Here is a 72,089-nt window from a genome sequence, read left to right as displayed (position 1 = left end):
GATTATTGAACCGGAGCCTGAAAGAGGTCCCTGTTTGCCCTATATATTGCATTCGACACACATTGCATTCAATCAAATAAATCACATTGGAAGTGTCGCACGTCATGTTCCCGCGAATTTTTAAAGAGTACTCTGAGTTGGAGCTTTGAGCAGTGCTTGTCTGTTGCATTGCCTTGCAGACAAGGCACCGCGGTTTCAGGCATGGCCGGCATTCATTATGCGCGGACAATGAATTTGTCCTTGCGTTCACGAGTGTGTCTTTGAGGTTCCGGGATCGTCGGTAGACGACGCCTGGAACGGACGGAAACGCTCGTTTGAGGCGTTCACTTTGTTCGAGAATGTTGTAGTGCCGCTTTAAGATGTTTTTACGTTAGGAAAGTTGGTGCTGTACGTTAAGCATAGGTCTGTTCGTTGAAAGTCGCGTTCTGGGGGACGGTTCGCAATTAGGTCCACGCGGTTGAGTGCTTCGGCCTTTTTTATGGCGTCATCAGTTACACGCGCTGGGTACCCCTGCCCCTCCAGCATGGTTTTAAATTTTTGGCGTTGGTAGTGAAATCTTCCGATTTTGAGCAGATTCGTTTGAAACGGTGGGCCTGGCTATAAGGAATGCTATTCTTACAGTGACGTGGGTGATCGCTTTGGTTTTTGTAATGTAGATATTGCTGGCGATCTGTTGGCTTCCGATACAGCTTTGTCGTGAGTTCACCGTCTTCAATTGTCACGGTCACATCCAGGAAGTTTATGCTCTCTTGAGAGTAGGTGCGAGTAAAATTGATGTTAGGGTGTGCAGAATTGTAACAGTCGATGAAGTGGAGGAGCTCATCCTCGTTGTAGGTCCAAATAAAAAAGATATCGTCAGTGTACCTTTTGTACAGCAGGGGTTTTAAGTGGGATTCAGACAGGAATGTGGCCTCTAACTTCCCCATAAACAGATTGGCGTAGCTTGGTGCCATCTTGGTTCCCATAGCGGTTCCACTAAGTTGCCGAAAGTACTCATTGTTGAATTCAAATGAATTTAGTTCTAAGACGAGGGCCGCTAACCTCGCAACTACATGGCAGTCTGGGGTATCTGGCTGTTTATGGAGCGCATACATGCTAGTTAGTGCGGCTATCCCTTCGTCATGGGGGATGTTAGTGTAAAGGGAAGATACGTCAAGGGTTACTAGGTACGAGTCCTTTGGTACACGAAGATCCGAAATAACTTTGAGGAAATCCGTGGTGTCTTTTATATACGAGTCCAGGACGCTGGGAATGTGCCTTATTAGTTTGTCCACAAACCCCGATATGGGTTCGGTGATTGTGCCAATGCCGGATATGATTGGGCGCCCTGGGTTGCCAGTTTTATGGATCTTCGGAAGCATGTAAAATCGGCCCGGACGGGGATGCACTGGTCGCATTAAACTGTGCTAACTGGAGGTTATTTTTCCCCCGTCCAAGAGATCTTTTAATACCGAAGTTACTATTTTGGTGTGCTCAATCGTGGGGTCCTCCGCAAGGCGCTCATAAAAGTTTCAATCATCAAGTTGCCGGTGCCCTTCTCGAATGTAATCCACAGTATTCATGATTACAATCGCTCCTCCTTTATCGGCAGGCTTAATTGTTATGTCAGTTCTATTTTCCAAACCCTTCAAGCACGCTTTTTCAGACTTTGTTAAATTTTGACGTTTACCTTTGTGAATTTCATATTCCCGCATGACATCTTTCTGCACAGCGGCGATGTACAGATTCAGGCAATCGTCACGTTGAGTGCTTGGCGTCCAATCCCTGTTTGGGCGTGTCTGCGCATCTTGAACGTTAGGAGGCTTATCTAAAAAGTATTTTCTTAGTCTTAAATTTCTTGCAAAGTTATCTAGGTCTTGAAGTAACTGGAATTCATTAGAGCAGCCGGTTGTGGGGCAGAAGTTCAGCCCCTTCGAGAGTAGTTTTGTTTCATCAGGTGACAGGGCAGTACTAGATAAGTTTACGATAGCGGTGCCGCGTGGTTCTGTAGTAGGTTGGTTATTCACTATGCAAGAAAGTGGTTGATTGTCGGGGCTATAGTTGAAAGGCGAAAATTCAGGCAAAGTAGGGTTGGGAACTCTATCTCGTCTTAGTTTGCTATTTTTTGTGTCTATGAGGTCACGTTGTTTAGCTTTTTCGAACTCCGCTAAGGAGTTTATTTCGTCTGGTGACAGGGGCCCGTTGGAGCGGATAAGAGCTATGGATTGGGCAGTTAGCTGTTTCACCTGTTTTTCGCTATGATTGATGGCATTTTTTACAAGTTCGAGAGAAGCACTTGAGAGAACGTGCTGCCATGCTAGTCGGTCGTGATGGTCAAGGTTCGTTATGGAAGGCGCGTGAGAGAGCGTGATACCTTTAGGGGTTACTCCAGCTTTTAGGTACACTTGAAGCGTTGATTTATGAAGATCATGTCTAATTTGTTTGTCAGAAAGTTTTCTTATTTTTAGGAATGTGGCGCTGTGGAATGTAGGCACAGAACCGGACTCACCATTTACATTTCAGTCGGTCCTAATGCGGGGAGCAGGTGTGGGCGGCTGGCGTAGGTTATCGGTCGTCAATATGGAGCGGCGTTGTTGCACAGGTGTTCCGGGCGTCATGCTCTGGGCGATTGTCGGAAACTCCACATCGATGTTTTCAGCCAGAACTCCGGGAAAGGGCACTTGAACCGTGTTAACAACGGGGGGGTGGCCGTGGCGGCGGTCTTCGGGGTTCTCCGCTGTGGCGGCCGGGCTTGCTACATTGATGTTCTCCTGGTTGGCATGATGATCTGTGATGCGTGGCTCACTCGACGCGTCGTCGCGAACCGGAACTCTGTTGGTCTGGGTTGCCGGTTGGTAATGCGAGGGACTGCTGGCAGTGGCCGCTTTTGATGACCACCCGGGTGCCGTCATTGTTGCATCCCGTATCAGAAGACCCCTCAAAGTTTGCGCCATCACAGCGACTCCTAGGAAGCTGGGGTGAAGCCCGTCCGCAGCCAGGAAACGACGGGGCGGGAGTGAGTCAAACTGATAGTCCACGTACGTCACTTTGGTTGGGCGACGACAGTAGCTCCGGATTGTTTTGTTGAATTTACGGGCTTCCCAATTAAACCACTTCACGAAGTGGTCGTTTGGTCGGTCAAGCCGGCGGTTGGTGTGACGTGGCAACACACATGACACGACCAACTTCTGGAGCTCCGGTCTGGTTCGAAGGGTGTTGTTTACTAGTCGGCGAAGACGGCGAAGGGTCTCATCGCAGCCGTAATGCTCCAGCTCGCTTGTACCGACGTGGAACACCAGTGTTCTCACAGTTCTTGGAATACTTGGAAGCTCACTTTCTATCTCGAACGTGGTCGCTCCTCGGATAGTGATGAAGGCAGGGGCCGCTGTGTCATATGGATTGAAGTGCTGGTGAATGTAACGAGTCTGTGAATTTCCGATCACTGCAGAGGTAGGCGGATGTTTGGGGAACCTCCGCGTGAGTTGCTGCTCCGAGGTTTCGTCGGGGGCCGGTCTTGAAACAACTGGCATGCTGGCGATGGGGCCGAAGGCGTGGTGAACACAAAGTAAGAAACCTCGGTAACAGCAACAGCGGAGGGTTTATTTCGACGTTTCGACTTCGAGACAAGTCTTCTACAGGAATGATGGCTTCGGTTGTTTCGGAAGAGAGCATATATGTCGAAAGGGGAAAGCGGGTTTACGAATGGCCAACAATACCACACACAAACATACGTGAACAACACAAACACGAAGCGGGAATCTTCCTTATTGAAAGAATGAACAAAAAATGATCAACGAAGAGAGAGACGCTAAGATAGTTGGATAAAAAAAAAGGCAGAAAGGGAGATGAAAGAGCACTGAACAGGAATTCGAGTGGTGGCGGAAACGCGAAGAGCTCAACAGCGTCCGAAAGTGGGGTTGTAGAACAAAGGAGAGAAGGCAATATGTCTTCCGCCGCTAGCCGTCACCATGCTAACGCCCAGACGCTCCGAGGGATCGCGTTTCCGTGGATTGAAAGCGAGTGTCCCGCCATATGTTCGTTAAGTGCGAACAAGGCATTTTACAGCCCGTTTATGGGCCCGTTCCCGGAGCTGAGACAATTAAAGGACGTTTTGTGGTCGTGCAGAAGGAAACGGTCCGGCACCATTCCACGGTTCCCTCGCCGGACGGACGCCCTCCGAGAACGGGGTGCCAGGCCGAGTTTTCAGGTCTTTGTTAAGAGCTGCCACTTTGCAGTTCAGCGACAACCCGTGCGTCGTCGGTGTCTCCCCTCCGCTGAGTGGGGGATGGGGGGGGGAAACAGCGAAACCAGAACGCAAGCTGCTCAACGGGATGGGGGGGGGGGGGAACGGAGAAAATAAACCCCGATGGTTCGGTAGCCGGGCTTAGAAGACGACTGTAGGTGCAAGGGAGGGAAAAATAGATTTGCAAGCAGTCAAAAATGTAACCAGTCCGCGGGGGCGAGTAGTGATAACAGCGGCAGAGATATGTGCGCTCGAGTGATAACGCAGACCCCAGAATTGTATTGCTTATCTTCCGGGTTATGCGCCATATCCAAACGTGTAAATCCCCCAACCAATTTTCGAACAAGTGTTTTGGGGAGAAGGTAAAGAGAAGTTATTGCTGAAACAGCACCGACACTAAGCACCATTACTTAATTGTAAGATTAAGCAATAACACAATAATAACACAACTAATAACAACCGTAATAACACAATATTTTAAAAGAGAGAATTAAGGAAAAAAAAAGGGATAGGAGTTAACGCGAAGAGCGGAAAAGGAGAGAAGGAATAAAAATGAAAACAAAAACGGAAAGACATCAGCAATGCGGGAAAAATCCACTGAACAAACGCTCACGTGCATGTGATTTCGAGAGTCCGGCTCCGGCTACACCCACAGCGCCACTTATAGGTTAGGTAGATGACAATGTTTTAATCGCTGCAAGTGTCCCTGGGTCCTCATTTATACCTTTTTTATTGTATTGAATCGGTATATGAGGTATGATTCACGTTGTTCTCGTTCCCGGTTTGACTTGAACCCCGTCTCTAAGAGCGTGACGCTTAGTTTATCGAAAGAATGATCTGGAAGGCTGAGGTGTCTGGAAAGGGGCAGGGTCGGGCGCGTTTTGGCGTGCGCTTTGTGATTATTGAACCGGAGCCTGAAAGAGGTTTTTAAAGAGTACTCTGAGTTGGAACTTTGAGCAGTGCTTGTCTGTTGCATTGCCTTGCAGACAAGGCACCGCGGTTTCAGGCATGGCCGGCATTCATTATGCGCGGACAATGAATTTATGTGCGGACAATGAAACTTTTTTTACCCGCAGACAAAGAAGTGATCGCAGATGTTAGTAGTAGAGGACGATGAAGAACGATGGCGGTGGTCCGACGTAGTCTGCTTGTTATGTGATGTAAATACAGTTCTTTTCCCTTAACGGAGGCATTGTAGTATCGACAAAGTGGTGCCGAAGTCCCACGGGATGAAGGAACGATGGTATGCACGCAACGGTTTTCGACCAATGCCTGAAAGGAAATTACACCGACTTGAACATGGCCGAACCACGAACGAAGCCTACTGCAGATCAACTGTTCCGCAATCGAAGTGTTCAACGCTATGCTATAACGATGTTGATCTCCGCAGCGAAGGCTGCCATTTTGAACGCCGACACAACCGATGAAGAAATATCCGCCATTACCGACCGCCTTGACTAGGAGTCCGGACAGCTACGCAACGCCGACCTCGACATCGAACCCTTTCTGTCCGGCAAGTACGGTGACAAAGACTTTATGGACACTTTAGAGTTCCGTGACTTCGTCGTAACTTGGCAATCAATCTTAAAGCAAGCCACGGATTTTTCGCGAAGAGATCTCCCCGACCTTTGTCTCAACTATGAACGAGCCCCATTTGAAATTGATATCCCTACAACCGATCAACAAAACGTCAGTGGGCACTGTGACGCTTCTCAAGGAGACACGCCTCTTGCAACCTCAAACAGCTTTGTGACTTCCCCATTGAACGGCATGTCCATGAACGGATACCGACAGCTACCGTCAAACCTGAACAGGAAGAGTCGGATATGCGCGCGGAGAATGGTACGCACCCCAATGTTGTGCCGGACATCACGAGACCGATGTGCGTCGAAACAGCCAGTAGCTAGCGTGGGGGGAACGCGTCAACATCCAAGTTAAGTTCTTGCCTTCCTGACAGCAACAATGATAAAGTGGCCTGCGTGGGAATGAATCACTGGTTGAATCAAGATTCGTCATCGAGACAAAGCCGAGCCAGAATTACTGCCATCTTTGCTAACTACGTGTGTCCAAGAAACATATGGCGTCCACCTGACACGAAAGTAGGCACATCGAAAGAAGCCTTAACTAACCGAAGGTGGGCAAACAAAATACTACAAGACCAACCAAGACTTGAAAACGGCCTTTGCTTCATCACAATATTTGCTTATAAGCTGTCGTGGAACCGACACACGGAACCGATAAGCTGTCGTCATGGAACAGATAAGCTGTCGTGGAACCGACAGCAAACAATTCACGTCACACAGGCCATGCTTGGCCGATATCTTGGTCATGGCCGCGGCATCATCCAATCACCGGCGAAAGAAGATTCCAGGGATGACAACCGTAGCAATAACTTCCCTGGCCTTCGCCATACTTGGAAATATAAGCGCAAGAACCGTCAGCGGGGCTACAGTTTGTCACAAACGACTCAAAAGAGACCATGCAAAAAACCACAGTGCTGGTGGAAGTATAGACGCAAAGGCAGGTGCTAGGACTATCTCCCACGCATCACTGGTGTTTTCGCCGCTGGGGGACGTTTTTGAAAGTTTTTTCCCCGAAGACAAAGAAGTGATCGCAGATGGTATATAGATATATATATATATATATATATATATATATATATATATATATATATATATATATATATTTATATATATATATATACATATCTATATATATATATACATATATAAAAAAATATATATATATATATATATATATATATATATATATATATATATATATATATATATATATATATATATATATATATATATATATATATACATATATCTTTCTGCCGACCTATCTTTCTGTATTTCCTCAACGAGCCCCTCATTTCCGTACTATATTCTGCGAAAGCCTAGCGAGGGTCTCGGTTCTGGCAGCCTTGATGCCTAGGTAGCATAAGAGGGCTTCCCGCCAGTAACCCGCTCATGACAGGCTGTAGACGTTCGAGTCACGCCCCGGGGGTTTAAAAGAAGGTCAACTTCTCCCCCGTGAGCCAGAGTGGCGCTGGCTACCACCCTCAAGAGTCAGATACACTTCTAGTAAATATAATTAGCCCAGAAAGTGAAGGAGAACACAGTCGCCCAGATAGCCGAATTGGTAAGGCATTCGACATGTATTCGAAAGGCGTGGGTTCGGTCCCCACTCTGGGTGCGTGTTTTTCTTTCTTTCTTTCTTCTGTATATTTAAAAAAAAATATTTACTTAATTAACCGTAGTGAAAAAGAAAAGAGCCTAACCACACCCCTATGCCTCCTTTGGCATTGTAGAGTGCCGACCTATCTTTCTGTATATATATGTATATATAGTTAGGAAATGAGGGGCTCGTTAAGGAAATACAGAAAGATAGGTCGGCATTCTACAACGCCAAAGGAGGCATAAAGGTGTTGTTGGGCTCTTTTTTTTTACTACGGTTAGTGAAGATAACATTTTTTGAATATACGTAAGAAAGGAAGAAAGAAAGGAAAACACGCGAACAGAGTGGGGACCGAACCCACGCCTATCGATTAGATCTCGAAGGCCTTACCAATTCGGCTATCAGGGAGACTGTGTTCTGCTTCACTTTCTGGGGTATTCATATTTACTAGAACTGTATCTGACGCTTGAGGGTGGTAACCAGCGCCACCCTGACGGCACGGGTAGAAGGGGACCTTGTTTTCAACCCCCGGGGCGTAACTCGAACATCCTAACTATATTATTCTGCGAAAGCCTAGCGAGGGTCTCGGTTCTAGCAGGGTTAATGCCTAGGTAGAATAAGAGGGTTTCCCACCAGTTACCCGCTCATGACGGGCTGTTGACGTTGGAGTCCCCTTCTCCCCGTGTAGTCAGAGGGGCGCTGGATACCACCCTCAAGCGTCAGATGCAGTTCTAGTAAATATAAATACAACAGAAAGTGAAGCAGAACACAGTCGCCCAGATAGCCGAATTGGTAAGGCATTCGAGATCTAATCGAAAGGCTTGGATTCGGTCCCCACACTGGGCGCGTGTTTTTTTTTTTGTTTCTTTCTTGCGTATATTTCAAAATGTTAACTTCACTAACCGTAGTAAAAAAAAGAGCCTAACAACACCCTATGCCTCCTTTAGCGTTGTAGACTGCCGACCTATCTTTGTGTGTATATATATATATATATATATATATATCTATCTATCTATCTATCTATATATATATATATATATATATATATATATATATATATATATATATATATATATATATATATATATATATATATATATATATATATATATATAAGACAGAAATAAGAATTGGCAGTCAAGACAACCTCGGAAAGCAAAGGGGAGGATGTAGTACGTCAAGATAAAGAATTTGGAAAATAAGAAAGTGGAGAAAAAATGCCCGCCAGGTGGGATCCGAACCCACGACCTCCAGAATACCGGTCTGGTGCGATAACCAGTACGCTACCAGCGGGGCTACTTTAGCCTCCACTTTCTGGGGTATTTATGTTCACGTGTTTTTGTTTCCTTCGTTTGGGGGTGGTAGCCAGCGCCACTCGGACTACTCGGGGTGAAGGGGACCTTCTTTTTAACCCCCGGGCCGTGACTCGAGCGTCTACGACATGTCGAGAGTGGTCGACCAGCGTTGAACCTTCTTAAGCTAACCTTGGCACCAAGACTGCCAGAACAAAGGCCCTCGCTATGCATGTAGCGAATCAAAATAGGAAATGAGGGGCTCGTTGAAATAAGACAGAAATAAGAATTGGCAGTCAAGACAACCTCGGAAAGCATAGGGGAGGATGTAGTACGTCAAGATAAAGAATTTGGAAAATAAGAAAGTGGAGAAAAAATGCCCGCCAGGTGGGGTCCGAACCCACGACCTCCAGAATACCGGTCTGGTGCGATAACCAGTACGCTACCAGCGGGGCTACTTTAGCCTCCACTTTCTGGGGTATTTATGTTCACGTGTTTTTGTTTCCTTCGCTTGGGGGTGGTAGCCAGCGCCACTCGGACTACTCGGGGTGAAGGGGACCTTCTTTTTAACCCCCGTGCCGTGACTCGAGCGTCTACGACATGTCGAGAGTGGTCGACCAGCGTTGAACCTTCTTAAGCTAACCTTGGCACCAAGACTGCCAGAACAGAGGCCCTCGCTATGCATGTAGCGAATCAGAATAGGAAATGAGGGGCTCGTTGAAATAAGACAGAAATAAGAATTGGCAGTCAAGACAACCCCGGAAAGCAAAGGGGAGGATGTAGTACGTCAAGATAAAGAATTTGGAAAATAAGAAAGTGGAGAAAAAATGCCCGCCAGGTGGGATCCGAACCCACGACCTGCAGAATACCGGTCTGGTGCGCTAACCACTACGCCACCAGCGGGGCTACTTTAGCCTCCACTTTCTGGGGTATTTATGTTCACGTGTTTTTGTTTCCTTCGTTTGGGGGTGGTAACCAGCGCCACTCGGACTACTCGGGGTGAAGGGGACCTTCTTTTTAACCCCCGGGCCGTGACTCGAGCGTCTACGACATGTCGAGAGTGGTCGACCAGCGTTGAACCTTCTTAAGCTAACCTTGGCACCAAGACTGCCAGAACAGAGGCCCTCGCTATGCATGTAGCGAATCAGAATAGGAAATGAGGGGCTCGTTGAAATAAGACAGAAATAAGAATTGGCAGTCAAGACAACCTCGGAAAGCATAGGGGAGGATGTAGTACGTCAAGATAAAGAATTTGGAAAATAAGAAAGTGGGGAAAAAATGCCCGCCAGGTGGGATCCGAACCCACGACCTCCAGAATACCGGTGTGGTGCGATAACCACTACGCTACCAGCGGAGCTACTTTAGCCTCCACTTTCTGGGGTATTTATGTTCACGTGTTTTTGTTTCCTTCGCTTGGGGGTGGTAGCCAGCGCCACTCGGACAACTCGGGGTGAAGGGGACCTTCTTTTTAACCCCCGGGCCGTGACTCGAGCCTCTTTCTTATTTTCCAAATTCTTTATCTTGATGTACTGCATCCTCCCCTTTGCTTTCCGAGGTTGTCTTGACTGCCAATTCTTATTTCTGTCTTATTTCAACGAGCCCCTCATTTCCTATTCTGATTCGCTACATGCATAGCGAGGGCCTCTGTTTTGGCAGTCTTGGTGCCAAGGTTAGCTTAAGAAGGTTCAACGCTGGTCGACCACTCTCGACATGTCGTAGACGCTCGAGTCACGGCCCGGGGGTTAAAAAGAAGGTCCCCTTCACCCCGAGTAGTCCGAGTGGCGCTGGCTACCACCCCCAAGCGAAGGAAACAAAAACACGTGAACATAAATACCCCAGAAAGTGGAGGCTAAAGTAGCCCCGCTGGTAGCGTACTGGTTATCGCACCAGACCGGTATTCTGGAGGTCGTGGGTTCGGATCCCACCTGGCGGGCATTTTTTCTCCACTTTCTTATTTTCCAAATTCTTTATCTTGACGTACTACATCCTCCCCTTTGCTTTCCGAGGTTGTCTTGACTGCCAATTCTTACTTCTGTCTTATTTCAACGAGCCCCTCATTTCCTATTCTGATTCGCTACATGAATAGCGAGGGCCTCTGTTCTGGCAGTCTTGGTGCCAAGGTTAGCTTAAGAAGGTTCAACGCTGGTCGACCACTCTCGACATGTCGTAGACGCTCGAGTCACGGCCCGGGGATTAAAAAGAAGGTCCCCTTCCCCCCGAGTAGTCCGAGTGGCGCTGGCTACCACCCCCAAGCGTAGGAAACAAAAACACGTGAACATAAATACCCCAGAAAGTGGAGTCTAAAGTAGCCCCGCTGGTAGCGTAGTGGTTATCACACGAGACCGGTATTCTGGAGGTCGTGGGTTCGGATCCCACCTCGCGGGCATTTTTTCTCCTTTTTCTTATTTTCCAAATTCTTTATCTTGACGTACTACATCCTCCCCTTTGCTTTCCGAGGTTGTCTTGACTGCCAATTCTTATTTCTGTCTTATTTCAACGAGCCCCTCATTTCCTATTCTGATTCGCTACATGCATAGCGAGGGCCTCTGTTCTGGCAGTCGTGGTGCCAAGGTTAGCTTAAGAAGATTCAATGCTGGTCGACCACTCTCGACATGTCGTAGACGCTCGAGTCACGGCCCGGGGGTTAAAAAGAAGGTCCCCTTCAGCCCGAGTAGTCCGAGTGGCGCTGGCTACCACCCCCAAGCGTAGGAAACAAAAACACGTGAACATAAATACCCCAGAAAGTGGAGTTTAAAGTAGCCCCGCTGGTAGCGTAGTGGTTATCACACCAGACCGGTATTCTGGAGGTCGTGGGTTCGGATCCCACCTGGCGGGCATTTTTTCTCCACTTTCTCATTTTCCAAATTCTTTATCTTGACGTACTACATCCTCCCCTTTGCTTTCCGAGGTTGTCTTGACTGCCAATTCTTATGTCTGTCTTATTTCAACGAGCCCCTCATTTCCTATTCTGATTCGCTACATGCATAGCGGGGGCCTCTGTTCTGGCAGTCTTGGTGCCAAGGTTAGCTTAAGAAGGTTCAACGCTGGTCGACCACTCTCGACATGTCGTAGACGCTCGAGTCACGGCCCGGGGGTTAAAAAGAAGGTCCCCTTCACCCCGAGTAGTCCGAGTGGCGCTGGCTACCACCCCCAAGCGAAGGAAACAAAAACACGTGAACATAAATACCCCAGAAAGTGGAGGCTAAAGTAGCCCCGCTGGTAGCGTAGTGATTATCGCACCAGACCGGTATTCTGGAGGTCGTGGGTTCGGATCCCACCTGGCGGGCATTTTTTCTCCACTTTCTTATTTTCCAAATTCTTTATCTTGACGTACTACATCCTCCCCTTTTCTTTCCGAGGTTGTCTTGACTGCCAATTCTTATTTCTGTCTTATTTCAACGAGCCCCTCATTTCCTATTCTGAATCGCTACATGCATAGAGAGGGCCTCTGTTCTGGCAGTCTTGGTGCCAAGGTTAGCTTAAGAAGGTTCAACGCTGGTCGACCACTCTCGACATGTCGTAGACGCTCGAGTCACGGCCCGGGGGTTAAAAAGAAGGTCCCCTGCACCCCGAGTAGTCCGAGTGGCACTTACTACCACCCCCAAGCGAAGGAAACAAAAACACGTGAACATAAATACCCCAGAAAGTGGAGGCTAAAGTAGCCCCGCTGGTAGCGTAGTGGTTATCGCACCAGACCGGTATTCTGGAGGTCGTGGGTTCGGATCCCACCTGGCGGGCATTTTTTCTCCACTTTCTTATTTTCCAAATTCTTTATCTTGACGTACTACATCCTCCCCTTTGCTTTCCGAGGTTGTCTTGACTGCCAATTCTTATTTCTGTCTTATTTCAACGAGCCCCTCATTTCCTATTCTGATTCGCTACATGCATAGCGAGGGCCTCTGTTCTGGCAGTCTTGGTGCCAAGGTTAGCTTAAGAAGGTTCAACGTTGGTCGACCACTCTCGACATGTCGTAGACGCTCGAGTCACGGCCCGGGGGTTAAAAAGAAGGTCCCTTTCACCCCGAGTAGTCCGAGTGGCGCTGGCTACCACCTCCAAGCGAAGGAAACAAAAACACGTGAACATAAATACCCCAGAAAGTGGAGGCTAAAGTAGCCCCGCTGGTAGCGTAGTGATTATCGCACCAGACCGGTATTCTGGAGGTCGTGGGTTCGGATCCCACCTGGCGGGCATTTTTTCTCCACTTTCTTATTTTCCAAATTCTTTATCTTCACGTACTACATCCTCCCCTTTGCTTTCAGAGGTTGTCTTGACTGCCAATTCTTATTTCTGTTTTATTTCAACGAGCCCCTCATTTCCTATTCTGATTCGCTACATGCATAGCCAGGGCCTCTGTTCTGGCAGTCTTGGTGCCAAGGTTAGCTTAAGAAGGTTCAACGCTGGTCGACCACTCTCGACATGTCGTAGACGCTCGAGTCACGGCCCGGGGGTTAAAAAGAAGGTCCCTTTCACCCCGAGTAGTCCGAGTGGCGCTGGCTACCACCCCCAAGCGAAGGAAACAAAAACACGTGAACATAAATACCCCAGCAAGTGGAGGCTAAAGTAGCCCCGATGGTAGCGTAGTGGTTATCGCACCAGACCGGTATTCTGGAGGTCGTGGGTTCGGATCCCACCTGGCGGGCATTTTTTCTCCACTTTCTTATTTTTCAAATTCTTTATCTTGACGTACTACATCCTCCCCTTTGCTTTCCGAGGTTGTCTTGACTGCCAATTCTTATTTCTGTCTTATTTGAACGAGCCCCTCATTTCCTATATATATATATATATATATATAAGTAAAGAGTCGGATACACAGCAAGAACAATAACAAACAATGTTTACTTACGTAGCGGCAACGGGACTTGCCTCCATCAGAGTAAAGTTACATGATTTTGCTGTCGCAAACATTTTGAACACGTTTCTTATATAGGTTTGCATAAAACTGTGAGAAGGAGCGGAAAATGTTTCGGAAATGGAGTGTGTGCATAACGTCAGGCTACGCCTATGTTACAATGTTACAACATCAACAAACAAAAAAACATAAAGTAAAATAAAAAGGGGGGGGAGCGAGAGAGCGAAAAAGGGGTCGTGTTGACAATACAGCGTTCAAGGTTGCACCATGACGGGTCAACGTATGCCGCGCGGTCTGCAAGTTCAGACAATGGGGGAAACTGGACAACCGCGGTTTGAAAAGAAAGGGAAGAGTATACAGTGAGGTATTCAGTGGCTGGGGAGACTGGTTCGGGGGGAAGCGAAGATGGGTGTGCCCCCCGCGGATGAAGAGAATAGATAGGGGGCACAAAAGAGCATTTCACAGAAGCTAGCAATTGAACAGGAAATAGGTAGGGTCACAAAAGGTTACACATGAATAGATCACAAAGAGTTAAACATTCTTAAGTGGTGGCGGGAACGAGGCCTCCTTCCCCAGGACAAATGGCATTGTTGAGCCGCATTAGGCTAATAAAGCTGTATTAGGAGAGTTTCTGTGAATTCTGATGGCAATCTCGAGGGTAGGGATAATGAATATAGTTATAAAAATTATGAAGCCGCTAATTTTAATCGAGGGATAAGCACGTTAGTTTTCCGTAACTTTCATAATTCCAAGTGTGGCTCACCCAAACTTATAAATGAGATAAGATTCCCGAACCTCGCGGTCGTGGTGCGTTTTGAAGGTGGATTCTAAAGTCGTTGCTTTAAGATGTTCAAATGCATGCCCGGGACTGTTCACATGTCTTGACAGGGGCAAATAAGGGCAGCTTTTGCATGAGAGCGGTGATTATTGAACCGTATTCGGAAGGGCGTTTCAGTTTGGCCGATATATTGTTGCCTACAAACAGTGCACTCTAGAAGATATACATTAGCGGAGTCACAGTTAAAGTTACCTTTTATATTTACTTAGTAGTCTGAAGCCGTGCTGGTGGCGCGCTCTGTAGTGGTCATGTGTGGGCATACTTTACATCGGGGTTTATTGCAGGGCATGCAGCCAGTAGTTGCCGGTCGGTTGATACGAGAGTTAGTAAGAAAGTCACCTAAATTCTTATTACGCCGGTAGACAAGGCGTGGTGGTTCGGGGAATATGCTTTTTAAGCGGTCACTTTGCATTAGGATATTGTGATGTATTTTTAGCACGGTTGACACTCTTGGAGCGGAGGATGAGTGGGTTAAAGCTAAGTTAGTTTGCGGGTTCCCGTTCGGCGCTTTTTTCTTACAGATTTCGTTACGGTCTAATTGGTTGGCTCGCACAATAGCGTCGTCGATAACTTTTTCCGGGTATTTTTTATTCAGGAGGGCGGTCTTGTGTTCTCGACAGTTTGAGTCAAAGTCGGCTTGGTTTGAGCAAATTCTCCTAAATCGGTGGGCTTGGCTGTAAGGTATTGCTGTCTTGCAGTGTTTGACATGGCTACTTCGGAAGTGCAAATACTGCCGCGTGTCTGTCGGTTTTCTATAGAGTTTAGTTTGAAGCCGACCTTGGAAGGTAGTAACGGTGACATCCAGAAAGTTTACACTGTGTTCCGAATAGGAATGAGCAAGGGAAGTACTAGGATGGGCTAGGTTAAATGCCTCAATGAAGGTGAGAAGCTCCGCCTCACGGTGTTGCCAGATCATGAATATGCCATCAATATACCTTTTATAGTACATTGGCTTTAAATTTTGGGTGTCAAGAAAGTTTGATTCGAGGTGAGCCATAAAGATATTAGCGTAGTTAGGTCCGATTTGAGTTCCCATTGACGTTCCGCTGACTTGCACGTAAAAAACTCCGTCGAACTCAAAATTGTTAAGTTCAAAAATAAGCCTAAGGAATGTTTGGAGAGCAGAAGAATCGATAGGTTTGTCGCACGATGACTGCTCATACGCAAGGGATACAGCGGCGATGCCATCTTCATGGGGGATGTTAGTATACAGTGACGCAACATCAAGCAATGACATAGTTACCTCTGCTTGCGCATTTTCTTTAGAAACGCAATAGTCAGCGGCCGTTGCGGGATAAGGCGCTGGTTTAATTCCACGAAGCATCTTCGCCGTGGATACCGCTTGAGCGTGAAACGAGTTATAAACATTGCTTCCACACATTGCACTTTTCTTATCGTTGAATGCAGTCGTCTGCCGTTTGAGGAACGTCGAAGGGTGCTTTTTGAAGGTTGCGTGGTGATTATTTAAAGGATAAACGTTTAGTACGTGAAACGGGTAAGAAGCGACAAGACCTGTGCATACGCGTGCAAATTCCACACCCTTGTAAAATTGCGCTGTATCCTAATAGAAAGAAGAAACAAACAAAAACATTTACAATGCACACGACCCGTGCGCTATCGCCCATACATTACCGGACACGTATTTTACAACCGCAAGCACCTGTGTGATCGTGTCCTTCCCGTACCTTTTCTAAAATAAATACCATTTTTGGACAGTCGTTGTTTATACTAAGGAGGAGTAATAAACATTTATTCAACTGTATCGAGTTGCTAATTTTACGTACTATTTAAATTAGGTTTCTATGGATGCGCAAGAGCATTTAGGGGGAATTGTTCGGCAAAATTAAGTAGTTGTGAGTTTATGTCGGTCATGTAGCATTTCGTGTGTCATTTTCATATATATCATTTTCAAATCCGACATCAATCACCTTGTCCAGAAACGTGGCTTACTCAGCATAACCAAATGCCTAATATGGTCACGAATTAACATCCTTAACATCTAAAGGTGGACGTAAGTTTAAAGAAAGAGCAGAAAACGCGTAATATAATGCACGTTGTTGCCCACATGCGTGAGAGGTGTGTGCAATAACTCGCTGTTTTTTTTAAATTTTTTCCCACAATGCTTGCTTTCAATACAATTTTGAAAAAGGCGAGCCACCATTCCTGGACAATCTCGTGCCAAAGGGGGGTTAATCAGTTTTGAAAATACGTGTTAAAGTACTGCTTTTTCACGGCTACAAACACGACGCTTAAAGTAGTTTCGATTGTATGTAATACTGAGAACCATAGTTTGGCTTATCGCGTTACATGCGTTCTCTTCTCGCTGCTTTTGCAACGTGAGCAGGACCCCCCCCCCCCCCCCCCCTTCCCGAAAGGCAAAGACGACGAAATGCACAGAACTTCACTTTTTAACCAAATTTTTAGGAAATAAATACCAAGACAAAGGCGATATTCAGTATGCGCCCACAGTGTGCATTCTTATGGGCCGCTCAACGGAGCATCCACACTAGCAGCGCGACGCTGTCGCCACCTACATGTCGAGCTCGCGGCGAATAAGCGATGGAAGCAACAGTACCGTCAACAAGTAGTGCGTCACAATGCAACACCAGCGTCACAACCACCCCTATGCGACGCATTTACTCGAGTTCCCCCCGTGGGAAGATGCGGGCGGGCGGCTTTTTTGGCACTCCCACACCTGATGGTATAGGGTATCAGGTACTGGGCAGTAGTTGCAGATGGCTTGACGGTCTGTTGGATGAATGAAAAGAAATGCCCACCGCATGGGATCCGAAGCTACGACCTCCCAATACGCGTCTGGTGCAATGACCACTACGCTTCCGGCGGGGCTGTTTTGCCTTCCCCTTGCATGGGTACTTATCTCAAGGTATATTTTCTCTTGCTTGGGCGTGGTAGCCAGGGTTACTATGACGGGTCGGGGTGAATGCGACCTTCTGTTTAATCCTTTTTTCCGCGGGCCGTGACTCAGGCGTCGATGACATGCCGGCAGCGGTCGACCAGCATTGAACCCGCCAAGACTGCTAGAACAGAGATATTCGCTATGCATGTAGCGAAATGGAATAGAATGGGAAATGAGGAGCTCGTTGAGTTAGGACAGAAATAAGGGTATGCAGCTACGCAAGCCAAGGAAACGAAAGAAAAAAAGCAAAGGAGGCCGTGGATTCGAATTACACCGGGCGGGTATTTCTCCGTTTTTGTTCTTTCAAAAATGTATCTGAGCTGCCACATTTCGAATTGGTTTCTTTGGCTTGATCGACAGCCTGCCCTTATTTCTTCAATAATTCGAACGCAACTGACTTTCCATTCTAATTCTGTATATGTGTGCGATAACATAAGTTCAATGTTTTCGCACTGAAGGTTCTACAACAACTGCCCCCGAATCGGGGCACACTAACAGTTTTCCTGCTTCTTTCGGGCGAGAGTGTTCTTATCGCCGGCGCCCGTGTTTAGAGGTATCGACGCGACGCACAGGCGCAGAAGCGGCACCGAACCATTTCGCCACACCACCCCCCCAAGCAGATAGGAGCCGTGAGGGTCGGAGAGGTTTGGGGACCCGCACCTGGCGTCGAAAGCGGGTGGTGCAGGGTGTGAGCCTAGGCGTTGCGGGCTGTTGTGGGCTAATTACGGGAGGCGTGCGGGAGTTGGTGGTCTCCTGGGAAAGGATGTATGATGGCTTTAGGCGGTCGATGGAAACGCGAACGTCCTTTCCACTGATTTGCAGGGTGAATGTTTTGTCGCCGCGACGAATGACTTTATATGGTCCAGAGTAAGGCGGTTGGAAAGGTGCGCGTACAGTGTCGTCGCGGAGGAAGGCATGCGAGCATATTGCCAAGTCCTTAAACACGAACGGGGTCGGCTTGGTGTGGCGTGCCGCTGGTGACGGGCGCAGCGCGCCCATTGTGTGACGGAGCCGAGCGACGAAGTCTGCAGGGTCCGAGCTGGTTACGTCAGTAGTCGGAGCGGAGAGGAGTTCTCCAGGTAGGCGAAGCGGCTCCCCGTAGACAAGTTCCGCGGGCGTGGCTTGAATGTCCGGCTTGAAAGTTGCGCGCAGACCAAAAGTGACGGCGGGGAGAGCTTCGAGCCAGGTTGAGTGACGGTGACACATAATGGCTGCCTTGAACTGCCCGTGAAACCGTTCAATCATCCCGTTGGCGCAAGGGTGGTAGCTAGTTGTCCGTGAACGTTCGAACCCGGTGGAGAGCCCGAGGAGCCTGAAGAGTTGTGATTCGAATTGCCTTCCTTGATCGGTTGTGACTCGACGAGGAGTGCCGAAGCGTGAAATCCAGCCAGAGAAGAAGGCTGATGCGACGTCTTCTGCGGTGATTTTTTCGAGCGGCCACACCTCGGGCCAACGAGTGTAATGATCAATGGCGGTGAGGCAATAACGGTAAGGGCCGGCCGGTTGGAGTGGTCCAATGATGTCGATGTGGACGTGCTGAAACCGTTCCGGCGGGAGGGGGAATTCTCCAAGTGGCGAGGTGACGTGCCGGGTGATTTTGGCGCGCTGACATTGAATGCACGTGCGTGCCCAGGTGCGGCAGTCCCGTTGCATTGAGGGCCACGCGTACCGGTCAGTCACAAAGCGTGTCGGGATGCCGGGATGACTGAGGTTGTGTAACTGGTTGAAGATGCTTTGGCGATGCAAAGAAGGGACGTATAGTCTCACTCGTCCTGCTGATATGTCACAGTAGAAAGCGTCCGTCGACCCAGGGATGGTAACTTTTTGAAGTTGAAGGGAGGAGCCATTCTCGAGGAGCTGCTGGAGTTCGGTGTCCGTTTTCTGAGCTTCGGCGAGGGCGTCGGTCATAACGGTTGGTAGCTCGACAGCCGAGACGCGGGAAAGTTCGTCGGCGACCACGTTTTCCTTTCCGCTGATGGGTTGGATATCTGTGGTGAACTGAGCGATGAAGGACAGTTGGTTCTGCTGGACCGGTGGAAGCTTTTCGCGGCGTTGGGAGAAGGCGTAAGTGATAGGTTTATGGTCGGTGTATATGGTGCAGTGCTGTGCCTCGAGGATGTGGCGAAAGTGTTGGACTGCTTCGTAGATGGCAAGAAGCTCTCAGTAGTAGGCTGTCCAGGTCGTCTCCGCAGGGGGCGAGGTTGCATCGACGATGCTGCCTGAAGGCGGGGGCGGCTTCGGGGAAGAGAGTTTCTTCGAGAAGAACGCCAAGGGGCGCCAGTTGTTTCCCACGCGCTGCATGGGAGAGGCTCCGACGGCGGTGCTAGAGGCATCTGTGAAAAGAGCCAGGGGCACCTCTGGCTTGGGATGGGATAGCAGCGTAGCGTTGCAGAGGGCAGTTTTGCAGTCTTCGAACGCCTGCGTTAAGGCTGGGGTCCAAGTGACAGGATGGTTGCCGCGTTGGCCGGCCAACGCATCATGGGGAGGGGCCTGATATGTGGCCGCTTTAGGCACGAAGCGCCTGTAAAACTTGAACATGCCCAGAAAACGGCGGAGGTCTTTCGCCGTGGCAGGCAGCGCGTAGTTTTGAAGGGCCAAGATGCGGTCAGGCAAGGGTCTAGTTCCTTCTGAACAGATTTTATGGCCAAGAAACGTGACGACGGGGGCGGCGAGCATGCTCTTCTGAACGTTTATGAGTAAGCCGTGTTCGTCGAGACGCTGAAACAGTTGACGAAGGTGTTGGCGATGCTCCGTTTCGTTGCGGGAGAAGATCAAGATGTCGTCTAGGTAAACGAAACAGAAGTCCAGGCCGCGGACGACGTCGTCGATGAAGCGTTGAAAGGTTTGTCCCGCGTTGCGGAGATCAAAACTCATGAAAGGGAATTCGAATAGGCCGAATAGGCCGAAGGGCGTCATAATTGCGGTCTTTGGGACGTCATCCGGGTTGACGGGAATTTGTGTGTAGGCCTTTACGAATTCCACCACTGAGAAGATAGTGCTGCCGTATAAGCGGTGAGCAAAGTCTTGTATATGATGGGCGGGGTACCTGTCGGGGTCGGTGCGGGCGTTGAGGGCGCGATAATCTCCGCAGGGGCGCCAGCCATTGGTCTTCTTTGGTACCGGATGAAGCGGTGAGGCGTAAGGTCCCTTCGAGCGACCGGCAGTACCTTCGCGGAGCATGGCTTCGAATTCGGCCTGTGCGGTTCGTAGGCGGTCCGGGGCTAGACGACGGGCGCGGCATGCGACCGGGGGGCCTTGAGTAGTGCGGATGTAGTGCACGGTTTAGTGGCGCACCTCTCGCGGACGCCCGCTAGGTCGAGTCAGGTCGGGAAATTCTGCGAGGATGGCATCGTACGGCGACTGGTTCCTAATGGTGAGTGCCTTGACGTTAGGCTGTTGGGTGGTCGCACGTTAGCCCGGCGTGGAGAGGCCTGTTCTAGCGTCGATAAGTCGGTCATATCGGCAGTCAGGTAGAAGATTGTAGTACGTCAACAAGTCGGACCCGGTGATCGGCTCTGCGACGTCGGCGATGACGAAATTCCATGGGAAATACCGAAACAGGTTTTTGAAGTTAATGTTAAGGCGGAGCGAGCCGTAAGTCTTGATGCTCGAATGGTTCGCCGCACTGGGCTCAAAGGACGTGCAAGGACGCTTGTCATGCAGGAAGGTTCGGGGAAAGCAACAGATCTCGGAGCCGCAGTCGACGAGGAACCGCCGCTTAGGGACTTGGTCGGTGACAAATATGCGACGACCTCTAAGGTGGCAGCTCGCGACCGTCTCTACGGGTGCAGCCGAATCTGCCGCTGGACCAGCTCTCTCACATCGCCGACCAAGTCGTCGAGATTTTTTTGCCAGCATCGCCTCTCACCGTCAACGCCGTTGACAGCCGACATTCCAGCAGTGAGCTCGCGCGCCGTATCGACGAAATCACCCGTCAGCTGGACTCAATTCAAAGGCGCCTGGATCAAAGCCCGAAGCTGCGTCCACAACTGCCCCCGAATCGGGGCACACACACAGTTTTCCTGCTTCTTTCGGGCGAGAGTGTTCTTATCGCCGGCGCCCGTGTTTAGAGGTATCGACGCGACGCGCAGTCGCAGAAGCGGTGCCGAATGGTTTCGCCACATATGTATAGCGAGGGTCTCTGGTCTGGCAGCCCTGGTGCAATAGGTAGCTTTAAGCGTTAACCAGAAGGAGCGTTTTTGCACGCGATTCTTGTGCGTCGCCGCTATGGGTGCGATTTTTTTTTGACGCCCGCGTCGACGATTTCACGCATGCGGCAGCTTCTGCCTCGCTCAGAAAATTACGCCGGTCATGCGAGGCAGTTGGAGGAGCCTGGCGGCTTGCGCCATTGGGGAGGAGCACAGCTCATTTCGGAAGTTGCGAAGCGCACGAGAAGGCCAGCAGGCTCCGCCGGAGATGTTTAGGCTTACCACTCCGGCAGATATTGCGTGGGCGCGTTCAGTTGCGGTGCCCCAGATGTTTTATAGTACCGTTTTAGAACACATTATTGGCTCCTTTACCGCACCAGCAACTTCTTGTGTACCTTGAGCAGCATTGTAGAGAGCGCTTAGTAGTGGTTGTTTGAGCTCCCCGGAGCACTTCGTGGCCGCTGGAGCGGATATTAACCGCTGCGAGCCGCGTGATTCCGCGGCAGTATCAGCATGCCTGTGGCTTGCGCGGCGTGTTTTCGCGAGCAGAAAAAGCGCCATGCGGTTCACGCTTAAGGGGGTTCAACGCGGTTCGACCACTGCAGCCATGCCGTAGACGCTTGAGTCGCGGCCCGGGGCTAAAAAGAAGGTCTTTTTCCCCCCGAGCTTTCGTAGTGGTGCTGGCTTGCACCCCCAAGCGCAGGAAAAAAATTACCATGACATAAATACCCAACGAAGAGGAGAGGAGAGTAGCCCCGCCGCTACAGTAAAGCTATTCGCACCAGACGCGTATTCTGGAGGTCGTGGGTTCGGATCCCATTCTGGGTGCACTTCTTCTACACTTTCTTGCTTTAAAAAAAATATATGGCCTTCCACATTTTCCTTTTTTTCCTTGGCTTTCTTGACAGCCAACCAATATTTCTGGCTTCATTCAATGAGCTCTCCATTCCCGTTGTAATTTGCCCTATGTGTATGTAATGGGCCTATTAGTGTGCACTCATTCAAAAAGGAGCGCAAGTATCGGTCAGCAGTGCGAAGCTTCGGAGTCGTCTGCGAAAATTTTTGACGCCAGCCACTTTGTGTCAACGGCTCGCAGACGGAGGAACTCCGGCGGTCGCTGGTATGTGTACCGCGCGCGTCACCATCGCTGGCCAAGACACAAAAATCCTGTTCGCTGTTTTAGACCACTACACCCATGACCTTATTCTAAGCCATGTTTTTTTCTCCGAACATTTAGCGCTCATCGATTGTCCTCTCGCAATCGTCCACCTCGACCTTCCAGTGTCACTATTCACCAAAGAAGAACCCTTGCCGCTTTTCTGCTGTCACGAAGATGTTCGCTTACCGCCTCAAGCATTCACTTACGCCCTGCTGTTCATCTCTTCCCTGTACCGGACGGGGATTACGTCGTCTTGCCAACAACAGCCGCTGCACTGGAGCGCAGGGCTAAACTACCAAACACAGTTGTCAGAATCAAGAAACGCAGCGCACCTCTCCAGTTTCGATTTTCAGCTTTTCTGTACTATCGCTGCCCAAAGCATTAATCTTTGTGTTCTGTCTCCTTTGGTAGAGTACTACCTTTCTGTTTTTATTGCCAATACCCAAAAACAACCCGCCAGTAAATTTCCTTGCGCGCGGTCCCCGACCAAACCGCACGCAACGATGTTGGCTCCCAATCTTCTCACCGCCCTGTCCGACGAGCACCACCGCCTGCTGGCTTCTTATTGGGATATTTGTGATGTCAAAGATCCCCCTTTAGGTAAACTTTCGCAGTCATGCATTGAATTAATAGAAATATTACAGGAAGCGCAACACCCATTCACAAATGCCCGTACAGAGTTCTCTCGCTGAGAGGCGAGTAATCCAACGAGAAGTAGATAAGATGCTGGCGGAGGATGTTATCGAACCTTCCGGCAGCCCATGGGCTTCACCAGTAATGCTAGTCAAGAAAAAAGATGACGCATTGCGGTTTTGTGCGGACTATTGACACCTAAATGCCGTCACAAAGAAGAACGTTAATCCCCTCGCGTGGATAGACGACGCCCTTGACTGCCTCCATGGAGCCAAGGATTTTTAATCAATCGACCTTCGGTCGGATATTGGAAAATTGCCATGGAATAAATGCACAGTAAGAAGGCCGCCTTCATAACGCCTGATATTCATTACCAGTTCAAAGTGATGCCCTTTGGCCTCTGCAATGCTCCATCAACATTTGAACGCATGTTGGACGCACTCCTCCAGGGCTTTAATTGGTTTAAATGGCTCTGTTACGTGGATTATGTCATCGTTTCCTTTCCTTTCTTTGCCACCAATCTTGAGCACCTTTCCCAGATTCTGGAACTTTTCCGACGGGCCTGTCTCCAGCTAAATGCCTCAAAATGTCATTTCGGCCATAGAAAAATCGCAAACTTGTTGCTCCTCATGGACGCCAGGGTAGTTCGACCCGACCTGGATAAAGTTAGCGCAGTCCAGAACTTCCCAGCCCCGCCCTCAACAACAGACGTTAGAAGCTTTCTAGGAAAATGCTCATACTGCCTCCGCTTTATCAAGGACTTTGCGCACTATTCCCGCCCCCTTACCGGCCTGCAGAAGAAAAACATACTGTTATCCTGGGGCTTCGATCAAGTGGCTGCTTTTACCACCATAATTTCCATGCTCGCCAATGCAGCACTTCTGGCGCATTTTGATCCTCATGCTCCCACAGAAGTACGCACGGATGCCAGTGGTTATTGTATCGCGGCACTCCCGGCGAAAGAGATGGTGAGCTGAAGCGTTTTATCACCTATGCCAGCCGCCTTCTTTCCACCCCACAGCGGAACGACTAGGTCACTGAAAGAGAATGTATTCGCTCTTGTGTGGTCAGTGACCAAGTTCCGTCCTTACCTGTACGGCACGGTCGTGACAGACCATCACGCGCTGTGCTGTCTCTCTTCGCTAAAAGACCCCCTAAGGCGGCTAGGTCGGTGCGCATTGCGTCTCCACGAGTACACATTTCATGTAAAATTTAAATCTGGATGTTTGCTTAGAAAATTTCATTGCCTGCCCTGCCACCCTGTTGACCAACACTACGAAAATGAGGGTGACGGTGCAGTTTTTCTATTCACAATATCTGGCCTTCTTGACATTAAGGAAAAGCAGCGTCATTACCAGGCACTACGATCTATTATAACGTGCCTTTACTCGGCCGCATCTAAAACTTCAACGGCAAAGTTTCTGCTCCATGACAACATCCTGTAGCGGCGCAATGAGGTCCAGATGGTCCTGAGCTGTGGCTCGTGGTTCTCCAGCAGCAGTGATCCACTGTGCTCAAGAAGCTTCATGACATGCCGACTTCTGGGCATCTCGTCATCTTTCGCACATATGATCGAGTCTACCGTCATTTCTCCTGGCCTGGCCAATACCAAGGGCTCGCGACGAGTGCCAACGCAGGAATGCACCAACGTCGTGTCCAGCGGGCCAGCTCCCGCCTCTTGACATCCAAGCAGAACCTTTCTTCCGTGTAGGTCTGCACCTGGTTGGCTCTTTCCCCTTGTCCTCATCGGGAAACAAGTGGATTGCTGTTGAGACCGATTACGCCACGCGCAACGCAATCACGCGTGCTTTGCGGACAAGCAGTGCTAGCGATGCAGCCGATTTTATACTTCGAGATATATTTCTCCAGCATGGTGCGCCTCGGCAGTTGCTCACTGACAGCGAACGTTAATTCCTCTCAAAAGTAACTCACGATATTCTTCGTTTAAGCTCTGCTTATCACAAGCTCTATACAGCATATCACCCCGAAACTAACGGCCTTACGGCACGCCTCAATCGTACCATGACAGATACACTCTCTTGCTACATTTCTCCACATCAGCGCAACTGGGACGTCATGCATACTTATGTGTCTTTGACTTTGAATTCATCTCAGCATGACACCGCCGGGTATTCACACACCATTTTACCTTCAGTATGGCCTTGATCCCACTCTACCATTGTACACACTCCTCCCCATTTCATTTCATTTATTTACTCTCAAGGCACTGGGCACTACAGAGAGGACTGGGACAACAAATATCAAACATAAAGTAAAACCAAACAGCAGGATTAGAACAAATTACAATGCACTCTCAGAAATTATTGATTTGAACGCGTTGGCGTCTGTGATTGAAACGATCGATGCGGGAAGGTGGTTTCAGTCAGTAAATGTTTTAGGGATGAAAGAGTTGAAGTGCTGGATCGTATGGCAAAAGGGAACGCCAACCTTGTATCGATGGTCATTACGTGCTGATATGTAGGCTGGTGGAAAAAACAGTGAATCGGAGAGGGTTCTGTTAGTGTGATAGATCTTATGAAAGAGGCAGAGACGTGAATTTTTGCGTCGTAATGAGAGGTTAGACAAATTGAGATGAGCCTTTAATTATGTGACACTTGCAGTTCGAGAGTAATTAGACAATATGAAACGTGCTGAACGATTCTGAATGGATTCAATGTTGTCTAGAAGCATGTGAATATGAGGATCCCAGATAGACGACGCATATTCGAGTTTTGGCCGCACTAATGTTTTACACAGAAGAAGCTTTAGGTTAATTGGAGCAAGAGAAAAATTTCGACGTAAATAGCCAAGAGTTCGGTTAGCGTTGCATGTTATGTAATCAACGTGAGCCTGCCTTGACAGGTTGTTAGAGATGTTAACACCGAGGTACTTGTAAGAAGAAACGTTGCTTAGGGAGGTGTTGTTAAGTAGGTACTAGGGGGGCGCAACTTTTGACGGATTAAGAGTTATCCTCATTGATTTGCATTTATTTGTGTTAAGTTTCATTCGACAAGTATTGCACCACAAAGAAATATTATCCAGGTCAGATTGCAGGGTGTCAGTATCGTTAGAGCACGAAATTTCACGGAAAATAACACAATCATCGGCAAATAACCTAATGGAAGAGGAAATGTTACGAGGCAAGTTATTAGTATATATTAAAAAAATTGAGGGACCCAAACAGAGGCTTGGGGCACACCCGAGGTTACGGCAGTAGGAGGAGAGTTACATTCATTAGCAGTCACAAGTTGCTCGCGGTTATGTAAGAAGCACTCGATCCATTTTAAGATGCGTGGGTCAAGACTTAGTTTACTCAACTCTAAAAGCAGTAATTCGTGATAAACTGTGTCAAATGCTTTAGAAAAGTCAATAAATACACAATCAATAAAACCACCACGATCAATAGCAGAGAACGAATCGTTAGTAAAACATAAAAGCTGGGTTTCACAGGAGTAACTTTTTTTAAAACCATGCTGAAAGTTGGTAAAAAAAGAATTACTCTCAAGAAAGGTGACTAAGTTGCAGTAAATGACGTGTTCTAATAGCTTACATGGCACACTAGTTAGAGACCGATTACGCCACGCGCGACGCAATGGCGTATCGGGCGAATTACCGTTACGGTGGTCGGAGTACGCCCGCGAAACTATTGCTCGCGCTGATCATGCGCGGCAGATAGCCCGCCACCGACTTTCTTCCTCGCAAGCTGTTCAGAAGACGATTTACGACCGCAAGGACCTGGTGGCGCACTTCACTCCGAGATCCCTTGTTCTTCTCTGGCCACCTACCCGCAATGTCAGGCTTTGTGAAAAACTGCTGCCCCGCTACTTTGTCCCGTATCGCGTACAACATCAAGTGACCGATGCCATATATGTGGTCTACCCTGTTTCTCCACCGTCGTCGAGTCGTGTACCTCCTACGCTACTTTTCCACGTTGTCCGGCTGAAGCCGTACCAACCGTCTCTCATGGATTCGGCCGTAGCACCACGATGGCACTCGTTCCACTGGGGGGTATTGCCACGGGGAAAACTAGTAGACGATGAACTTTTTAGTTATGAGGGATTGCTGCAAAACCAAAAACAGGACGTTCAGCGACGGGTGTTGGTAGAGGGAAACGACAAGGTTTTTTACGGGGCATTCTGCAGGTTACCGGCAGCCCAGCCTCTGCTCCTGTAAATAGCGTAAATATTCAAATACATTTCTCTCTCGCTCTATTTATGTAAATATATATATATATATATATATATATATATATATATATATATATACATATATATATATATATATATATATATATATATATATATATATATATATATATATATATATATATATAACCCTCGGAAAGCGAAGGTGGGAATGTTGAGAATGCGGTAGGTCATAGAAACAAATGAAGAATTTTTTGAGTCAGAAATAAAGTGGTGAAAAAATGCCCGCCGGGTGGGACCTGAACCCACCACCTCAAGAATACCGGTCAGGTGGTTATCGCACCAGACCGGTATTCTGGAAGTCTTGGGGACGGATCCCACCCGGCGGGCATTTTTTCACCACATTCTTTCTGACTAAAAAAATTCTTCATGTGTGTCTATGACCCACCACATTATCCCCTTTGCTTTCCGAGGTTTTCTTGACTGCCAGCCCGTATTCTGTTATAATTCACCGAGTCCCTGATTTCCCATTTGCTCATTCGCTACATATATATATTGTCACGAAGCCAAAAACGACGCAGTTGTCTTGCAGAAGAAACACGTTTATTGGAGCGAACTTGTGCTCCCCTAACAACTGAAAAAACTCCCAAGCATTTCCCCGAGGGTGAACATGGTTAAGTGCGAATGCACGGGGTGATGCTATGAGGGGGAGTAAAGTTAAAATCCGTTGGCATTCGCCCGTGAGCGCGCGCGAGCCGACCCACGGAGGTCTGGCAGATTATCGCTGCATATATAGGGGGTACGCCGCGCCGAGCGCGCCGAGCCAGGTGGCTGAGAGAGGAGGCGAGCGCAAGGGGAGAGGGACAGCGGCGCACGGCAGCTGCAGCCGAGCGAGGGGGAGAGGAGAGAGTGTGACGTCACGGTGGAGAGAGAGGCGCGCGGCAGCTGCTGGGGAGAGGAGGCGCGCTGTGACGTCATGTCATGACGTCACGGCGCGAGGAGCGGTGCGGGGAGCGGCGCGCACCCGCGCAGCCACGGCGAGGAGGCGGAGCGAGCGCGGTCACGTGGTGAAGTGACGTCACAGCGCCGTTGATACCGACGCTCCTCTCCGCTCCACGCCGTTGCTAGGGAGAGGAGGACTGCGGACGCCGCCGCCGCCACCGGCGGTGGAAGGTTTGGGGTCGCTTATAAAGTGCATTCGCACTTAAAAGAATACAGAGGCGGCGAAGCAGCGGTCAGCAAAGTGACTTGCGGACGCGAGTGTAGTCGAACCGAATGCCACGGCGCCTGCTCTGCAGGCTTTTATCTTTCGGCGCAACTGTTTCTGGAACCGTCGATTCACATTCAGAACATTGTAGATCACTTAAGCTGATTCTCGACTAGCGACTTTAGGGCGAGACAGTCTGCTTATTTGAATGAGATAGCCCGTGCCGCACAAAAATAAAGAATAGAACACGCGCTTCGCTTGGGACACAGATAACAGGGCGCGGCCGGGAATAATAATAAACAAAAAATAAACAAACCCTTACATGGTTCGGGGCATTACCACCCGCTAAGAGTGCATCGACGCGATACTAAAAGAAACGACAGTCCCAACAAGCAGCAACAACTAAACAACAAAAAAAGTCCACCATCTTGCGAAGAACGATTTGAGGCGAACGACGTGGACGACTTTGGGTTGCGTGCGTCGTCGTGATGTGCCGGAATCACCATTGGGGATCACTTCGTAGGTTAATTGGCCAACACGTCGTAGAATCTGGTAGGGTCCGAAATACAGTCGCGGAAGCTTCTCAGTGAGTCCGCGTCGTCGAATGGGAGTCCGAACCCAGACACGATTCCCTGATTGACACTCGGTGTGTCGGCGTCCGTAGTTGTAGCGGCGGGCATCCACCAGCTGCTGTTCCGTTATACGAACTCGAGCTCGCTGGCGGGCCTCTTCCGCACGTTGAAGGTAATATTGGACGTCGGCGTTCAGGTCGTCGTCTTCTATATAAGGAAGCATGGCGTCGAGCATCGTAGTCGGGAGTATTCCGTAGACAAGCCAGAGCGGTTTCATCTGCGTTGTCTCCTTGGTCGCTGTGTTGCACGCAAACGTGACATACGAAAGACTTCGTCCCAAGTCTTATGTTCAACGTTGACGTACATAGACAGCATATCCGCGATAATCTTGTTCAGACGTTCCGTAAGTCCGTTCGGTTGGGGGTGGTACGCCGCCGTTCTTCGGTTCTCCGTGTTGCTGTAGCGTAAGATTCCTTGCATCAGCTCCACATGAAGGCCATTCCACGGTCCGTGATTAGGACTCCCGGGGCTCCATGTCGTAGCGCAACCCGGGTAATAAAGAACTTCACAACTTCTTGTGCAGTCCGCCTCGGAAGAGCGGCCGTCTCTGTGTAGCGCATCATGTAGTCTGTCGCTATGACAATTTATTTGTTCTCGGATCGTGACTTAGGGAACGGGCCCAGAAGGTCCATTCCAATCTGTTGGAAGGGCCTCGATTGGGCGGCTATTGGCTGTAAAAATCCAGCGGGCCTCATCGGCGGCGTTTTTCGTCGCTGGGAGTCACGGCAGCTCCGGACGCAGTGGGTTACTGTCATACTGGCAGAGGTAAGGCCGGACCACTAGTACCTCGCCTTGGTTTGTCCAATAGTGCGAGCTGTGCCGAGATGTCCGGAAGACGGGTCGTCGTGACACGCTTCAAAAATTTTGCACGAAGGTCCGCGGCAATGACAAGAAGGTAATTCGCTCTTGTTCAAGGGCTGAAATTCTTCTTCACGAGGACGGAGTTTCTCAGGCTGATTGCTTGTAAGCTGCGTTTGAAGGTCCTAGGAACAGCAAAGTTGCATCCCTTGAGGCAGTCGATTATGACGCATAAGTCGGGGTCGGCAAGCTGCTGTCCGGCAAGGTCGCTCTCTGTCACGATTTCGAAGAACGCGCTGTCTTCATCAGAGTTTTGTGGTGGTGGGTTGAAGAGGGCTCGGAACAGGCAGTCGGCGTCGGAGAGTTTCCTACCGGATTTGTAGACGACTGTAACGTAGAACTCCTGCTTGCGCAAGCTCCACCGCCCAAGACGGACGTCGGAGTCCTTTAACGGGGCGAGCCAACACATGGTTGTCTGTGACAACGTTGAATGGTCTTCCATACACGTATGGGAGAAATCTTGACATCGCCCATACAATAGCCAGGCACTCTTTCTCGGAGGCAGAGTAGTTTTTCTCCTCTTTCAACAGACCACGGCTGGCATAGGCGATTACCTTTTCGCAACCGCTTTGCTTTTGGACAAGGACGGCCAACAAGCCTATATCACTGGCGTCCGTGTGCATTTCCGTTTCGGTGTTTTCGTCAAAATGAGCTAGCACGGTGGGCTTTGTAGGCGTTTTCGCAGCTCGCCGATGGCTTTTTCGTGGTAGTTTTCTCATCTGAAAGGGGTGCTATCTTTTGCCAACCGTGTGAGTGGCTCTGCAATGTGGGCGAAGTTTAGGACGAAGCGCCGGTAGTATGCGCACAACCCGAGAAATCTTCGCACTCCCTTCTTGTCTTTCGGCCTTGGGAAGTTCGCAATGGCTGAAGTTTTTGCCTGGTCAGGTACAACTCCCTTTGCGTTGACGACGTGGCCCAAGAAGTTGAGTTCCTCGTATGCGAAACGGCAGTTTTCAGGCTTCTGCTTTAACCCCGACGTACGAATGGCTTCGAAAACAGACTCCAACCTTGCAACGTGTTCGTCGAAAGTGCGGGCGAGTACCACAACGTCGTCGAGGTATGCGAGGCATGTGTGCCACTTAAGGCCAGCTAGCACAGTGTCCGTGACTCTTTGAAACCGCCCTGGTGATGTGCACAGCCCAAACGGCATGACCTTAAACTCGTATAGGCCATCCGGGATTATAAATGCGGTGTTCTCTCGGTCTGGGTGGTCCACTTCAATTGGCCAGTAACCGGTCTTCAGGTCCATTGATGAGATGTACTTCACATGGCAGAGGTGTTCGAGGGCATCGTCGATTTGTGGCAGAGGGTACACGTCATTTTTGGTGATTTTGTTCAGCCGCCGGTAGGCAACGCAAAACCTTAATGTGCCGTCTTTTTTCTACACCAGTAGGACCGGCGCAGCCCGGGGAGTTTTCGATGGCTGTATAATGTCGTCGCCGAGCATGTTGTCGACGTGGGTCCGGATGGCTTCCCCCTCGTGTTAAGAGACGTGGTACGGTGACTGTCGCGTAGGTTGGGCTCCATCCTCGGTTATTATTCGGTGCTTCACTAGAGGTGTGTGACGTAGTTTTGTGCTCGACGAAAAACATTCGCTATAGCGAAGCAGCAAAGGAAATAATTCGTTCCGTTGTTCTTTAGGTAGCCCCGGATTCACGTCGAAGGGCTGCTGGAGATTCAAGGTTTCTACGAGTGTGCGTTCAAAGTCGGCTACCGCGATCACGTCCCTTGCTCCTAGCGTTTCTTCGCGGAATGTAATTGGCGCGCCCTTGCTTAAATGCTGGTACTCCACGGTGAAATTATTAACCAAAACGTGGGATTGGTGTTCCCGGAAGCACGCAATGCCTCTTGCGACAGAGACACTACGGTGGAGAAGCAACCTTTGATCACTGTCTACGAAAGCGTCGACGTCAGGAGCAGCATCTTCACAGTAGACTGCGATCATCAAACTTGCGCGGGGTGGCAGGGTGACAAGATCATCAGCAATCGAGTGTGCATCGAGTGGGCATGGGAGCGGCGTTCGTGGCACAATGCCTGACGCACACCGTTTCGGCGTACCGCAGGTTTTTCTGACCGTGACAGCCTGTTGGTGCCTTCATTTGTCACGCTTCACGGTTCTACGACAGCTGGTGTTCCAACGTGTGATGCTTATCCTCGGTTTGTTGAAGCTTGGATTACCCGTTCGCCAACCATCGTTATTGTCCCCCCTCGTCGACCCAGGGCTATCTGTAAGCAATACGCTCGCTTGCTGGATTGTGGAACCGTTTGCAGCGCCCCTACAGCCAGCATGTACATAAGCTGCCTTCGCGCCGATGTCCCCATCAGTGGGCTTAGGAGCAGCGCTCTTGGCACAATGCCTGAGGCACACCGTTTCTTCGTACCGCAGGTGCGTAACGCCTTCACTATCTTCGCTAAACGAAGGGACAACCGCTTCCTGTTACTGCTCCCATGCCCACAAGTGTTAGTGTGACATTCTGTGTGTGTATTGATGTAGCACATTTGCTCCTGCAGTCTCGGGTTGTCGAGACTAATCCCGGCACCAATAAAAAGGGTGCCTTACGAACTGACTCTGCAGCTGAGGATGAAGCTCAGCCTGAAGGATATGCCACTGTACTCGAGCACCTTAAAGCAATTAACAAAAGGACCACAGAAATGGCGAAATCACAAGCTGAGGTGATGTCGCATGTTAAAGAACTGAAACCCAGCCACCAGTCCTGAGAAATAAAACTGCATGACATGTCTCGCCGTCTTGAATGCGTTGAAAATAAAGCTTGCGCGTGCGATGCTTACGGTGACAACCTTGCGGGTACCGAAGAAGCCACAGAGCGGGTAGTGGTCCAGCAGTTGCTACTGAATTCCCGACTTCAGGACCTTGAGGATCGGTCAAGGCGAAACATTGTAATTTTTCACGGCGTTTCCGACTCGCTCGTTTTTTCGCAAAGTGCAGTTGAACGCGCACATCGCCTTGGTACGTTCGATGAAACGGAATGCCGTCCCGTGATCATGAAACTGGCCAACTTTAGATTCAAAGAAATGATATTTTCCGGCCGACAAAAGCTAAAGCTACAAGGAGTCTCTATTTCGGATGTCTTTTCACCAGCCACGCAGTTGGTGCGAAGAAAGCGTATAGAGTTTGCTAAAAAGCGGTCACAACCATTGTCTTTCCCACTACCGCACAACATGCTTTTTGCAAATAAATGTTTCATGTACGACAGGGAAACGGACAGCATTAAGTAAGTGACACGCGCACCCTTGGATGTTGATAATGGGCCAAATGCACTCGTCCCCGACAGCTAGGATGCATTGAGGGGAGCTGGTGCATCTTAGTTGGCACCACACATTACTGTTCTACTTGCGAATGTTCGAAGTATCACTAACAAGCGCGAATCTTTTAGCTCTCTGGTCGACACTTGCAATGCTGACATCGTCGCTCTAACTGAAACTTAGCTTTATTCCAATGTTCATGACAGTGAATTCTTTAATGCTGTGTCGTCCTTCTCAATTTATCGCTGTGACCGGACTCGGCACCGGGGTGGTGGTGTGCTACTTGCTATCAAGAAATTGCTACAGTCTCAGGTCATCCACGTGAACAGTGAACTGGAAACTGTTTGGGCATGCGTAGAAATAAATCATTGTAAGTTCATATTTGCAGTCTGCTACCGATCGCCAAAGTATCCGCCTTCTTTTAACGCCGAATTGCACGATGCTCTCACCAATGTCACTACGCGACATCCCTCTGCACCAATCTTTCTAATGGGTGACTTTAACTTCCTAAATATTTTCCTGAAATCAGATCAACCAGTATCTAGATCGCCAAGCTCGAATACCAATGAATTCCTAGATGTCTGTTCTTTGTTTAATTTTTCGCAAATTGTCACTAAGCCAACTAGAATAACGAACAACACGGGTAACACACTGGAACTAATTCTAACATATCCTGAAGTAGTCTCGGAGATTTACCCGGAATGAGCGACCATCTTACTTTATCATTTGAGATAAACCTTCCAGTTCATAAAACACGCGTAGCACGAAAGTAATTCATGATTACGCAAGGGCAAACTTTTAAGCCATAAATAGTGAACTCTCGTTGGAGCATAATTGGAAAACGTTTACAAATGAGGTCCATGAACTAGTTCGTGAGTATATCCCTTCCGCAGTCTCAATACAAATACTAAAACACCATGGTATAACACTTATCTAAAGAGACTTTCAAATCGCAAAAAAAGATTATACCGAGCTGCAAAGAACTGTCGAACCTCGACTGTACGTTGGGACGCGTACAAAGCCGCTAATACCGAATATATTTAAGCGGTAAAACAAGCAAAAACGATTTTTTTTCAAAACACGTAACCGTCGTTACTCGCTAATAACCCACATACATTTTGGAGCGTCATTAATCCGGCCAAAAGTAACTGTATTCAACTAACAGATAGCAATGACCAGTCTGTACACGGCACCGAGTGCCCTTTTGTCGTTAATATCAAATTCTGCAAAATCGTCGTACAGTTAGCTCGGCTCCGATATGCACGGCCAATTTTGATTACCCCTTAATGACTCCTATTGTAATCGATCCGCGTGGTGTAGCAAAAATATTCGAGTCATTGAAAATGTCTTTCAGTCCAGGTCCAGGCTTAATGTCAGCAAAATTTCTGAGAAACACTGTTGCCTGTTGTTCGGTTGGTCTATCTAAAATATTTCAGCAGTCCATGGACAGCCACGAAATACCTCCTGATTTCAAGGTCGGGCATGTGGTCCCGCTGCACAAGGCCGATAATAGACATTCGCTCTCTAATTATCACCCCATATCACTAATAAGCAACCCCTGTAAAACTCTTGAACATGTTATATTTTCTAGTATTATAAATTTTTTTTAATCGAACTCCTTTTTTATCCCGGCTCAACACGGATTCCGCAAGACCTTCTGGTGCGAAACGCAACTGTTATCATTCTCTCATAAGCTTCCCTTGATTTTGGACCGCCGCTCATGCGCAGACTGTGTATTTCTTGATTTCGCTAAAGCGTTCGATAAAGTCTCTCACAATCTACTTCTTTTAAAACTGAGTAAACTAAACTTGATGCTAATCTTCCTTCATGGCTTGAATTGTTCCTCCTTAATAGGTCACAGTTTGTAGTCGCCAATAATCACGAATCTTCACCCAGTCCCTATATTCTGGCATCCCACAAGGATCTGTTCTAGGTCCCCTGCTATTTTTAATTTACGTTAATGATGTACCTTGCTGCGCTTCGTCTAACATCCACTTCTTCGCAGATGATTGCGTTATTTTTCGCGAAATTATTGATGACAACGATATTAAACTTCTGCAAACAGATATTAACGTATTCACGTCCTGGTGCAAAACATTGAAGATAGAACTCAACACTAACGAGTGCAAAATTGTACGGGTTTCAAGACTTACACCTTCTGCTCTACCTTCCTATAACATTACATTTCTATTCTCGAGCTTTTAACATGTTACCCTTATGTAGGTGTACGCATATCCTCAGATCTCATCTGATCTGTTCACATTGATAACGTAATTAACAATGCCAATCGAACGCTAGGCCACCTCTGCCGCAACTTTTCTACTGCCCCTGTTGCCCTAAAAACACTGCTCTACCAAACATTAGTCCACTCCACGGTGTAAGAATAGTTTAGGTGGTGACACTCCGCCGTCCCCTCGGAAACCGGCGCGACCACATCGTGTTCGGAGCGCGCGGCGCCGCCGATTTCGCAATTGTAGAGGGCGCTGCGGTATGGGGGCCCAGTAAATCCTCCCTGTTCTGTGGCCCAGTCGAACGGCGAGCGCGGCTTGGCTCACTGCAGCAGTTGGTGCTATTTTGTGCTTTCGTGTTTAGGCCGCGTTTAGAAGCGTGATGTTTTAAACTGAGCTGTGTGCGCTGAATCTCCTCGGCAATGGGAAAGAAGTGTTTTGTTCCCAACTGCAATTCTGGCTACAGAACGTGTGCAGAACGAGTGCCGCTTTTTAAAGCCCCGTCCGAGCATGCACGTTTGGAAACGTGGCGCCGCGCCATTCCGAGATCGGATAGGGCGTTGCGGTCGATGCGCGAAGCATTTTCCAGATGAAATGGTGTGTACAAAGTACTACGCAGAATGAAACGGCAGGGTTCTCTTGGATGCCCCGAAAAGGCCAACGTTGTCCGTGAATGCTGTCCCGTGCATTTTCCCGGGTTGTCCGAAGTACCTCACGGGGGAACAAAAGTCTAGAACGTCTCCTCGAAATCGCCAGCCCACCACAAGTGACCGGCCCGTCGCAGGGAAAGTCATGTTGCCTGCGAAAACAGCAAACGTTGTCAAACGTTGTCAATATACAGCATCCTGAAGCCCCATAAGTATGGTAACTGCTCTGTGGTTGAAGGGGTAAAGGCTTTGTTGGCGATCTCAGATTTTAGAACGCTTATAAGCACAGATGAACAGTTGACTTCCACTGACTTCGTAGCCCAGGTTAAGGAAAAACTGGACAACGTGGTTACTGCGGACGACTGGGACTGTGAAGAGGTCATACGCCAGCACGGTGGTGACGTAACGGAAGTGACGGACTGCATAATCTACTATGTAACAGGGTTCATATGCAGAAAAATGAGAAAGGTCACGACATGCGCAGCTTGTTTGTCGGCTTTGAGGGTTAAGACCAACACCTCGACTGCAGCAGCTCTCACGAATGTAAAAACGAGAGGAGGCCTCACACATCCCACTGCTGGCATCTTTAATCTATTCAAGCATGCTGAGCGGGTATTTGTCGACTATGCGGACTGGAACACTGTCTACTGGGACACGATCGATGGTGTGCTCGACACGTACACGCTAACATTCCCATGCCCTAAGCACAAAGAAGAAGTAATCGCGCATCTGCTGCATTACTACGTAAGCATGCGAATGAGACAGCATTGCCAGCATTTCAACGGGGCTCTAAAGAAGCATTCCGAGGAGAAGAAGAAGCTCGCAAAGCTCTGCTCGTCGTAGCCATCTAGCAAGTGAGAAAAGCAAAGTACAGTAGAGGTCAGCAATGTGTAAAACAATATTCAAGGTCAGGATGCAAGAGTAGAGCCTAAACTTGTGTATTTAGTTAAATGTTTTTATATCTTCCAAGCGCGGATTTGAAACAGCTTCTTGGTTAATGAAAATATTTCTTGTTGCATTTTTTTCCTAAAATGCCTCAATGGCTATCGGTGATATTTTTGCAAGTGCTTTGAATAAAGGTGTTTTTTGAGTGGAAGTCTTATTGCCATTGTAGGAGGCGTATAACAAAATATTGTGGGTTTTGAATGTGAACGAAACACTAATATGTAAGTTTGCATATATATATATATGGTCACAAACACACGGGTATACGCACGCATGCATACATACATACATACATACATACATACACACGCAATCCCATACCTACCCTTTTTTGTATTCCGCAGTTACCCTGCCTGGCACGATCCTAGATGAGTTGTCTCCAGTAAATTATTTTATTTATTATTTATTGCTCGCCAGGCTGCATGACATCGGTTACAAGAGAGACAATAACAACAAAGAATTTAGCTGTACAAGCACAGAAAATGTGACAAGGTTGGTGAAGATAGTAACTCGACCATCTTAAACTCGGGGCACAGATGAAACAGGAATAACAAAACTGGCACCCACTTGCATTCTGTAAAGTTTTACGTTAACTTAAATAATACCGTAAATATAAGGAAAGCAACAAGCACAGAAAATATAATTAAGCGAAAGATTTTTTTAGTGGGACCGATTGCGTCCTGTCAAAAAACATGCGATTTCTCGTAGACTGGCTGCTCGACAGAAAAGCTGTGCGATCTCTGGACACGCGGCGCGTGCGCGAAAGCGGGATTCCATCGTGTCAAAACAGCTGTTTGAAAATCGCGAAAAAGGACCGGCTATAGATAAGGCAATTCCGCATTGTACAGGAAGAAGGAGTACAATAGTATACCTTTATCTCGTAAACCACGTATCGGCACACATTTAAATTGCTCGTAGATACGTTTACTTAGAACGCAAAAAGTCGTTGCGTGGGTTCGTTCGTCATTAGTGATTTAGGGCATTGAAGGTTTTGCGATCTATTAGAAGCATATACACACAACTCGCCGGAAATAAGGGCAGGTGACTTGCTCTTAACGTTGTCCACCCGTTATGTTACCCCGGCCCATCGTTTGGGTTTACTGCGCTCAGAATGACCGGTAAATTTAAATGTATACCGGCAAAATTTTTACCCTTAAGATAGTAAGGCTGTGTGCTGCAGTGAAATCATGTGCGCTTAGCCTACACGTTCGGGCAAACAGCGCGCAAGCAGCCGCAACTTCTGCAGCAGCGTGGCTGGGCCCCCATACACTAGCGCCATCTACCGGCGGTTGCGAAAAGCGGCGGAGCGCCGAACAAGATGTGGTCGCGTCGCCATGGCGAGTGTCACCACCTAAACTATTCTTACACCGTGGTCCACTCAAAACTTGAATATGCTTCCCCAATTTGGGACCCCGGCTGTGAAACTAACTCTCTTGAACACGCTCAAAGTAATGCCGCTCGTTTCATCTACCGTAATGACAGTCGTACATCGAGTGTCACTTCCATGAAAAACTCACTTTGTTTACCAGAAATAGCAACTCGTCACTTCTGTCTTTGTTTCTTCGACACGATTTTTTACCATACTCCGCTTCTCCGCAAATCCTTCATTCCTTCACCATCTTATGTCTCTTCACGCATTGATCATCAACATAAAGTAGGACATGTTGGACATAAAGTAGGAGTAAGACATGTTCGCACTCATTTATACCCAGGACACCGCAGGACTGGAATAACCTTCCCGGCCGAACAGCTGCTATCACAGAGCCTTTACAATTCCGAAGGAACTTAGTGGACACCGTATTTGTCGGCACTATCTGATAATGTATATCACCACTCATGCTGATTTTGTTGTACGTTCTGTTGTTTTTACCCACTCCCCTCTGTAAAGTCCCTGGCCTTGAGGGTAAAATAAATGAAATGAAATGAAATCCTTACAGCAGCACGAGGTTCGGGGTTTGATTCCGGCGTCATGGAGTGATGGGGGGAAAACCTATTGACTTGGTCTGCAGATTGATTATTGCACCGTTGTCAAACAAACAAAATATCTATTCCAGGAATTACGTCTCGGGAGCAGTTAGGCAGAACGACGAACGCCGCAGGCTGCGTTGTGCCCTCTATAGTGACGCGCGATGTGCACCTTGCACTTGGCGTCACGAGGTAGCCTCCTGCTGTGGTAATGTGTGGACCGTCCCATCTGGTCATACCTTTTTTCAGCTTAGACGCAAATGGCCCGCTCATTACTGAGTAGTCGGCTCCCGTGTCTATGAGAGCGACTACATCAAAGCCATCGATGGACAGCTGAACGTCGGACGCCACCTTCCCCCAGTTCCGGGTGCGTCCTGGCGTCGTATCTCTGCTCGTACTTGTTGAAGGTCGGCCACTATGCGTGATCGTCTTCGTCATATTCTCAGCGGCAGGCTCGGTCGTGTCGGGTACGCGTCAGGCCGTTTTGATGTCGTCGTGTTCGGAAGTCACGTCAGGGTTAGATCAGGTCGTCGGGCTAAGGCCATGTCTTGAATCATGGTCTTCAGCGAGTCACTGCGTCTTTGAAGGGTTTTCATTTTTCCGCGGTCCTGCAACGTTACCTCCAGAAGTTGCTGCTTTTATTTTTCCCCGCGTAGAGTTGGGGTCCATCGACGTTGGAATTCAGCAGTGCTGCGCCGGTTTGGCGACTGGTACGGGTAGGGTGACGGTGAACGGTTGAGTCGGGCTGGTCCTCGGTTGGTTTTGGAGAGGTAGTCTTCGTTCTCAGTAGGCCGCTGGCCGGGTCGGGGGTGTGGTACGTCGACGGAGAAGCCTCGACAATGGAGCCTCTTATAGGGGCAGCGACGATAGATGTGATCGGCCTCTCCGCAGTGGTAGCACAGCGGACGATTATCGGCGGTTCGCCATACGTCCGTATTCCTCGGCGCCTGGTTTTGGCCTACAGGGGGTCGGGCGGGCGACAGTGGACGGTGGTACGGCAGGTCTTCTTCATGATGGATTGGAGCAGGGCGGGGTCAACAAACAGCCGCGGAGTAGCTCACAGCTTGAGGCTCGCGTATTACTCAAACCAAGTTCGAGCTGCATCATCCGAGTAAAATAGGAAACATGCCGGAAGGTTTCGTCATCGTCCCACCTGTTGAAGATCCGCAAGCCCTCCAGTGTCTCCAACCATTCCTCGGGGTCTTCAGCGGGGGCTCCTCGCAATGTTGGTGGTTCCCGGGGCTGCTGCAGCACGATTGGTGACGTGGATTCTTGCACCATGGTGGTGTTTGCAGCAGACGTTGACTTGGGTCTTTCAGGCAGAGGCCGAACTCAGGCGGCAATCCTTTCAGTCGGCCGCTGTCTCTTGTCGGACTGGCCTGGGGGCTTCCTGAGGTCGTAGTGAGCGTAAAGGGTGCGTACCCCGCACATCCGCCAGATGTCCTGAAGCAAAGAACCACAGAGTTGTCTTGCAGGAGAAACAAGTTTATTGGAGTGAACTTGTGATCCCCTAACAACTTAAAAATAATACAGAGGCGACGTAGCGGTGGTCAACAGAGTTACTTGCGCAGGCGAGTGTCGTCGAACCGAATGCCGCGGCGTCTGTTCTGCAGGCTTTTATCTTTCGGCGCGACTGTTTTTGGAAAAGTCAATGCACATACAAACATTGTAGTTAAGAGAAGATTACTCTGGGCTAGTGAATTTAAGGAGAAACAGTCTGCTTACCTGACTGAGATAGCCCGTGCGGCATAAAAATAACAAAAATGGCACACGCGCTTCGCATGGGACACAGATATTAGAGCCGGGCGCAGCCGGGCATTAAAAACAACCAATAAATAAGCAAACCCGTACTTCGTTCGCGGCAATATATATAAATGTATACACACACACACATATAAATAAATCTATCTATATATATATATATATATATATATATATATATATATATATATACAGAAAGATAGGGCAGCAGTCTACAACGCCAAAGGAGGCATAGGGGTGTGGTTAGGCTCTTTTCTTTTTCACTACGGTTAATGAAGTAAACATTTTTTTATACAGAAGAAAGAACGAAAGAAAGAAAAACACGCGCCTAGAGTGGGGACCGAACCCACGCCTTTCGATTACATGTCGAATGCCTTACCAATTCGGCTATCTGGGCGACTATGTTCTCCTTCACTTTCTGGGCTATTTATATTTACTAGAAGTGTATCTGACGCTTGAGGGTGGTAGCCAGCGCCACTCTGACTACACGGGGAAAAGGGGACCTTCTTTTCAACCCCCGGGGCGTGACTCGAGCGTCTAGAGCCTGTCATGAGCGGGTAACTGGCGGGAAGCCCTCTTATGCTACCTAGGCATCACGGCTGCCAGAACCGAGACCCTCGCTAGGCTTTCGCAGAATAATATAGTAAGGAAATGAGGGGCTCGTTGAGGAAATACAGAAAGATAGGGCAGCAGTCTACAACGCCAAAGGAGGCATAGGGTTGTGGTTAGGCTCTTTTCTTTTTCACTACGGTTAATGAAGTAAACATTTTTTTTATACAGAAGAAAGAAAGAAAGAAAAACACGCGTCCAGAGTGGGGACCGAACCCACGCCTATATATATATATATATATATATATATATATGTGTGTGTGTGTGTGTGTGTGTGTGTGTGTGTGTGTGTGTGTGTGTGTGTGTGTGTGTGTGTACATTTATATATAAATGGGAAATAACGAGCTCAGTGAATTAAGCCAGACTACGAGTTTTTTGAGTGAGAAAGAAAGTGGTGAAAAAATGCCCGCGGGTGGGATCCGAACCCACGTTAAGGTATTTTATATTAAGGTATTTTTTTCTTGCACTTAGGAGTGGATGCTATCGCCACTCGGACTACTCGGGGTGAAGGGGACCTTTTTTTTAACCCCCGGGCCGTGACTCGAGTGTATACGACATGTCGAGAGTGGTCGACCAGCGTTGAACCCTTTTAAGCTTCCTTTGGCAGCAAGACAGCCACAACAGAAGCCCTCGCTATGCATGTAGCGAATCATAAATGGGAAATGAGGGGCTCAGGTAATTAAGACAGAATAAGGGTTGGCGGTCAAGAAGACCTCGGAAAGCAAAGGGGGGAATGCGTTACTTCTTAGAAAGAATTGAGGAATTTTTTGAGTCAGAAAAAATGTGGTGAAAAAATGCCCGCCGGGTGGGATCCGAACCCACGACCTCCAGAATACCGGTCCGGTGCGATAACCACTACGCTACTGGCGGGGCTGTTCAGGTAGCCGAATAGCACTGGCAATAAGGACTGCATCTTTAATGTGGGTTATTTATGGATTACTCCGTCCCATATATTTCTGTTCTAAGCAATGCAGTACGAAAGATACCTAGTTCCCGGGCAGTTTTAATTAATAAGTGTGGACCCAAACTTAACAGTCATGGTTATATTTTAATTTATGCTATGACCTGAGAAGTAATATTTATATAATTTACGTGTGAAACAGTCTGCAGAAAAACATTTGTCGAAAGTTGTCCCCGACCCCACGCCTTCCACTCACATCTTGGATGGCGTACCTGTTCTGCTATCTGGGCGACTGTTCTGCGTCACTTACTTGGATATGTATATTTACTACAACTGTATCAGAGGCATGACTGGGTATCCAGCGCCAATGTGGCAAGACGTGATGAACGTAACCCTCTTTCGAACCCTTGAGCCGTTACTCTAGCGTCTACAGCCTGTCATGGGCAGTCGACTGACTGCTCATGACAGGAAAGTGCGTTAGAAAAGTACATAAGTACAAACGCTTGATACAAGCGTCCCAAAATCAGTGACTACCAGGCTACTCTATAACTTAATGCCGAGGTGATAATTACAACAGCATTGACAGCAACAGAGCAACAACACAAGGCGCTCTAAAATACATAAAAGGCGCATTCGGTTTAAGTCAACAATCGAAAGAGAAAAAAGTTCGTCAAGAGAAAAGTTATGTCAGCATAGCCAATTCTTAGAAATAAACGAGCACGAGAGTGACAAAACTATATTTTGCCGGAACAGGGAAGGTCTTTTAGGGTGAACTAAGAGAAGACACCCAAAATATTATATCGCCGCAGCTCGTAAGCTATTCCAAATTTATAACCCTGAGGTAGTTGAAGTCATTTTGCCTTAATTTGGTTGTACGGGAGTTCGTAGAAAGTTTTTATTGCATGCAATCCTTTGGCTATTGTTTGCCATGAAGGTAGGGTTTATAAAATTAAGAGGCTAGTGGAACCACAAGGGCATCAAAACGTTAAGCTTATTTATATTTCAGCAACTTTTCAACCAATAACACGTTATAATGGCGCAATTACGTTTGGGTGGTAGATTGAAGGAGGCTTTTGTGATGATGAGAATGGCTTGATTTTTAATATATTTCGCTGAGGAAATATCAGAATCACAGGTGTTCCCCCTACTGCTATCCGTAATTCAGACGGATATGAATGAAAGAAATACAAAGGGACAAGAGACGATTAAAAAAATACCGGAGAGCTTTGGTTGGTGCCCGAAAATTAACGGCTGTTTTTATGACTGATGTGAGAGTAACTTTGAGGTTGGGGTCAGATACAACAACAAGAAAGAAAACAGAGTTTTAAATATGACTAGGACCGAGTTTATCTAAGCAGGATTTAGAGAACAAATATTTTGTTTTTTTTGCAGGTAATACGGAAAAGGTAATACGGTATTATTTACCGATATTCCGTAGTTCAGTGTGTAACTGAAATGTAAGCTGTGATGGATTTCTCTATAGACGTTTTGGTGGTATCATGTGGGTACAGCTTGCAATGGCATCAAATAAACCATTTGGATAATCATGATTACACAGAGGGCACAGCAACGGACGAAATATAAACCTCTGGGGTGCAGTTTAAATAGTATTTTTGCACCATAAAACACAACGTTCCCGTGTACACCGTACTCTAAATGTAAAAGGTGGTTTTGTAGGAACGTTAGGGTCGCGCCAGTTACTCAATAGGTTTGAAGCTCCTTAAATATTACGTCATATAACGCTCTTAAAACCTTTGCTAAGTCCAAAAATAGTGACCCAACTGTGTAGCCAATATCGATAAAATGTTTAATGTGATGAGTGAACGAAAGCCAGGTAAAGTACTTGAGCTTTCACAAGAAAACCGAACTTGACTTCATGGTAATAGTTAAAATTTATGTAAATACTCAGCTAAATGCCTAACCAAAAGCTTGCAAATATTCTTACTACAGGAACGAAAAATAGAATTTAGTTGATAATTAAAAATTGAACATTTGTCATTTTTTGTACTGCGGAATCACATTATCAAGTGCGAATCCCGAAAGAACAATACCGTTTTTAAAATCAGAATTAGTTTATTACTAATAACTACGTGAATCAGTTATGCTATAATGTTTAAAGGTAGTGCGGAAATATTGCCCAATCTCGGACTTGCGTTTTCTAGAATGACAATTGTAAGAAATACTTCAGATCTTAGAGGAGAAAGGCAAAAATCAACAAGATGGACGAGCAATATCTATTTGATATATACCCTGTTCATGTTCAAGCTGCATTAGACAGTGCACAGAAGGCATTGGTTATGCATCTACGGTGATTGTGTTGTCATTTTTAAGCAGGTTTTAGACATAGCCGTTGGAGCAAAGCAGGACTTGAGAAATTCATTCGAAAGCTTTCATTGTTTTTGTGATTGCTTTTATTTTTAGAAACGCTGTTTGGCCACTTTTATTTGGCTATTTATTACCAGAATGAAAAGTTGGGCGAGTTGTTGTTGATTCATCTTGAAAACGGGCGCGAAAAAGCGTTTCCTAAGAAAAGAAGCGCTTCGTCTTCTGTATTTATTAAGCTCCAGAACTTTTTACATGGCTCCTCTCGAGTAGTAATTAAAGGTAGCCTCAACTTTTTATGCAATTTTTCTTTTCTCCTTAAACTTGTTTATAAGGGGTTGATATTCGTGAATTACTAAGAAAATATTTTTTTGCACTTGATTGTCCTCGAACTGACAGCCACTGCCGCAAGCTAGAGCCTACCAAATTCAGTGAAAGCTGACACGGATCAGATTATGAATAAAATGGGACAACTCGAATCTGCTCTGAGGCTGGCACTAGCTAGCCGTGGCACGAAGGGCCTTCGCAGCAATGGCTACCATTAAAGCTTATACGGACGCAATATTCTCGGGATTAAATTGCTTGCACTTAAGGGGTTCCGGATGAAGACCGGCAAAAACGCGCGGCCCTTCCCTACACGCAAGGTATCAGTGATGCTCTTGCAAGGGTGTTTGCACATAAGGCGTTAATATAAACAAACGCCAACCAACAGGCTTAGGAGAAACAGCTACGCGTGAAAGACCAGTTGAAAACATCAAGATTTGTAAGCGCTGCTTACAAAATGCCGTGCAAGGATGGCGACCCATGCTACCTAGGTGAAACTGGAAATTTGAAAAGAACAATTCAGCAGCACCAGGAAGATGTCAAAAAATTAGCAGTGGCTTGGCTCGGCAAGGCCAGGATATACGTAGCGTAAGCTAACGTTCAGCAGTCCAATTCAACCCAATCCAATCCAGTTAATTCCAGTCCAGTCCAAAGCAAACCAGCCCACAGTCCAGTCCGGTTCAGGGCGGTTCAGTGACTGCTCCTCGCGCATATGTTGCACGGCTCTCCAGGAGCCACGCAAAACGGCTATCAAGCGGCTACGGCGCCGCGTCAGATTTGGCTACTGTGGAACGGAGACGCACAGGTGGGCACGCGCCAGCGCCAGTGCGTCTGCCGCAACTATGACATCACTAGTAGGGAATGCGAGGCAGGCGAATGTGCAGACCGAATTCTCTAAACACATGTACTCCAATTGGATTGGATTTCCAATCCAATCCAATCCAATTCAATTTACCTTATTCCTATCCAACGCGAATTCATTCCTAATCTAATCGAAATTCAATCAAAATACAATCAAAATCCAATTCAATTCAATCGAATTCTCCTCGCGCTTGTGCCGCACGGCCCGTCAGGGTCCAGGCGTAACTGCTCCTCGGGAACTGTAGCTTACGCTAAAATGGCAATCCAAGCTGGAATGACTTGGCAGACCATCACCTGAGTACTAACAACGTCATCGATTGGGATCCTGCAAGTATAATTGCATCAAAAAGCGCCCGTCGAAACTCCATTTCAAACCAGTACATATTTAAACAACTAAAACATGATTAACTGGTCGCGGAGTAATCTCTCCCGTATATACAGGCGCACTCTACGCCACCCAATTTATAAATAGTCGCGCCCTTTTATACCCGCTTCACTGTGAAAATGGGACCTATAGGGGCCCCGAAACGTGTTTGTTTGTTTATTTGCTTTTGACAAGCCTAGTGCCTGTTTGTATTTGTCTATGAATCACCCTCGCCTGACGAGTTTTCGTCGAACCTCGGACTATACGCTCCTGTGCTTATCCAGGTTTGTGAATCCCTTACATGATGTCTCTCAGACAGGGGACACCCTCGCTTGTGTTCTCGCTGCAGCTGCAATTACCTATGATTGAAAACACTGGTCTGCCTCTCAGCCGAAGCTAGTGCTAATGTGTCGCAACATTATTTTCTATAATTCCGCCATCGTCGCTGCCAAGCTTTCCTTCATATTGTCAGATATTCTTTTCCTGACGTTAACAGCCTGTCATAAGATTGCACAAAATGAAAGAAGAGCTGCGAAGCAAAATAGCAAAAACAAACCGGAAATTTACCACCTGATAAAGAAGCTTACAAGAATCCAAATAACGCGAACTCCAAAAGGAAACCTGATATCTGCGGAACGAGCAGGCTCAACTGATTAAAAACACTGAGCATCCGCATAAAACCATTGATGAGCTGAAGGAGAAAACTTACACTGAAACCGCCATAAAAAAATTACAGAAGATATTGAGGACAACGCCCAACAGAAGAGCTGGACAAACAGGTTGTGTGGCAAGAACAATGCTTGGCAAATCGAACCGTGAAATTGGTCGAGTTTCAAAAGGACCTATTTCTCGCAGTGACGTCGACGCTTATGTTCCCGTAGCTACCCGTAAGCGAATCCCGCGTGGAACAGTGCCTTGATTTAAAAAACAATAAAAGGACAGGCTCGCGAAGAACGGTTTTTGAGAAGGAACAAAAATACCCACGTTCGTCAAAAAACGCATGTGTCGGGTCTTAAGAAAACTTCTTGAAGAGTGGTTCAGAGTAAACAGGAACATGACTGGAAGTTTGGGGTCTGGCAGTGCGAAAATTGTGCCGAAACAAAGGGAAGACCGAAACGCTATTAACATCACGCGTTAAAAGCGCCTTCATAGATTACCTAAGCGTTCCTACCAATGAAACCACAGCAGTTGCTGTCCAAAACAATTATCAAAATTTTATATAATTACTCTCTAATGACTCTGGCAAAAATATTTATATCGGTTTTGCATATTAGCGTCCACCCCACTTCAAACAAAGGTGACCCCATAACAAATTTTTTGAGGAAATTTTCAATTCATTTGAGAATCATATTTCTAACAGAAACATACTACCGTGATAACCGTAATATATGGTTGAGTATGATGGCTATACAGTCTAGTCCACTTATAACCATATCCAAGTGCCAAGGAAATCCCATCGTTATAACCGATGATTGTTATATTCGGGGTGATAAATAAAAAGACAGAACAGAGCCAAAACATTCTATTTGCATGCAAGCAAGATTGTACTGCTACCCATTTGTGACAAATAAGCCTTACTCGGTAAGCTTTGTTTTCTCCACATAAAGCTGGCGCACATCTTTTCAAGAGCATCTATAGCTGCTTCACCTAGCAAAGCGAAGGATCCTTGGTGGAAATGAAGTCCCTGGGAGACTATCATTCTTTGGGCCTCCTGCGAAGGTGTTACCCGAGTATGCTGTGCAACCGCGTCGTCAGAGTTGACCCTGCCACCGCTGTCAGTAACACGTATCCACTCAATGGTGGCCTCTTCAGTTACGCACTGAGACATTTCCAAAACACCAGCCCTGACGTTTAATCCGCGGAAAAACGGAGGTTGTTGAAGAGGCACCCAGTGAAATTCAATACAGCAGGCACGGGGACGGAGCCAACACGGCGGCATCGATAGTGGTGTTTGGATGGAGAACTGTTCCCCTCCTCTTCTCGCTCCTCGTGAGCGGCGCAGTTGACTCGTTTTCTGAGGAGCGGACGGAATGCGAGGCGCATCGCGGCGCATGGTGTCGGCGTGGTTGGCGTGGAGAACCAGCGGCAGCTCGCATTTTCGGTGCTTGCTGTAACCCGATTCAATCGTCATATCCGATATCGCGGCACTGGAGCATTGTAGTAAGCGGTTTATTTTCCCACGGAAAGCCTACAAAAGTGGACGGTGCCCTAGCGATTCATTTTTATATCCGATATCTGATTATAAACAGTATCGTTGTAAGTAGACTCGACTGTAACACATTTTTCCTCGATCGTAATAATCGGAGCTGAGCCGCTGTTGTTTTTTATGTTGACGCATCTGTACGTTTGACCTTCTTGAAACTTTTTGGGAAATTGCGAACGGTTATGATAGGGTAAAAATTATTGCTATATGAGGAGATTGCTTGCACCACCCAAATTTATTGATTCCCTTTTTTGCGTCTCATAAAACTTTTCTTGTATGCATTAACGTTAATAATCTACTACTTATCTGCCCGGGTGACTGCAATATTCATTCCTCTTGACGTTCAGTGCACGGAAGTACATGTCATGCTGCCGTTTTGTAAAATGTTTTTGTGAACACAATCACAACGCCAGCTCCTGTCACAACAGTTTCAGCCTTCATTCTAGACTTGGTTATCACCCAACTCGATGCCGTTGTTTGCAACACTTGAATAATTACATATGCCATTATTGATAATGGCGTACGTTTTCTACCATATTTCCCATAAAACAGACATATATCCCGCGGTCTTGTTTTAGTTTATCTTAAATGTGTGAGCGACGAGGGTTTAGAACTTTTCAGATAAGGCATCAGCCTTCCTGACTGGTCCAGCAAATTTGTCACTTTGCTTAACCAATGTTCAGTAAAAAGTTTAGTCTACTTGTATGAATATTTCTAACAGCAAACCCTTACACCCCGACGACTTATAACACACCCCCAAAATTTGTACTAAAATCAATAGCGTCACTGCTTGTTTTTATTTACAGTTTATTGGAACGTGGCATGAATCCTTATGACATATTGCAAGTAGACTCTCGGTGATATATAAAATTAGGGTTATGAATAGCCAATCTGATTATGAAAGTATATCAGTTTTTTTTAATTTTGGAAGTTTGCAAAGCAATAGAGAAGTTGTCCGTCTGCCAAATGAGACGTGTTCTTCAAAGAGAAAACGTCTTCTCCGATGCACATTTTCGTATTACAACTTACAAATCAACAATACAAAACAAAATTATGCCTCATTGTATTTGTGAAGTATTCTTCTAGTTACTTCGGTCATATTGATCAATAGTTAGGAATGACTTTGTGTCGGTGATCACTGGAGGCCGAATATTTAAGCATTCAAAAAGCGTTTTATGCACCAAGCAGGCAGGGAGAACAACTTTTATGGCTTAAAGTATCAGAAACAAATGCGCCATAATTTTTTTGCTTAAGCGCGACTAATTTTTAAATAAGGTGTGCACAACAGAAAAAATAAGAATCTCATTGTTTTTAATGGCACAGGGTTGCAAACAGTTGAAGGTGGCAGTTCGATTAGGCAATGAAACTGCGTAACTAATGCCTATTCAATGGTATTTCAAAACGTGCCGTAATCACATTCAGGCTCAAGAGCGCTGTACCTTTCTCGAGAATCGTATATAGTGAAACGCGCATGAAAAGAGAACTTGACAGTATGAAATACTCATCTAAAAATTTCCGCAGCTTTCACTAGTGGTGCAATGCATGAGAAACAGAAGAGCTTGCGGCACTTCCCTTCGTCGGAGACCAGGTTTTTGCACATCCGATGGATTTCCCAATGTTCCACTGAAAGTTCTCCAGGACTGGCAGGCCCAGCTTGTATTGGCCGCAGGTTTTCATATCTTTCCCATAGTGGATCACGTTAGCACGTGCTAGCATCAGCGGCACGGGATTTAGCGAACTGAGCGTCTGTTGCGTGAACTCGGCGTCTGTGGTACAGGCAAGAACACACGTGAACTGGCGATGAGAACAGCACACGAGGGATCACGCAACGAATGCTGGGCAGGCTGTTCTCGAAGGTTAAGCTGGCTGATGTCACGTGTTCCTCATGACGGCACGATCACCTGCACTCGGTATTCTTTCTTAGTATTGCTCAAAAGCTCGTCATGTGACTCAAGCCAAGACCCAAGCCGAACCGATGTCGGGCGCAAATGACGAGGCGCACGCTCACACACTCGCGCTTGGTTTTGTTTGTTATTTTTTCTGGTTCCGCAGGACGCGTAACTATAAGCTTAAACAGCTCTTCTCTTAAAAGCTTAAAAGTGTTTATGCTTGCCTGACGCATAATTATTGCGATACACTATAGGCAGACATAAACAATAAACGCAACAGAGACCACGATTTATCAAGACATCATACGGTTTAGATGACGGCCGTCACATACAACGTTAGTGATTTGGTTATAAAGAATGATACCCGAATTTATGAATCAAGATGTCCCAACACTTACAAGGCGTCCTAAAACTACTTCTACAAACTTGAAGGGCATCTTTGTAAATGTGTTTTGCAGCTGGACATTATCTTGTGGGGAAAGCGAGTTTTAGAGCCCATTGGCAGTGTGAACTTTAATGGGCATACATATAATGCAGCAGCGCAGAGATCTTTATCCGTTGGTTTTTCAGCATGGCAGTGTTCAGCTAACAAAGGAACGGAACAAATGCTGAACCGTCGCGTTGAAAATAGAGTTGGATTTAGGTATTCTTTTAAAAAGCACGATGCGATTGCTCATATTTTAAATTTGTTTGGAAAGCGCGCGCAACGTCGTCTAAGAAGCACAATGCGAATTGTGCAAGTATTAAAAAACTAACATCATCTTCAGAATGTATTATTCTAAATTGTGCCCCTTGTCACTGAGAATGCAAGTCCTATTTTTTACTCTTCCCATTGGTTTTTTACTAGGAGTTGCTTAACAATAGGTGACTGCGTGAAGCCCTCGAGTGTTAGGAATAGTCAATGCTGCCCGGTGACGTGAACTGCAATCCTACACTGCTTCCGAAAGCGATGGTTGGTTGATTGGTTTTGGGGTTTACCGTGGCGACGCAATGAAGGCGATGGGGCGCGGCGTAGTTGAGGGCTCCAGATCAATTTTGACCACCTGGGGATCTCTAACGTGCGCCGAAGTCTCATACACACAGGCGTTTTTGCGTTCCGCCTCCATCAGAAAAGCGGCCGCCGTGGCCGGTAATTGAAGGCGAAGCCTGAGGCGGCTAAATACTGCTCATGTAAGCGCCGATATTTAAAATAGTACTTTAGACGTATTTACAAGTGTTTAAGAGCTAACGCGAAAATAGGCATTTATAGGCACTAGAAAACAGCATAAAAGTCCTTAAACTCTTTTATTTTGTAATTTTTTTTATTATACCATAAGGGTAAGAATACGTTGTAGAGGAGATGAGCAATAAAAATCAAGGAAAAAAAACTATAGAAGAACGAAATTGCTCCGAAACGAACATTACTGGAGAACCTGAATTTGTGTGCGCTAAATTGCATACGCTACAACTTTAAGCCCATTTACCACGCAAACAAATAAAATCCTAATGGCACCCAAGAACAATCCTCTATACTTCCGATACCAACGCAAACACAGTCCATGCAACGAGGAAACGAAGCAGTGACTTGCGTTACAACCGACATCCCATTAAAAAAATTACGCCCACCTCTCTTCGTGGTAACCCTGGTGTGATGCGACGCTGAAGGGTGTTCCATTGTGCGTTTTCGTTGGGTCGATTACTCGAATTGCATTAACAACCGTCGGGTAATGCGAGAGAGAAAGAGAGAGAGAGAGCAAGCGTAGCGCGGGCGACAGTTGACTGAGAAAGCGGCCGGAGCGCGACACTCCGCTTGCATGCGCAGCGCTCCCGAAGGAGAGGAGACCACGGAGAGAGAGGGCGCTGCACTTGTGCACAAGCTCTTGCGCCGCCCGCAGCGCCGCCCACCGGCGGAGTGAGAGAGCGCGCCGCACTGCGCGTGCCACAGATGTAGGGGGAGATGGCGCGCTATCACGGCGAGAGGAGAGGGGGTGACCGGAGGAGAGACGCAGCTGTGCGGACATGGAGGAAGAAAAAGTTAGGAGACGGCGCCGCCGGAGAAACGTGAAGCCTATACATAAAAAGTAAAATCGAAGTCGGCCCAGGCGTCACTGCACCACGTGACCCCACCGCACCGCCTCTGTATGGGCCGCCGCGCTCTTCAATTTCGTCTGCTCGAAACTGCTCTGCGGCCCGTTGTCGCGAAGCCTGCTATATGTTGGTTTTTTTTCCCACGGCTTTTGTCTTCCGCACGTACGCGGCACTCCTGCCCGCACACGGGCATGAGATCGCCGCGCAGACAAATGCAGGAAGGACGGGGAACAGCTACCGCCAACGAAACACGAGAGATGCCCCGGAGTCGGAGACCGCCGCCGCCGCCGGCCCACCCGACCTTGGAGGGCCGACTGCGGCGGCTTGAGAAAGGGAAACGGCGGAGGGAGCGGCTTCAACGGACCTGGGCTTGCGAAGGCTAGCTGCGTGACGTCATGCCGCCTCCTAACTTTTTTTTCCTCCATGTGTGCGGACGCGGAGGCGGACGACGACGACGACGGATGCAGGACAGGGCTGCCGGCAAGAAGTGCTCCTCTCGGCGTCGCATCTAAAAAGCAAAGATAAGGTACAGCGGCGAAAAAGAGGGCCCTATTTTGACAGCGCATGCGCACAGAAGAACAAGAAGCGGTACATCGAACAGTCTATAGCGTTATCATGCATACTAAGCGAAAAGGTCACTGTGGTTATTCTAGTTCGTCGATAAGGTTGACTAAGCGCACGGGGGCTTATGCAAAACGAATGAAAACAGCAACCCAGACGGTCACATCAAGGTGCATCATGCTGATGTGTACCGTCACATCATGCTCCAGTTCCGCACATCGTATACAATACTCCTACGGCAGCATAGCGGAAACACGAAAGAAAAAATTAATCAAAAGTATGAAGCTGCGACGTGAGTAAATTATTAAACGCACTTATAAAGAGAGCTGGATTGAATTTACGAGTTATGTTATGGGGAATGCGATTCGAATCCTTGCAAGATTTGTGAAAGAATGACGTGAAATGCGCGATGGTGCTGGAATGGGGCACGTGAACTTCCGCGAAATTGTGTTGTCGCGATGAGATGTAAGATCGAAGCCTTATTTGGATAGCGCGCAAAGCAGGAATATGGTAGTAGATTTTGTAGAGGAGATACTGTAGCGAGTATGTGCCCCCGCCACCCCCCCCCCCCTCCGACCCTAATATTCGCTGGCCGCTAAGTTCGGTGGCCCCGCAAGGCTCGGTAAGCAACATTGTGCATGGCTGGCAAATAAACACCGAAGAGAACAGCAGCTCGTGGTCAGTCATGGTCACGACCAGCACGCTGCGGGTCGTCACTCGGCTGGAGGGTACCCTTACATCGCATGTTCACGAATGCGGCCTAAATCGTGATGCCGGCAAAGAGGAAAGAGTCCCGCAGACAGGCCGAAGCCACCGAGAGCGGCGAGACAACGCCCCCCACCCCGGCCGCGATTACCGTCATGCCGCTGTACGGGAGGCTCGAGCCGTTCGAGGGTGAAGGGTCCGCATGGCCGGTGTACGAGGAACAAGTCGGCGTGTTTTTCCGGGCGAACGACCCACCCTAGGGAAAACAGCGCGACATTTTCCTGGCCAGTAGCAGGACCCGCGTCTTCTATCTCCTGCTCGACCTGCTGAAGCAGGCCAGACCGCAAGACAAGTCACTGGGTGAGTTGCTGGCGACGCTACGCTCGAACTTCAGCCTGGCCCCGTGCACGTTATTGGAGCGCTTCCGCTTCAACAACCAGAACCACCGAAACGGAGGTACCCTCGGGCAGTTCGTCGCAGCGCTGCGAGGGTTAGCGGGCGGCTGCGCATTCGGGGACCAGCTCGAATTTCTACCCCGGGATCGTTTCCTCGTAAGCTATTCAACGCAGATATAATGAGAGCTGGATTGGCTCTACTGGTTATAAAACGGGGAACACGATTCCAATCTTTGCAAGGTTTGGGCAAGAATGAGGTGGAATGCGTAACGATGTTAGAATGGGGAACGTAAACTTCCGGAACATTGTTTTGTAGCGAGGAGATGTAAGATGAAAGCCATATCCAGATAGCGAGCAGAGGAGGTATATCGTAGTAGATTTTGTGGAGGAGGCCAAAATCTTTTGTTACATGTGTTTTTTCTTCGGGTTGCTAATGCGGGAAGGCCCAGGTAAGACCTAATCTGCATTACACTGCATGTGCAACGACAGTTACCATGAATAAATCCAGATTCAAGATCTCGAACTTGCCCAAGCAAATGTATTAACATGGAATAACCATTGCCTCACACTGAGACGCATATTCAAGTTGAGGGAACATGTTCGCCGCTTAGAAGATTGGTTTTAGAGCAGTAATAGCAAGGAATAAATTTCTTCGGAGGTAACCCAGTGTCTCATTAGCTTTTCTTGTGATACTTTTGATATGCGTATTCCCGAAAAGGTTGTTGCTGATGTATTCACACAGTCATAGGCAAATAAACAGATTTTAGAATAGATATTAGTAGGAAAGTTGTTTTTGCAAATTAATAGAGTAAAGGTCCAAGAACCAGTCCTTGGGGGACGTCTGAAAGAACAGGGGCTTCTGTAGAGTTGGGATCATTGGCGTTGACAAATTGCACAGGTGAATGTAGAATGGCATGAATCCATTTGAGTATTAGGTTGTCTATGCAGCCGATTTTTTGTTGTTGCTGTGGTTTTTGTTCCTGCTGACTCTGCTGCTGATTTAACTAATTTTGATGCTGCTGATTTTGCTGATTTTGCTGCTGATGATTTTTTTCTGAGTTGGTGATGTTGTATAAAAGCAGCGAATTATTGACTTTGTCAAATGCTTTGTCATAATTCAAGAATACGCAGTAAGGTATGAAAGTATTGCGTAGAATTTTATGTAGCTGTTTGGGAAAGGAAACTGAGTGTCGCAGGAGGCAGCGACTGTGAAGAAGTTCTTACTCTAAAGGAAATGGGTAAGCTCACAAAAAATTATAGGTTCCGTTAGTTTACAAGACCGAGAAGTAAGCGAGATGGGTCTGTATTTGCAACGATCTTTTGTTGCTCCGGATTTGTGTGCTGGGAAGTTTTATTTGTTTTGCAGTTTTGCGGAAGTACGCGTTAGTTATACGATTTCAAGGATATACATTGGACGAATATGGAACAGTATTCGGCAGTGTTCCCTAAAAATTGAAAGATTGCAAAAAATTGAAAAGGAAGGTTTTGATTTAAGCTTTTAAAGACCGCTTTATTCCTCTAGCACTAAAGAATAAGGGGTCCGTGGGGGTGTGATGGTATGGCGGAAGCTGTGGGTATTGAGACCATACCCGGGGCAGAGAACGATCTAACAAACGTGTACTTTAGTAAAAAAGCACACAGATGGCTTAGGACATGGCCACCTGTTGGGGCAAATAAAGATTGTTTCTTACTAGTGGTTGGTGTATGTATGTTCCAGAGCTGTTTACATTTCGTTCTTAGGATGCTAGGAATGGTAGTTAAAAATTGGCTCATTTCGTAGCCTTTACACCTAAATAGTTTGCAGCAGCATCATTATACATCGCCCAATGGGAACCGTTTGGTGACTGCAGAAAACTGCAAAATAATTTTCTTTTTTTATCGGTGAGCCAACTAAAGTGCCGATTGTACAAAGAATCGTTATGTATAGAATAAACCTGACGAACCGGAATAAATTTGTGTATTAGGTACAGAACATTGTATTTGGTGATATTACAGTTGGTTTCATCCAACCGTTCAAGGTGGCCCGGCAGAAGAATGTCTAGAAATGAACAACTTTCATCATTCATCGCCGAATGGATGCGTTTGTTTTAATATCTATAGGCTTTGGAGCGTTTTCGGGATCATGAGTGACGGCATGGTTTTGGAAAATGAAGACATCATGATCACCGAGGCCTGATGACTGCGCAAGTGCAGAGATTATATCAGGTGTTGCCGTCAGGACAAGATCTCATACAGGGGAGGATTGCTCAATTGATGGTCGGGTTTAACGTGCCGACGCAAAGTAGGCAATGTGGCGTGCCGTAGTGGACTGCTCCGGGTTAATTTTGAACACCAAGGGATCTTTGACGTGCGCCAAAATCTTGTGCACACGGGCGTTTTGGTTTTCGTTAAAAGGAAGAATGCTCTGTCATTCGTGTAGGCGGCGTCAGAAGATGCAAAAGGCAGACGTCTGCGCAAAGTGTGGCAAAACAACTTGCTTCCATTGTGGCTGGGTGAGGTGAGGAGGTGTGCGTGTCATCACCACCACCCTATCTACGCCCAATGCTGGGCAAAGGCCTCTCCCACTGATCTCCAATTTTTCCGGTTCTTAGCTAACTGCAACCAATTTATCCCCGCAAATGTCTTGATCTCATCTGCCCATCTAACTTTCGGCCGCCCCGTATCACGCTTGCCTTCAACCGGACACGTAATGACCCACGGTTATCTTGCCTTCCTATTACATGCACTGCCCACGTCCATTTATTCTTCCTCATTTGTACTAAGATATCATTAACACGCATTTGTTCTCTGACGAACTGCTCTCTCTTCTTGTCTCTTAACGTTACACCATTCCTCTTCCGTTCTATTGCTCGTTGAGTCGTCCTCAATTTAAGTTGAAACCTCTCAGTGAGCCTCCAAGTTTCTCCCTCGTAGGTGAGCACCGCTAATACACAGCTTTCATATGCTTTCTTCTTGAGCGACAAAGGTAGGCTGCCAATAATTATCTGAGTATGCATGCCGAATGCACTTCAGGTCATTCTTGACCTTCTGATTATCTCTGCCTCATGGTTCCGATCAAGGGTCACAACCTGGCCTAAGTAGATATATTCGCTTACCACTTTCACTTCATCGCAACCTATCTCAATCCGCTGTGCTGCCCACAAGTATTGACCATTGCGTGAGTTTTCTGCATATTAATAATCAGGCCCAAGGTTCTACTCTGTTTGTCCGGTGCGGTAACCATGCTTTCGAATTTCTTAGCAAAGCAACGTGATCAGCAAATCTATCGTTACGGAAGTATTCTCCATTAACCCGTACTTCACCTTGTCCCAAGCCAATGTTCTGAATACTTCTCCTAAACATGTTTTCAATAACACTGTGGAGATTGTGTCTCTTCCTCTGACGCCCTCCTTTATAGGTATTTTACGGCACTCCTTATGGCGAAACCCTGCTTGTTTTTAGGTTGACTGAAACTCTGTAAGGTATTACTTTGGCATGTACCTGAGTAAACGTAAGCTGATGGGCCTGGAATTTTTCTAGTTATTTATGTAACATTTCGTATGGATTAGGACGATGTTCGCGTTCTTCCAAGATTCCGATACACTCGCCGTCATAGAGTATTACGTGCACAGGTTTGCCAGTTTTACTAGTACAATTTGCCCGCCATCCTTTGAGATGTCTGCTATTGTCTAATCATCAGCAGGTGCTTTTCTCCCTTTTCATTTTTTCATAGCCAGTCTTTCTGTGTCCTTACAGGTAGGATGTCTATCTCCTGTGAACTACTTTCTCCTTCTCCATTATCCTGGATGTTCTGGCTACGTTAGAGATATCTATAGAACTCCTCGCCTACTATAAATGTTTGATACCTATTTGTGATGGCATTGCCTTGCTTGTCTTTAAGGGCATACATCTGATTTTTTCCCACACATAGACACCTCTCCCCTGCCTTCGGGCTGGCTCTGTTCTTTGCAGCAAAATCAGTTTGCCTAATATTATTTGGTCTGACACGCACGATATGGAGAGGGGCGACCAAATAATACTAAAGCACCCCATAATAAAATTTCAAACCTGAAATCTTACTGTTATTTGGTTTAAGGATCATACAGACTCCGGCTCAGATTATAAAGGTAAGCAAAAACACTCACAGCATTATTTACAGCACTCAGAACACCCCTTTGTATTCTTTCCTTTCGTGTTGAAACATCCGGTATTTTTTCGCATAAAAATTCTGAATCTCTTCTTTGCTTTATAGCCATGGTTTAGGTAATGAAATGATGTCTGGTTTACAATCATTGTTTTGTGCACGAAATGCATCTCTTGTTGGAATAAGGCTGCGAATAAAATCCATTAACCCAAACTAATAATAAAGTCAGAAAACATTTTAAAGAAGGCGTAAGGATTATATACAAATCTTACGGGCGCACATTGATAACTGCAATTATCTATAAGAGCAACCTGTCCACAGTATCCGAGAGGAATCGAATCCTATGCCTTAATTTTTTCTATCGAATAGTTATTGTAGCGAAAGAGGACCAGCGTCTGGCTTCCGATGTGGTGATCGAGTCGATTAGCGAGGTCGTGCGCCCCGATCCTCCTCTTCCTCTTCTCCCACCATCGCCCCCTGCCTGCACATCTTTATTTCTAAACATACTCCCGCCACCGCCAGGTTGGTTGGGACCTAGCTGGCAGCTGCACGGGAAGTGGCGAAGTCCGGGCCTCACTACGACCAGTTGATCGACTTCCGGCGGCACATAATTCCACAGTAGCGATGCTTGTAGGCTGGCTGGGGGATTCAGTTGCGCATTTGGCTGGATGTCTTGGTGCCGTCAATCTCGGTACATGTCTATAGCCAGCATCACGGGCAACGAGCGCTTGCTGGGTTGCTGGATCAAAGTTATTTAGGGCTAAAGGTGAAGACTCCGAGTGTTCATATGGTCCCCCGGGAAAAGAGACCATGCTCAAGGCTTTCGGCCAGAAGGCACCCGCCAGGATCGAAAGGAAAGAGATCATGCGGGCAGCCAAGTGCCCAGAGAACATGCAGCGAATGCAGTGTCACTGTGGTCGTGTTCATATCCTGTCCAGCCTCCACAAATAGATCGGTGCGCTGAAGTAACAATGCTGTTTTGTGCGCGGACAAGGAGACTTTGCTTTGGTAGGGCACGTAAGCGTAGCAGAAAGGCGCGTCAAGCATGGAATCGTGCTCGCCAAAAAATGGGTCGCCATCATCGAAGCAACCGTTCTGTGTCACCGCGTGGATTCGTCGCCAACGGGATAGTATGAGAGCGGCCACTGCTCGCCTCTGGAGGCGAACCGCGCTCCGGGAGCGCCGGAGAAGCATCCGCTTCGTTATCCCCTGAAGCGGGTCTACCTTCCCTACGAATCGTGTTTTCGTTGCCGGACCCAACGAAACAGTCGGCGAACCGTAGCAGGGCTGCTGAAATGTTGCTGAAACGACAGCTGCGTCCCCAACAAAACGATCGCAACAGGGTCGCAGGGACGCCTCCAAAGCAGGAGTTGCATCGGTGATTCCAAGGTCATGGCAATGCCGGTGAGAGGTCTCCGGACCGGGAGTCGAGTCGTCGATGCGAGGGTTGCGGAAAGGGTGTAGCGACGTCTCTGAAGTGAGAGCTGTGTCGGCGACGCCAGCGCTGCGGCAAGGCCGGTCAGACCTCTCTTGAACGATAGTCGTGTTAGGGACGGCGAGGTCTCGGCAGGGTCCCTGAGATTTCTCCACGACGGCAATCACGGCATCACCAGGGTTTGGAGGTCGCTGGAGCGCTCTCGCGGGCTGAGCCCCTCGGGGTCTTGCTTGTCGTCCTGAAAGGCTGCAGCACCTCCGTCGTCGTTCTGTTCTTCTACCACCGCACCAGTCATTTCCCGCACAGGCGGCACGCCACCCGGGACAATTGTCCCCCGGGCCTCCTCGGGGAGCGAGCAAATAGTCGAGGTTGCTATTCGGGTAGTAAACAGCGCCGCCTGAGGTTTAAGGACGGGGCTTGCGGAAGAGTCGTGGCTCGTGGAGAAGCGTACGCGCGTTCGCAGGGCGCAGATACGCTCGTCACAATCGATCGCTTCCAAAACGTCACCATCCAATTCTTCACCCTGCAGGTTCTCTTGAACTTGAGCGTCGAGTTTGTGAAGGCTCACCTGGTCATGCAAAATGAGGTCGAGTACATTTTGTCTGTCAAGGGCTGTTGCTGCCTGGCTCCGCAGCAAGGCGTCGAAGACTGTCATTGTCCCGGAGATGGTCGCTCGCCGGACATCTCGGCGAATACGAAGAGCGTCCACGGCACCAGTCGATGAAGCAAGACGCTGGGGTTGCGAATACCAAATGGACAAGGGCGGGCTTGGGCACGAGCCGAAAGGAGCGGCGGCCGAGGGCAAGGCTTCCAGGATAAAGCAGTACGAAGGTATCCAAGCCTCGCGTGCCTCGGAGCCGCTGCGCCGTCGAACGTAGATTCGCTCGGGCGCCGGTTCCCGGGTATCACGGCACCAGAGGACCAGCGTCTGGCTTCCGATGTGGTGATCGAGTCGATTAGCGAGGCCGTGCGCCTCCGATTCTCCTCTTCCTCTTCTCCAACTGTCGTTCCTGCCTGCACATCTTTATTTCTTAGCAGTTACTGTACAGTATGCTATTGACACCTCCAACATCTTTCACTTTTCAACTTGTTGCGACACAAGACACCGACACACACTAACAGCCACACCACTCAATTCACGCAGCAAGCGCTTCAAACACTCATACTTCACAAGAGCCATTGTCGATTGGAAAAACCTCTCTAATAATGCGGTAACTGAAAAATCAATATCTGCTTTCGAGTCGCACCTGATAACATGATGCATCTTCTTCGGTTTTCTGTATATTTATGGGCATGCTTGAATGTGTGTTTTGCTGTGAAAATTGCTCATGTAAATTATGTTTCTCCCACTCTGCTAAGATATTGAACAAAGATCGCAGCAGTAATAAATAAATAAATAAATGTCGGCAAAAACAGCAATGTGTGTTTCACTCAGTGCGCGCCCACCTCCCCTCCCATTTTTCCAGATCTCTGTAGAGGGCCTCACTCATTCGGATCAAAGGGCTCGAGGAGACGAATTGGGTTTGCTTGCCGTTGGTACGGTCATTTCACAGGTAGCGTCGTTGGTTGCATTGCTGCCATATCGTTTGTTATTCGCAATTAGAACATTCCGTGAGAGTATAAAAGAAAACTTCAAATATTTGCCTTGTTCAGTTAGTTTTTCTCTTCTTGCACGAGTTGCTGGACAGAGGTCTTCAGACGTGCCTACGTCGCTATGTTTGAGCAGCTTTCGTTTTGTTGGGACGAGTACTTTCGTTTTGTATGAAGCAAATTTTGGTACAATGGTTCGGATCTGGTTTCTTTTTGTTGATGATGTTTGGATTTTAATGGGGCAAGGCCGACTAAGGGCGAATAGCGCCATAGGATGGTTAGTTGCTTTGAGTGACATGAAAGTAAACGTAAAGCATTTCAGTAAAAATAAACGAAGTTGACAACGTAATGAAGATGACTGGTTGAAAGGGCCAGGTTGTCATGATGCACGATTAGAAATGAGCTGTAAAAATTTCACGTCGTTAAGAAACTCAAATATGCGTTTGATTCAAAACATGGGGTCGTCACCTAATATTTCGTGTGTATAGTTGTGGGAAGTGTTTTTGTAGTGTTCTGTCTTTGCATAGTGCTCCTAGTTTGCCTTGCACGAGTACGTGTATTACCGATGGGCCCTTTCCACCCCCGCGGTCATGGGTTATCACAATCCAGTGAGCAGGTGGGAGTGTGTCACATCTTTTTAACCTATCCGCAACCTTGCCAATGCAACTTCTTTGTGTCTGTTGAGTTATTTGTTTGTCTATCGTCTCAAGTGTAATTTTACAATGGTTTGATGTGATGTCTGTTCACTCCAATGTTTTTGACTTGTTTTACGCAGACGTTTGATGTGTGGTTTGGCGTTGGTGTAGGATACTGTTATGTGCACTTTGTGAGTGCAGCGGCGGCCATTTCATCTGCCGTCTCCTTTCCAGCGATCCCCAAGTGGCTGGGGCCACAACAAACACTGACCTCACTGTTTGAGCCAAAAGCTGACATAATTGTCCTACGAACAAGATTCCGGGTGCGATTTTGGAATTCTTTCGGGATAATAATGCCCGAATAACACTTAGTCAATCAGTGTAAATGCAAAATTTAGGATTTAACATTTGACAATGTGACTCATGCAACGAAAATTCCATATGCCTCGGCTGTGCAAATGATGCCGTTTGAATTCGTGGTCTCAGAAACAATAAAATTGTGTCCGTGCGTGACACATGACATGGGGGAAGCAGTCTTGGAGGCATCGCCGTGAAATTCAGTACACTGGTACTCCTCCTGCAGTGAGAGAAAGTGCTGCAGAATCGCATTTTTTCGGTAGCCTATTTTTGTCGAATTGGATAAAGGACATGTCACAGGACGCAGTATGAAAGTTATGTCGCAAAAAATCAATGCAAGATGAATACAAGGTGCTTAAAAAGAAAACATTAAGTTAACCGACTTCCTCTCTCCCTCTTTCTGAGAAGGGAAGAGAAACGAATGAGCGATTTAAAAAGCAACGTGATGTGGATGTATCAATAAAAACAGATATAAAATGACGGTTGTCGGTTGATGAGTTTTTACAAGCATATGAAAGATCAACATAAGTTCGCTCGTACTCCAGAAACCATTTGTCGCATTCCCCAGGAACAGGGCTTTGCACAGTGCTTTGGTGAGGGCTTGTAAGGAAACCGCCACACGAGAGGCGACGCCCCAAGGGCAGCACTGTGTCTAGCATGTTTAGCACTGTTTCGGTAGCCGACCTGTAGACGACATTTCTGTAATCAAAACTAGACCCTCCCAAAGCGGTATAAATACGCAATCGGAGTTGTTTATATGCACCGTATGTTGGAGAAATATGGTTTTCTAAATATTCATTGTTTTTAGAATTTTTTGTTTAGGTTCTTTGATGTGGGAGATGAATGTGAGTTTTTCACCCAACACCACACCTAAAAACATTTGATTCTTTAGCAGCAGTCGGATGACCATTGAGATTTATTTCAAGATTGGGCCTTACTTAGCGCCTCCTTGAGAATACGACACAGCAACTTTTCGCAGGATTGTTTGAAACTATTTTCACCTGCCCAGCGAGAGGTTCATTTACCCCAAGCTGGACTTGAGGTTCACATAAAGGTATGTTACAATATTTGAAAAAATATTTGTACCTGATCCACATACACTAAACATGAGATCGATGGAGACAATGCTTTCGGAATCGTATTCATCTTGACAATAAACAGCGTGCAGCCAAAAACACCGCCTTGAGGCATGACATTTTCTTGAATGTGAACTCTTGGCTTGGCCGACCCGACTCTGACACGAAATGTTCATTTGGACAAGTACCTATCAAGAGTTTTCAAAATGGTACCTGATACACAATAAGACTTTAAGTCGGCAAAACTACCGTAAGGGCATGCGGTATCATACGCTATTTCGATGTCAAAAAAATGGCCGTGCAGTACAATTTGTGTATGAAGGCACCTTTATGGAGGATGGTAATGGAAGAAGTTGATCACTTACGCATCGCCCTGCCGGAAGCCTGCCTTGCAGATCTCGAGAACACCATTTTACTCAAGAAAGTACATAAGTCTCCTGGTGATGATCTTCTGAAAAAGCTTCCACGGGCAGCTTGTCATGGCTATTAGTCGATTGCTCGCGGGAGAGGACGGCTCCTTCACCTCCTTCAGGAAAGCCACTACAATGGCCTCCTTCCAAGACTCTGGGATGTACCGCAAAAGCCATACGTAGTTGCATAGGTGTAGGAGTGTTTCACGGGTGTCTAGGATTGGGCGTTTTATTATGGTGTATGTAATCTTATCTGCACCTGGAGCTGAAGGTTTACATGTGCTCAGGGCAGCCTTCACCTCATTCAGCATAAATTCAGAATTGTAACCACTTTTTAACTTGTTATTGTAATGGACGAAGTTTTCTTCACCCGCGGTTTTGTGTTTCAGGAAAGTGGTTGTGTAGTGTGCTGTACTGGAAGCATGTTAGATGTGTTGTGCAAGTGTGGTAGCCTGATCTTCGATAATTTTCCCTGTTGTACTGACCAGGGTAGTGTGTGTATGTTGTCCTTTAAGTTTACGTGTTCTTGTCCATCCGTTGTGTATGTGTCTGTATAGGAGTAAATGTATGTAAGCAAAGTGCGCCAACTCACTCGTTTCGCTTCACGGCACACATGCTTACCGAGTGCCTTCGCACTTGTAAATGATACATTGTTATTAAATTTGCGGTACCGCCGGAGGATACCCAACGCCTTGTCTCGGGCCTCCTGCGCTCGCCAACGGTCCTCATTGCACCAGGGCCTTCGTTTGTTGCACGGGACACCAGAGGCCTAGGGAATGGACTTTTTGGCGGCGTCAAGTATGTGCCCTGTAAGGAGTTGGGGAGTTGGGCTGCTTCATCTACGTGTAGGTGTGGTATTGATGTGTACGGTAATTTAGATGTTTACGAATATGCAATCCAGTTAGCTCTAGCTTGATTGAGTATTTTAAAGGAAGGTGCATTGTTAAGGCCCTTAGCTATGTATGTTAGAGAAGTGCGGAAGTGGTCGCTACCTCATGGTTCCGTACCCACGGCCCACTGAAGGTATGGAAAGAGAACTGCAGATCCTAAGGCCAAGTCAAGATGTAAGTATGTGTTGTATCCTAAGTGGTGGTATGTAGCTGTTGCTTGTAAAAAGGCATGCTGCAGGGTATGTTAAAAACTCAATCTGGCGACCGCGTGCATCCGTGCAAGAAGAGCACAAAAAGAAATATGCGTGTTCAGGTCACCTGTGAGTATGTATGGATCGGGTAACTGGTCAACCAGCGCCTTGAATTCAGAGCTCGCAACTTAGAAATCAGTAGGTATGTATGTAACCTATTACATAATATTGTGCGAATTGCTACATCCTGAAGGACAGTGTTTAGAATGATAAAATGACTTGATAATGGATTTCGGCCGGCAATGGCTACACTTCGGCAGTGGCGGTGGTTGTGAACGTTTCGTGGGCTGACGTTTTGCTTTACTGGTTGCAGGTTGGTTATTATCTATAGTTTTAGTCTAAAAAGTTATACGGTAACTTTTTTCTTATTCGCCACTCCGCCCTACTGGTGCCAACGTATGTGATATCTGCTGTTTCTTCGGTATTCTTGCTTTGTTTCGGAACGTGTCAATGTGTAATGGGCGATTCTGACAATGTTTGAGGAGGCTGTTCTAAGCGCTTCCTGCGCAAGGCCGTTCAATGTGGTGCTCCGAGTGCGCGAAGATTTGTCATCTTGGTAATGTTCCGGTATCGCTGAAGTAGCGGTTGAGGGAAAGGCAGATGCCTCTTTTGAAGCTTGGACGTGCGGAGCGTGCTACTCATCGCGACTGAAAGGTGCAGGTTCAACGAAAGAAAGGACCGATAACCACCTACATAAAATGTTGCGCTCAATTCAACACTATTTGATTAAGCAGGAAGATCTGTCTCAAATAGTCGACAACGTTGAGGAATCGATTTTAATTATGTCTGCCGAATACGACGGAGTGTTGGTGACCATGGGAAGACAGGAAGCAGAGCTAAAGAGCTGCGCAAGCGGGCGAGCGTTCTTGAGGCTCACAATAAAAAAAAGAAGCTGAACAACTCAAAATAACTCTTAACGGCTTAAAATACAGAAGCAGGCTCAAGACTATTGTAATTTATGGCATTTGTGCTACGAAAATTGAGAGCGTGCTTGAGAAAGTAAACAAGGTTGCCAAATTAGTCATCTTGCCGGAACTGGGTCCAACAGATGTGGGTAGAGTGCACAGACTTTCTGCGAAGCCTAATACCATACCTGGCATTATTTTGCGCTTCCTGCAACACCTTGTTTGTGATACGTGGCTTCAGAAGAAAGATGACCAAAAAAAATTGGACTTAGGTGTGTACATTGTTGAAAATCTAACTCATCTGAAAGGATCCTACTCGCTCCAGCAAAACATTGGACCCAGAACTATGGCAACACGTTTGCCTGGCACAACAACGGAAACATTGCTGTGAGGAGAGCAACTGGCGAGAATGCCTCTGAAATAAAATGTGAAGCAAATTTAACCATTCAGCTCCCTAATAACTTGGCGCTCTGTGGTTCTTTTTGACGATTGTCCACTGTATAACTCCCCAAGTGATGTTATTAACCTTTTATCTGGCACTTGCCCCCAATTTTCTGTCCTGCAGTTGAATATACAACCTGTGCATAAAAACCAAGATGTTTTGCAAGTTTTTTTGAAGGAATATAGATTTCAGTTTTCCGTGGTAATGGGCACGGAAACATAGATTTTCGAGGCTAGTAACTTTTTTCTTTGCAGGGTTATGTTTTTTTTAGTCGGAAAGATAGGCGATGGGGTGGTATGCATTTATTTGTCACTGAGAAAATGCTATGTCAAACTATGGAAGAAATAACGGTACTCACACATGACTATAAGACACTCTCTGCGTGTAGTAGAAATCTTATGTTAACCGATGTATGCCGCCCTCCGGGTGGTAATATTGGTATTTTTTTTACTTGATGGAAATTATTTTTCAGCATACAATTGATTGTGATTACTGGTTATTTATTGGCGGTAATTTAAATATTGACATGAATGAAAAGTCGGCGTCAAGTTCTCGGTTGTCCATCCTCTTTGTTCTTATTCTCTTGTTAATGTAGCACAGATACCTGCCCGCATCACCCCGACTAGCGCAACGATTCTTGATTTACTGATAACTAATAGTTCAACTCATTCCCTATCTGGTGGTGTTATTCACATTCCGCTGAGAGACCACCTACCTACCTGTGTTTTAACGTGCATGACCAAACATGAATATATACATGTTAACAAAGAGCAGACGCTTAGGGTTCGATGTATCATTTCACAGACTTTAGATCTATTTTGAAGGAGGGTTACCAACTTCAACTGGAAGTCAATATACTTACGTACTACACGTAATCAGGAATTTCATACTTTTACGAATATCTTTGCGTTTCTTTACAATGATTCTTTTTCCATATCACGAATAAAGCGGCCTAAGCATGCGGGGAAGCCACGGGGTATCTCCCGCATACCTAAAATAATCTGAATGAAAAACATGTTTTATCAGAAATTCTCAGGGGTTTGGGACCCTGCAACCTTTTCTGTTTTCAAATCTTATCGACATAAGTTGAAGTCGTGTTGAAGGAAGGCGGAAAGAAACTTCTATTTTATTATATTAGATTGTACAACTGACTCGAGCAGTTTGGCGTGAAAGAAATGAACTCTTACACCGCAAAAAACCCAATAGTCTGGACACCCTACAGATTGAAAGAAAAACATATTCCGGAAAGGAACTTTCAAATAAATTTAATAATTTTTTCAACGCCTAATAATAGTACGCATGATTCTAGTGGGTTGCAATATTTTAGTGGACACTTAGATAACAGTAAATTTTTTCACCCTCTGATGACGCCAAGTTACTGTCAGAATATAGAGATATAAATAATAGGTACAGTGAGGACGATTTCAACTTTCAGATAAAACCCATTAGGCATCTATTAGATATATTTTGTCCTATGCTACCTCATATTTATAATTTATCGTTGGCTTCTGAGAAGGAGTCATTCTGAGTGAAATGAAAAAGCCGAAATTGTTCTTCACAAAGGCGGTCTTAATGATGTTTTAAATAATTACCGGCCCCTGTCTTTTATTCCGTTGTCTTTGAAATGTCTAGAAAAATAGGTATTCAGGTGCCTTTCAAAATTTTTTTTGATAAATACAATGTAATAACGTCTAAGCAATTCGGTTTCAGGCCTAGAGCCTCCATAAGGTTGGCATTAGTTCGTCAAAAGGAAATAATTATCAGAATAAAGAACGCAAAAATATTACGCTTATAATATTTGTTAACTTCTCGAAATTTTTTGACAGGGTAAACCCTTCCACTCTCCTTCGCAAAAAAAGCCCTTGAAGTAATTAGCAGCTATTTCAAATATTGCCTCACTACGTGTCTATTGGGACTCATGGATCAGATTATTCTACTTTAAAACATGACATTATTCAGGGAAGCATTCGTGGACCAATGCTTTTTGATATATATAAATGATTTAGTTCAAATAGATAACTTAGTTTTATATGTCACATATGCTGATGACACCAGAATATTTCTTTCGGGTACTGACCCTATCGTTTTAGTACTTAAGGCTAATCGAAAAAACATGAATGGTACATGAAAAATGCGCTGAATATTACCCCACTGAAAATCAAAGCAATATGTTTCAGACGTCGAAACGTAAAGAACAACATCGTTGATCACCTCAGGCTTGGGAATGATGTAATGTCAATAGCTAACGTTGTTAAAAACTTTGGAGTATGGTTCAACGATTTTATTCTCTGGGACAGCCATTTTGAGCAAATACCGACAAGCTTTGCGTGTATAGTAGGTATTGTGTGTAAGCTGCAATGGATGCTCCCAACCAAAAACCTCCCTTTTAATTGCCATGCTCTGTTTCAGTTACATCTCAACTACTGCCATTTAGTTTTGGGGACCTCAACCGCGAAAATGTGCACAAACTTTCAGTAATATAGAAGCAGGCCTTACGGGCAATTGCACGTGTTCCACCTTTATCATCTTGCATTCCCTTTTTTTCTAAATGAAGCGTTCTGAAAGTAAATCACCTTTACGACTTCCGCCTTCTCCAACTTTACAAAACTCAAATGCAAAACAATGTTACTTTTCTGTCTGACAGCAATAGCTTACACGAGAACTTAATTTCCCATTACAGGTGACACCATTACACTGGCACATAAAACGTGCTTGCACAAATTACGGTCTCCAGACTCCATCATACACTTTGCCTTTATCGCTAAAGAAATATGTTTCGATGATGATCCATTTGCTCTACATCTTACTGTACCCTCCAGAATGTGTTTGAATGTTTTTACCAAACTGCATGGACGTATTTGTTTAAACAAATATTTTATTGCGCTTGCGTTTTTTGTTGTTGTTTTCTTGCTTTTTTGTTTTCTTGTAATTTTGTACATTGTATTTTTTCGCCCGCCTCTCCCCTGCTGATTGTGCCGTGGGGGTGGGTGCTGCGTTTAGACTCGAGTACAGCGGCTTTTTTTCCCGCCTCCTCAACCATGGTACTTTACTGGTTTAAAGAACTTCAACTTCAACCACTGGAAGAGTGTTCGCAGAAATCTCTGTCCTTTCTGAATACCATATATCTTTTAAGAAGGTTTGTCTGTTTACTGGTAAGGTAAGCTTCTTCCAGACACGTGACACTTGGATGATTGGCATGCAGTACCTCGTACACATCGTCAACATTTTTAAGGAGGCCTCTGCAGTTCAATTAGATTATGTTTTTGCTTCCCCTTATGAAGTATTCAGAGCTACTGGAGTGCGTTGTTAATATATCTTCTCTGGGGGTTCAACTCTCGGAAGGGTCTTTTCGGCCACTCTGGATGTTTGGATGAAAAGACCCGTTCTTTACGCTGCGCAGCAGACAGAAAGGGCCTACATCCCCCTCCTGACTAGATTTCGAGGGGGGGGGGGGTACCCGGCAGCGTATTTCCAAACCATATCCCGTAAGGGCTCAGGCCGACCACACCCTCTAAGCAGGGGCGCAGCCAATGAGGTTAAAAAATTGCAATGTTTTAACCTCCTTGGACGCAGCACCGTGACGTCTCTACCTACATGTGAGCGACTTCATGTGAGGTGGATTTTTTCTTTTTTGCCCCTCCCCTCGTTTCGGCTGCTTTGCGGGTTGTCCATAGTTTCGCTCCGCGGGCAACTTGTGTTGTACTATTTATATTTTTATTCCTGCTATTTCTTGTTTATACATTTGTATACTTTTTTGCTTGTGTGTGGCTTACAGTTGAGGCACGAGCTGAGACACAACGTTGGCAAATTAAAAGGCCATACACTACAGAAATATACATATGTGGCAGCTAAAAATGCGTCGCGGGAAACAGACACAAACTGCTCATCTATACCCATCAGTGGATATCTAAAAGTGACAATTTTTTGCGGCTATTTTGACTCCGAGATCACTATCGTAAAAATATTGCGCCAAGGATATAACTTTTTTACTTAGCTTTATCTCTGCTGCGGCTACCGTGACTTCAAGCTCATCAGTCCGAGCGAAAAGAATATACGTATCTGAGTGAGTGTAACACTGCATTAAATGAGAGGCCATGGGGCCCTGGGGGAGCAAGGGTGAGGAGAAAAGGGGACGGTCACAACTCGCACAATGAACACAGTTGCAGTCTTGGGGTCCTAATCGCAAAATGAACACATTAAAGTCAGTCAGTGGCAGCAAAACGCACAGTTCACACTTAAATGTACAATTCACACTGTGGACAATGCGGTTCACACTGAAAACAGTGCACGCTGCAGACAGTTCACATTGTATACCGAACGGGAAAGTCGGCCAGGCTGCTACACCAATTTGTAGGATCTGTTTTCAAGGGCGTACTCGGTAATTGCTTCTAGTGCGGTGGGATCGTCACGGACCCGACCAACATGTTCCTGTTCAGTCGCAGGGGCGGGACCTAGAGTTAAAAGCTGGTGGCGATTACGGTCGAATGATGGACAGAGCCAAATTAAGTGGTAACGATTTGGTATGCCTTCCCGATTACAGGGGGTGCATCAGCGCCATTCGGATTCTGCAGGAGCTGTCTATTTATAAATAACGTACCTTATGCAGCAAAATCTCTGTGTGCATGAAGCACAAATTGTTAAAAATAACTAATAGACATTGGAAGCAGCGTTGAGTGGTAGCACGCATGATTACTGATATCAAACTCGGCCTGGTGGCTTCAGTGAAGAGACTGGTCAATAGCCCTGTACAGAAGACATATATCAAACTCCCCCAGTACTTCAGTTCCTGTACAATCCAACTATTACTTAGCCCTTGGTTGGTATATATTTTCGATATTGTTTCCCTAAATTGTTATGACCAGCAGTGTAAATTATGCAGAATTCATGACCGAGTGTAAAACGTGTACGTTTGAGCTGGTGTCTTGCTTATCAATGTATCACCCTTGCAAGAACGATTCACACCTTCCATTGCTGTTAACAAAATGTCAACGTTTTTCGTAGTGGCACTGTTCCTGATAACGAATAATGCAATGAAGTTAGTGTTAACAAAATTCAATGTAATAGTGCTTATGAAAGTGCCCAAATGTAGCAGCTCATGCAGCTGTAATATTTCGCAAGAGTAGGACAGTTTGTAAATGTAGTCATGGGTAATTGGCTGCCTTTCTTGTAATCCTTACCTGCAGCGCCGAATCGTGTTTTGAGCTTTGTATATAGTGAAAGAGCACCCAACTAAATTTTATACCCTTCTGTGTGCTGTAGAATGAGCTTTCAATGAGGGTGTTTGCTTTCCGGACCGTGTATAATTGCCACATGCGCGTGAAAGCGTCCATCCGCGCGCGCGCACTTCGACCACCGAGTCGAGCGCTTATTTATGAACACGATTGGGGGTCAGCTTTAACTTGCAGGTGCGCAAGAAGAGCGCGGAGAGATCAGGGGCTCAGGTACAAAAGGTTAGCTTCTACCAAATGTGCGTCAGCTTCCCAAGCGCCGCAGGCCAGCCCCGCACACGGAGCGAAACCATCGGCCGCCTGCCAAGCAGTCGAAACGAGGGGAGGGGGAAAAAGAAAAAATCCACCTCGCATGAAGTCGCGCACATATAGGTAGAGACGTCACGATGCTGCGTCCAAGGAGGTAAAAAATTGCAATTTTTTTATTCTCTTTGGCTGCGCCCCTGCTTAGGGGGTGCGGTCGGCCTGGGCCCATACGGGATATGGTTTGGGAATACGCTACCCGGCCGACTGGACACTCCAGACTTAGCACCCTTGCTTGTGCCCTTCATTTCAGCCGTCACCGTCGCGGGCGTTGGGAGTGCCACGACTGGCGCAGATGTACCGGTGCCCGCAGATGTACCGGAAACCGGGGAAGCAGAGACAGTTGGAGC

Source organism: Haemaphysalis longicornis, unplaced genomic scaffold (genome assembly GCF_048455015.1).
Source record: "Haemaphysalis longicornis isolate Haplotype H1 unplaced genomic scaffold, Haemaphysalis longicornis Haplotype H1 scaffold_14, whole genome shotgun sequence".
Classification (NCBI taxonomy): domain Eukaryota; kingdom Metazoa; phylum Arthropoda; class Arachnida; order Ixodida; family Ixodidae; genus Haemaphysalis; species Haemaphysalis longicornis.
This window is presented reverse-complemented; position numbering follows the sequence as displayed.